Source organism: Henckelia pumila, chromosome 1 (assembly GCF_033568475.1).
Source record: "Henckelia pumila isolate YLH828 chromosome 1, ASM3356847v2, whole genome shotgun sequence".
NCBI classification, from domain to species: Eukaryota; Viridiplantae; Streptophyta; class Magnoliopsida; order Lamiales; family Gesneriaceae; genus Henckelia; species Henckelia pumila.
The window spans coordinates 146,506,999-146,579,087 of record NC_133120.1 but is presented as its reverse complement, the minus strand read 5'-3'; the positions used below and the strand labels follow the sequence as shown (position 1 = coordinate 146,579,087).

At 38.5% G+C, this 72,089-nt stretch overlaps 1 protein-coding gene across 1 annotated transcript; it reads left to right on the top strand.

Moving 5' to 3' along the window:
* Positions 1 to 26,383: 26,383 nt before the first annotated feature.
* LOC140874172 (uncharacterized) lies at positions 26,384 to 27,180 on the top strand. The gene is made up of 2 exons (XM_073277454.1): positions 26,384 to 26,643; positions 27,066 to 27,180. Exons 1-2 carry the CDS (start codon positions 26,384 to 26,386, stop codon positions 27,178 to 27,180), a joined length of 375 nt encoding a protein of 124 aa, XP_073133555.1.
* Positions 27,181 to 72,089: the final 44,909 nt, after the last annotated feature.

Below are 72,089 nucleotides of genomic sequence, written 5' to 3'. Positions count from 1 at the left end.
AAGCGGGAAGTTTAAGTTATTTTAAATTAATTAACGGTACAACTAAAATCATTTAAATAAACAAACTTAAACCTTTAAAATCGTTAAAATGGTTAAGTTGCACAATAAAAATCATTTAAATAAATAAAATTTAATTTAAACAACTAAAAGCATCAATAAAATATTTAGTACAATAAAATTATTTAAATAAAGAATTAATATTTTTTTATTAACTCATAATTAAAGAAAGGATTTAAATCAACTAAACTTAAAAATAATAATCATAATATTTATTTAATTTAATGCATGCGATTTAGTAGATTAGATTTTGGATACTATAATTCCTTCCCTCCTTAAATGGAATTTCGCCTCTAAATATAAACTTACTAACTAGGTCTGGATACATACAACTAGGTCAACACTAATTTTTCTAACTTTGCACCCACATGAGTTGGCCCAAATCAGCTTTCGCTGCGCACTCTGATGCTTACTGATATCTATATCATCAAGGATTTGACTAACTCTTACTGCAACATATATTCACGATTCTATTTTATTCCCAAGTGATGGTATCCTAAGAAAAATTATAAATCACTGATCCAATGTGTCTTAAGAGTTTTAATTTGCCACCTAAAATCCTAAAATATCAGATACTTTCCTTAGTTCAATAACTTTAAACCTCGAATCACAATTTCAAGTAATAGAGTCCGCAAAACTAATAAATAATTTATGTCGATATCAAACATAAATTTAAAACTTTCTCACAACGAGACTATGCTCAAAGTCCCCTTACCGATTAAACTTCACACAAATAATGTAGAACTTGAGCTCTTAAGAAGACCACTAGTCTCCAAAATTCATAGCAACCTAACACTCCACTTTTCAAAATAAAATAGCTAAGGGAACTATACGATTCTACCTCATCGGCCCTCAAGATATGAGATGGGTCTGGCCCATACTTCCACAACATAGACCCATGAAACACATCCTGTATCGCAAACAAACTCCACGGCATGCCCAAACGATAGACAAAAATACCAATTTCCTCAACACTCGCATATGGACCGACAAAAGGAGTTAATTTCACTTTATACTTATTAGCATAGCTTTGCTTAGTGATCCTGGACCGTGCTCATCCCTTTCTTAGTTATTACAACTCACAACACTTCCAAGGATATTTAAATTTTCTTAAGCAACAACTCTAGCTCAGCTAACCTTCAAGTGGGACAAATGACTCTTGTCAACTTAGGATTGATTAACCCATTTCTAAAATAACCTAATCCTTGAAAATAAAAACAACCATAAAATCCATTGTTGTTTAGTTCCAAGATACTATCCGATAATATATAATTCAAATGGATAACTAAACAGATCTCATTCATCCATTCACCAATTTATACTTTCGTCTCTTGGGCATTCTTAATTCTACCAAAAGTTCAATTATACAGTCATGAAATCTCAAAATTTTGGTTCATCCAATTTGTCAAACAACTTAATTTTCTTCGATGGTATTGCAATTCTTAGTAAAAATCTCAGACGCAACAACTAAATAATCCATATTTACTCTTGAAGTCAAAACATAACATGAGCTATTATCCGATTATGGGATTAGATTGTCTCTAAGTACCAAATAATTCTTACATATCGCATGAGGACATATCTCAAACCTCTATTTTAACTCGACAGCAGGTCTGAAAATCCAAGAATTCCCAAATCATTATATGGTACAACCTGAATTCATATTTCAAGAACATAGTGTGCAATTGGACACTTCGAAAAGTTTGTAACCCGATTGCAAATTCTTTCTCATTGTACCTCCCGTACAATAGTATTTCATTGCTACAAAAATAAACAGCTTATCCAGAAAAAATTCCTGAATATTCTATTCATCATTCTGTAAACTCAGTTGATGCGTAAGTCAAACTGGGTGACATTCACAAAATCTTGGAATGCAAACGTAAAGTACCCAAAAGTGCTCTAGGGAAAACTCTATTTCCCTATCTCATGACTGATCACCCAACATATCGATTCTAAACGGGGAATATTCACTCCCGAATATGTTCCAAGTCCTAATCAGATCATTAACACAACCATTCAACTTACCAAAATCGTATGTTCACTCTTAACGATCTTGTTTATAATGAAACAACACTTTCAACTTATTCACTAACTAATAGTCTTCCCGCTAGCACTTGATAAAATCGATTGTCATCTTTCCTCGGATCACAATGATAACATAGGATTTTATCTAGTATTAATACTAAATCCCAACGGTATAAACACTTACTATGCGGTACGAGCTAATTCTCTACATAAGAAATCGAAATGATAATTGAAACTATAATCCACCCAAGTCTTCACATGATGGATCATGAAAGTAAACAAACATACAAGTAATGTTGTTCAATACAAAATGAAATAGCGTAAGCATTACAAACAAACAAGCTGGAGACAAAGATCTAGATAAGTGAAAACAACTCACTCATACTTCAATTCTAGGTGTGAGTGAATAATAATGGAGGCTCCAAGAACAATGAATACGAGCCAACAAGATCACAAATCTGGTGATCACTCATCCATAGGTAATGACATCATGCCCAAACAATCAAAGCACAATCAAGGGCAATCAGTGTGACTTCAATCGAGAGAAATCCACACAAGTAAATAATCAGGGAACAACGGTCCCAAGACATATTCAGATGTCAACCACAAAACATAAGTAGATCACCATTAAAACACAGAGTGAAACTCGTTCACATCAACATGTGACTCTAGAACCGGAGAAAAAAATTTTCAAGAAGTGTGAAATATGAACAAGGTATTATTAAAAAGTTCAACCAATATAAAAGTAGCAGAATACAAAGTTGATTGATATCCTACGAGTCAATAAAAATGCACAAAGAATGCGCAAAGAGATTTCAGATATTCGAAAGTATATGCTGCAATGGATATGAGCACAAAAGAGGAAAAAGGATATTGATCGGAATAATAGTTCATATAATTGAAAGACTCATAGTAACCGATTCATTATTGTTCAAAATCATATTTTTCCTGTAACAAGAGTAAGACTCAGGCTATCCATAATATAATACAAAGTATGTATCACATGTCTTCGCCCTAGTTTCTATTCATTAACTTAATTGAAAAAACATACGTCTATAAATTTCTAAACAAACTATTCGCTTAGTTGCATCCGACTAAAATCCATTATAAGAAATAACTTACAATAGTAACACCACAATTAATTTGACCTAATGCACAAATTAATATTCTTTGACAGACTCCTACCTTCTCATCAAAATTATTAGCGACACTTAGTATCTCAAATAAATTCCACGTACTGTCTATATAGAACCTAGAATTTCATAATTCGAATTTCATGCCTAAATTCATTTTAATGTTTTTAATTTTAAATTGCTTGGATTTAATTGCCTAAAATCTCCTTAAAGTATTAATTGCTCAAATAATCTAAGTCATCAATTTTAGTCATTTTTGAGTTCAGTGCCTTCCGGTTCCGGCTTGCGGTGATGGTGTATTTCACGTTAAAATTCAATATTTTATTTTAAGTAGTTATAGGTTGAGAGAAATGAGGAAATTAGATGAATGTTGATTTTAAGAAGTTTTCGGGTGACGAAAATCGCTTTTATCGCATTCTTGAGTCTATTTCTTAACTTTTTCAAAATTAGCATTTTTAAATCCGGATTAGTAAAAAATATAATTTAATATTTTCAATTGGGGATTTTAAACTTAGGTATTTTATTAATGCAAGTTTAGTGAGATAAAAGTTGTAGCATTTTAAAGTAGTACTTTTAAATCACACAACTCACCTACTTTTGGATACTTACACCTATACATACACATACATATTGTAACATCCTCAACCGATGAAGATGTTACAAAACTAACATAACCTTACAATAACGCGGAAAAGAAATTTTTTGAAAGATGTATGCATATATCAAACCTTACTTAAAACATTTCAGAATAGTTTACAAACCAAATCCAAACCTTAAAATTTATAAAACTTGTTTACAACCTTAAATACATCATAAAGTTGCAAATAACTCAAGACATAGCATATCACACTCAACTATGAACACACTCATGCATCGCCCACCGGTCCGACTCCTTGATCTTCTTCATGTCCGACATTAAACTCGTCGACATATGCATAAATGTCATCCCCATTACCTGCACCATTCAAGTATAGTGAGTCTAAAGACTCAGCAAGTATATGCAGTAAAAATTGTGAGATTTCAAATATCATTTAAACGTAACATAACATAACATAAACTCATCATTTGGTGACGAATAATGCGAAATTGTGGCAACCGTCATAATGGGCACATTCATCCTTTTCTTGTTGATCAAAAAGCATATGGCACTAAGCCTCATAACATTCGTTCTTTGGAAAGGTCCTCTCCGGAGCTCATCCCGGAGCACCAGTCCCGTGTACTTATCTGTCTCATGAGCCATGTTTGGAAAGGCCCTCTCCGGAGCCCAAACCGGAGCACCAATCCCGTGTTTGCCACCACAAAGACACATAAGACATCAAAATCTTTTCATGCATCAACATATCATATCATGCTTCATCTTAACATCATTCATCATATCATTTCATTCATTATGAAACATCATTGTTTCATCGTAAATTTCGTCATAACTTTCATTTCATGAACATAAAACTTTACTCAATTACTTCATGCATGTCATAGATGATAAAAATCATACTTTCATATTGAACATAGGTTTCATGAATGAAACTTAGACATTTACATGCATCACATAGCGTAAACGATCCACGTAAGTCGTTCTTGACTTAAAACTTGAAACTTTTTGCATAGAAACTCTTAAATATATTTTAGAAGCCTTAAAAAATCATAACCATGAATTTAGGACCCTAAAATCAAAACTTAAGAAAATTAATTTGAGGCTAAAGCACTCCAGCGCTGCAAGAAAAGCGCTGGGGCGCTATACTTGCGCATTGATAGTTCTGTTGCACTGCAGTTTCTATGCATTCACACTGATATTTCGAGTTCTTGAGCCCCGAATTTGGAAAAGTGATAAACATAAAAGTTGTGGCTCTGGATCTTTTCTTTCTAATGCCGAAAACCCCACCTCAATTTGAGTTTACAGTAAAAGGTTATGCTCATTCTCCCCAGATGTGTCACTGCCGGGAAATCAAAACACTCGACGCACTTTGGGGTGATTTTGACCAATCTTCCAAAATTATTTTGACAAAACTCAAAACATGAAATTTGTAGATAAATAAGCTAGATTTCAAATAGAATTGGCCTCATATCATTTGGATCACTACCCTAATTGGTATCCTCAAAATCATAACAAGTATAGGTAATCCGGTGCCACCAAACACAACTTCAACACTTCAAACTTCAAACATAAACTTCTTTTAATCAAAATCCTAACTACATAAATCATCAAAGCTCATTTTCTTGTAATTGAACATGGTTTAACTAACTTCAAAACATTAAAATCTTAAAAGAACATGAACCTCTTGAATCAACTCAAGTACTTGACAAGAACAACCTGCGCTTCACGATCTCGTAAAATCCTAACTTCACGCTCTTGAAATTCATGAAAATCATGCATACATATTTCAACACACAACAATTCATATCAAAATACATAATAGCTTGAATGAGTTTCAAAATCTTTTAAATTTGTACTTTCCTTGAAATGAAGACGAAGTTGATTCGGATTCTTGGCAACGAGCTAACCACACCAAGAACGAGATTTGGAACTTTGGCTTGTGACTTTCTTGAAGAACCGTGAAGGTTCAATAAAGAAACAAGAAGGAGAAGATGATAGAATGGAGAGAAGGGGAAAGAATCGTGTAGAGGATAGGGAAGAAGAGAGAGTCAAGGGAACAAGGGGACATGGGAAGTAATGGGGTGGGGAACTGGGTAGATAGATAGGATAATGATCATTCAATACATAATGTGTGTTCATCTCTAAAATGCAGTCAGTCACCCGTCTCGAATCGTCTGATAAAAATACCAGCCCCGACTTATACATCAAAAACATATCAATATTATCTTAAAAAGTTCGTAAAAATACGCTCTATCATCTCGTTCGTAGGTTAGCCTCGTCCCATGATTCCAAAATCAAACTCGACCTGAAACCATTAACTTAATCGAAAGCATTAAACATAAAATAATTATATCATGAAAGCATAATCATTAAATCATAAATTAAACAATTTATGGCATAAAATCATAAAAATTATTTTAAAATCATCGTAAGTGAGTTTAATGGATTTGGACCTTACAACTCTACCCTCCTTAAAAGAATTTTGTCCTCAAAATTCGACTCACCAAATTATTCTGGGTATCGGCTACGCATATCTTGTTCAGTCTCCCAAGTAGCCTCTTCCACTAATTGATTGCGCCATAAGACCTTTACCATCTTGATCTCTTTGTTTCTCAACTTCCGGACTTGTGTATCCAAAATTTGGATAGGTACCTTTTCATATGACAAGTCTGGCGTCCACTGAACTGGTTCATGACGAATGACATGGGAAGGATTTGAGATATACTTCCTCAACATCGAGACATGGAAGACGTCGTGTACTCCTTCTAGATTTGGAGGCAATGCTAATCGATAGGCTCTTTCTCCAATATTGTCTAGGATCTCGAAAGGCCCTATATATCTTGGACTCAGCTTTCCTTTCTTCCCAAATCTCAAAACTTCTTTCCAAGGTGACACTTTCAAGAACACATGATCACCTACCTGAAACTCCAAGTCTCTACGCCTCTTATCGGCGTAGCTTTTCTGTCGACTCTGTGCTGTCAACATTCTGCCCTTGACTTTTGCTATCATGTCGATTGTCTGTTGCACTATTTCTGGCCCCAATACAGATCTTTCTCCCACTTCATCCCAATGCAATGGAGTCCTACACTTTCTCCCATACAAAGCCTCATAAGGAGCCATTCCAATAGTAGCTTGATAACTATTGTTATATGTGAACTCCACTAAAGGCAACTTCGATTCCCAATTTCCTCCGAAGTCAATCATGCAAGCCCTAAGTAAATCCTCCAGTATCTAAATCACTTGCTCAGATTGTCCATCTGTTTGTGGATGAAAAGCTGTACTGAAGGCTAACTTTGTCCCCAATCCATGATGCAGACTCTTCCAAAAGTTCGATGTGAACCTGGGATCCCTGTCAGAGACTATCCTTGCTGGAACTCCATGCAATCTAACTACCTCTCGAATATACAACTCTGCATATTGATTCATCGAGAAGTTGTTTCTAACTGGTAAAAAGTGAGCTGACTTCGTCAACCTGTCAACTATTATCCATATTGAATTCATTCTTCGTTGTGTAATTGACAGTCCAATCACAAAGTCCATGGTGACATCTTCCCATTTCCAAGTGGGAATGTGTAATGGTTTCAGAAGTCCTGCTGGCCTTTGATGTTCAACTTTGACCTGTTGACATGTCAAACATTTGCTAACAAACTTAACGATGTCTTTCTTCATACCTGGCCACCAGTATAGCATCTGTAAATCCTTGAACATCTTTGTACTCCCTGGATGAATAGAATATGGTACAGTGTGAGCCTCAGTCATCACATCTTCCCTCAGTGAATCTACTGCTGGTACCCACTTTCGCCCTTTGTGATGCACGATCCCATCCTTCACTGTACACAATGCACCCCCTTTAGCTTCATCTTTAAGTTTCCAAGTTAATAATTGCTGGTCTGAAGCCTGACCTGTTCGAATCTTTTTGAGCAAACTTGGAACCATTGTTAAGGCTGATAGGGCACAAACTTCCATCGGCTCAACTACTTCCAATCTGAGTCGTTCAAAATCTGCAATCAACTCTTGTTGAGTTGTCATTCTGTCCAAGGTTGCAGATTTACGACTCAAAGTATCTGCTACTACATTAGCTTTACCTGGATGGTAGCTAATATCACAGTCATAATCTTTCACCAATTCAAGCCATCTTCTCTGCCTCATGTTCAACTCCTTCTGGGTGAAGAATTACTTCAAACTCTTATGATCAGTGAAAATATGACACTTCTCACCATAAAGGTAATGTCTCCACAGCTTGAGTGCGAAGACAACTGCTGCCAATTCAAGGTCATGGGTAGGGTAATTCTTTTCATGAATCTTCAACTGTCGTGAAGCATATGCTATCACCTTTCCATCTTGCATCAAGACAGCCCCTAATCCACTCTTGGAAGCATCTGTATAAATTATGAATCGACCTGTTCCTTCTGGTATGGCTAGTACTGGTGTTGTCATCAACTTTTTCTTCAACACTAAAAAGCTTTTCTCACATTGATTAGACCATTCAAACTTCACACTTTTGCGAGTTAATGACGTTAGTGGCAGCGCTATCTTGGAGAAATCCTGAATGAATCTCCTATAGTAACCCGCTAATCCCAAGAAACTCCGTATCTCTGTAGCATTCTTTGGAGTAACCCAATTTTTAATTGCTTCTATCTTTGCTGGATCAACCTCTATTCCCTTAGCCGAAACTATGTGACCCAAAAATGCAATCTGTTCCAGCCAAAATTCACACTTACTGAACTTAGCAAACAATTGTTTTTCTTTCAGAATCTGCAAGATTGTAGTTAGATGCTGACGATGCTCATCTGAACTACGAGAGTAAATCAGTATGTCATCTATGAATACTATGACAAACTGATCTAAGAAAGGCTAAAACACTCTGTTCATAAGATCCATGAATACTGCCGGTGCATTGGTAACTCCAAATGGCATGACTAAAAACTCGTAGTGGCCATAACGAGTCCTGAAAGCCGTCTTATGAATATCTTCATCTTTCACCTTCAATTGGTGATAACCTGATCTCTAATCGATCTTGGAGAATACTACTGCCCCTTGTAACTGATCAAACAAATCATCAATCCTTGGCAGTGGATATTTGTTCTTCACTGTTACTCGATTCAGCTCTCTATAATCGATGCACAGTCTTATAGACCCATCTTTCTTCTTGACAAACAATACCGGTGCACCCCAAGGCGATATACTTGGTCTAATAAAGCCTTTATTGAGTAGCTCTTGTAGTTGCTCCTTCAATTCTTTCATTTCAGTCGGTGCTAATCTGTATGGTGCTTTGGAAGCTGGTTGGGTTCCGGGCATTAATACAATCCCAAATTCTACCTCCCTAGCTGGAGGTAATCCTGCAATATCATCAGGAAATACTTCTGGGAAATCTCTCACTACCTCGACGTCTTCAAGTTTCGATCGAGGTAATTCTTGGTCGCAAGTGACACTTGCGAGGAAACCTGCACATTCTTTATTCAACAGTTGGCATGCCTTACCTACTGAAATTAAAAGAGATGAATTATTTTTCGGTGTGGCATGGAATAGAAATGTTTCTCCATCCTTAGTTTTCAAGGAAACCGTCCTCCGTTTACAGTCTATGGTAGCCTCGTAACAAGAAAACCAATCCATACCAAATATCACGTCAAAGTCCGACATTTTGAGGATAATAAGATCAGCATACAACTCATGACCTTGCATCTGTATACTGCATCCTCTGATAATCAAATCACTACTCAATTCTTCCCCTGAAGGCAAAGATATACTAAACCCCGAAATTGACTTATCCGGTACCAAACCCGATTTATTAACAAATTCAACAGATATGAATGAATGTGTAGCTCCAGTATCAATTAAGATATGAGCAGGAATACTGGAAACATTAATCATACCTATGACGATGGCTGAGTTTGTGTCCACTTGCTCATGAGTCATGGCAAACACTCGGCCTTTGACCGGTCCTCTTTGTTGGGGACATTCCTTCGCAAAATGTCCTGGTTGTTTGCACAAGTAACATACACCAGTTCCCATCATACATTGGCCCAAATGAAGTTTTCCACATTTTTGACAAGCTGTTGGTGCATTTGCCGGTTTTGGTGCTGGCAGAGCCAACTGTTTCTGCCCTTGAGGTCGAGGCTGTTGTTGTTGGTATGGTCGGTGTTGGGGAGGGGCTTGGTACGGCCTCTTTCTGTTAGAATTTCCTTGTTGGTCTCGACCCTGATAGTTAGATCTCTTTGCCTGTGACTCTCTGATAATATCGTTTCTGTCCTTTTCGGACAGCATGGCTTGATCTACCGCTTCTTTGTAATTTTTCGCTCCACTTAGTCTAACATCCTTTCTGATGAAGGCATTCAACCCTTCTGTAAAGTGTTTCAACTCTTCAGCAGGATCACCAGAAATTATCGGTACAAAGTATCTTCCCCTTTCAAACTTCTTTACATACTCCGCAATTGACATGTTTCCTTGACGGATCTCCAAAAACTCTCTAGCCAACCTGTTTCGGGTGCTCACCGTGAAATATTTGCCGTAGAATACATCCTTGAATCCATTCCAAGTAAGGGTGGTTAGGTTCAATGCTGCTTTGGCTCCATTCCACCAAACACGAGCATCATCACGGAACATATAGGTGGCACATCTCAATCTATCCGCATCCGTGATCTGCATGAATTCAAAAGCAGTCTCCATATCTTGGAACCATTGTTCCGCAATCAAAGGATTAGTCTCTCCTTTGAACTCAGGTGGTCCCAACTCTAAGAACCTTTTGTAGATAGGGTTTTTATTAGCCGCATGATGGTTATTTCCGGCATTAGCTGTCTGGGCTTGAAGCAATTGTTGGATTTGAGCTCCCTGAGCACGGCTTTGCTCTTGAAGCAGAGCAGTTAATCCCGCCAAAAACTGGTTGTTTTGATTGTTCTCACTATCTGGCCCGCAATCATTATGGTTGTTGTTAGCGGCATTGGCGTTGGTGTTATTTCCCCTACATGATGCCATAGTCCTAAAGTCCAATATTATCCACACCGCTCAGTCACGATTCAATACGTAAATATACTTTAACATGTAACATGCATACAATATCTCATCGCATTATCATACACATGATCGAATAAACATCATAACTTACAGACATGAAGACGGAGCATTGGAGTCGTGGCGAGTATGCATGAATGTTTCAAGAAAACCCAGAGCGAACTGCTCTGATACCAAACTGTAAAATCCTCAACCGATGAAGATGTTACAAAACTAACATAACCTTACAATAACGCGGAAAAGAAATTTTTTGAAAGATGTATGCATACATCAAACCTTACTTAAAACATTTCAGAATAGTTTACAAACCAAATCCAAACCTTAAAATTTATAAAACTTGTTTACAACCTTAAAATACATCATAAAGTTGCAAATAACTCAAGACATAGCATATCACACTCAACTATAAACACACTCATGCATCGCCCGCCGGTCCGACTCCTTGCTCTTCTTCATGTCTGACATTAAACTCGTCGACATATGCATAAATGTCATCCCCATTACCTGCACCATTCAAGTATAGTGAGTCTAAAGACTCAGCAAGTATATGCAGTAAAAATCGTGAGATTTAAAATATCATTTAAACGTAACATAACATAACATAAACTCATCATTTGGTGACGAATTATGCGAAATTGTGGCAACCGTCATAATGGGCACATTCATGCTTTTCTTGTTGATCAACAAGCATATGGCACTAAGCCTCATAACATTCGTTCTTTGGAAAGGCCCTCTCCGGAGCTCATCCCGGAGCACCAGTCCCGTGTACTTATCTGTCTCATGAGCCATGTTTGGAAAGGCCCTCTCCGGAGCCCAAACCGGGGCACCAATCCCGTGTTTGCCACCACAAAGACACATAAGACATCAAAATCTTTTCATGCATCAACATATCATATCATGCTTCATCTTAACATCATTCATCATATCATTTCATTCATTATGAAACATCATTGTTTCATCGTAAATTCAATCATAACTTTCATTTCATGAACATAAAACTTTACTCAATTACTTCATGCATGTCATAGATGATAAAAATAATACTTTCATATTGAACATAGGTTTCATGAGTGAAACTTAGATATTACATGCATCACATAGCGTAATCGATCCACGTAAGTCGTTCTTGTCGTTCTTGACTTAAAACTTGAAACTTTTTTGCATAGAAACTCTTAAATATATTTTAGAAGCCTTAAAAAATCATAACCATGAATTTAGGACTCTAAAATCAAAACTTAAGAAAATTAATTCGAGGCTACAGTGCTCCAGCGCTGAAAGAAAAGCGCTGGGGCGCTATACTTGCGCATTGACAGTTCTGTTGCACTGCAGTTTCTATGCATTCACACTGATATTTCGAGTTCTTGAGCCCCGAATTTGGAAAAGTGATAAACATGAAAGTTGTGGATCTGGATCTTTTCTTTCTAATGCCTAAAACCTCACCTCAATTGGAGTTTACAGTAAAAAGTTATGCTCATTCTCCCCAGATGTGTTACTGCCGGGAAATCAAAACACTCGACACACTTTGGGGTGATTTTGACCAATCTTCCAAAATTATTTTGACAACACTCAAAACATGAAAGTTATAGATAAATAAGCTAGCTTTCAAATGGAATTGGCCTCATATAATTTGGATCACTACCCTAATTGGTATCCTCAAAATCATAACAAGTATAGGTAATCTGGTGCCACCAAACACAACTTCAACACTTCAAACTTCAAACATAAACTTCTTTTAATCAAAATCCTAACTACATAAATCATCAAAGCTCATTTTCTTGTAATTGAACATGGTTTAACTAACTTCAAAACATTAAAATCTTAAAAGAACATGAACCTCTTGAATCAACTCAAGTACTTGACAAGAACAACCTGCGCTTCACGATCTCGTAAAATCATAACTTCACGCTCTTGAAATTCATGAAAATCATGCATACATATTTCAACACACAACAATTCATATCAAAATACATAATAGCTTGAATGGGTTTCAAAATCTTTTAAATTTGTACTTGCCTTGAAATGAAGACGAAGTTGATTCGGATTCTTGGCAACGAGCTAACCACACCAAGAACGAGATTTGGAACTTTGGCTTGTGACTTTCTTGAAGAACCGTGAAGGTTCAATAAAGAAACAAGAAGGAGAAGATGATAGAATGGAGAGAAGGGGAAAGAATCGTGTAGAGGATAGGGAAGAAGAGAGAGTCAAGGGAACAAGGGGACATGGGAAGTAATGGGGTGGGGAACTGGATAGATAGATAGGATAATGATCATTCAATACATAATGTGTGTTCATCTCTAAAATGCAGTCAGTCACCCGTCCCGAATCGTCTGATAAAAATACCATCCCCCGACTTATACATCAAAAATATATCAATATTATACTTAAAACGTTCGTAAAAATACGCTCTATCATCTCGTTCGTAGGTTAGCCTCATCCCATGATTCCAAAATCAAACTCGACTTGAAACCATTAACTTAATCGAAAGCGTTAAACATAAAATAATTATATCATGAAACCATAATCATTAAATCATAACTTAAACAATTTATGGCATAAAATCATAAAAATTATTTTAAAATCATCGTAAGTGAGTTTAGTGGATTTGGACCTTACACATATACATCTAACACTTAATTTATAACACAGAATAAACTCAAACCCTAACACATTTCAACACAAGTAGCCGCCTCTTCTCATTTCTCTTCCCCCCCCCCCCCCCCATTTCTTGCAAGCCGTCGACCCCTCCCTTTGTGCAGTTTTCGGCCGCCGCCGACACCCACCACTACCACACCGGCCGAAGGTCATCTCTTGGAGGTCCTAGCAGCTGTAGTTTGAATGTTTCAGCTCCTTCTCATCCCATTTTTGTGCATTTCGGGTTTAGGAAAGTATAGCCAATCTTGGATGCTCCAAACTAGCTATTTAGGTCCTTGTGTTGAAATTTTGTTTCATTTTCGAGATTCTTGTTGTTATGAGATGTTGGGTTTGAAATTTTCATAGTTTTCAGCTCGGTTTTTGTCAAATTTTGAATTTATGCTTATGTATGGAGGTTTGAGGGTTGTATGATGAAACTTGGCTTGAGATATGAAGTGTTTTATTGCACATTGTCATTTTTGAAAATTCAGAATTGTCCATGCCCTAATTTCGAAAACTGGGCCCGATAATAATTTTCAACTAAAACAATTTTCAATCGGGCCAAAAACTGGGCCCGATAATAATTAACGGGCCGAAATTCAAAATTTCAAAAATAAAATTTTTTAATTTTTCTGGGTTGCCTGGGACGATCCCGGGCAGCCCCCCGACTGTCGGGCTGGGAGCCCAGCCCCGTTGCGGGCCGCCGAGCGCGGCCCAGCTGCGCGCCGGGCTAGGGCAACGTTTGCGCTAGCCCAGCACGCTGGGCTGCTGGGCCGCGCCCGCGGCCCAGTTGCGCGCAAACAATCTGCGGGCAGCCCTGCGCGGAGGGCAGCCTCCCGAAAAAATATTTTTTTTTTCTGAAAAATCGAGGCTTTGTTCAATCGATAAACTTTAATCGTTTGATCCGAGAGCAACCTGTCTTTGATGCACTGTTGGAACAGGTTCTAGGATCAGTCAGATGTGATACCCGTAGCAGCGGAAGTTTAAAAATTTTTATTTTCTGATTTGGAACGATTCTAGATCATGGGTATCAAATCCTAACAATTAAAACAAACAAGTAAAATAAAACAGAATTAAATTTTACCTCTCAAGTCTCAACTTGAGGTTATGGACTCCAACAAAAAATTCTGCTCTTCTTGTATATCCCAGGAACTGATGACTCGATCGATCAGCTCCTGAATCAGGTCCACGAACAGAATTCTAAATCCCTCTGATAGACTGCACTGTAAGAGTGGGTGCCCAGTGAGCCAACTGTGTGGCTATGGGCTTTGATGACTCTTTGTATAAACAATCTTTTGTTTAATATTATTTACACTTTTATGGCAATGACTTTATATTACTTCATATTGTTATATTGTGATATACTATTGTTGTTTTGATAAAGACCTTGAATATACTATAGTGTATGTAAGATGTGGTAGAACATGGAGATGTCTATCATGAAATACATCTTATAGTCACTGTATATTCTAAAAACCGTTCCTAGTCGATTGAGCCGTCCGATAATAAGGATAAGGATCGCTCGAGTTTGAGACTAGCATTTGCGATGCGGAGTACCACGTTTCATTGGTAGGGAACATGGAGATGTTCGAAGCATGCAAATGGATATTCATAGGATGAATAATCGAATTACCCTATCCGGACTTTGCAAGTGGTTATCACTTATCGAGTGGATAAAGTCCGCGGTTTTGGTTGTACACCATTAGTCCTTACGACTTGAAACATCATGGAGACTCTATATGCTAGTGCTGTGCTTTGACTCGTTTATCGACTCTATGGGGGTCATCAGGTGTCGAGATTGGGTACAGTTACGACACATATAGGAGTCAATGCATTGTTGTCAAGGATTCACCACATACTTGCAAGTGTGGATATCCTATGCGATCTGAGGAGATATTAGTGTGACAAATCTCTGGCCAGAGTACTTGATGTGATTTAAGAAATGGTTTCTTAGTAGCACATGCGATGTCACTAATTTGATCTTCAAGATGCATTGCATAGTTATCGAATCTTGAGCGACTCTCGATATACCAATGGTTGTTGATTTGATCGGGATATTTGGATGAAGGGACCGTACTGTACGCTAACCAAAATCTACTGGTTCTTGTAGGCACTATCAGTGATACCTAGGGAATCATGGGGCGATGTTGCTAGGCGCTTTACCATGATTCGTTGGGCAAGTCGGAAAGTGTTGTTCCGAGTCACAAGGAGTTGTGAGCCCACGGCTAGCTGTATTCCTGAACCATTGAGGGTCACACAGTGTAATGGAGTTTTAATCCCCGTTGAGATAGTTAAATTTAAAGAGTTAAATTTAATGAACTAAGGAGTTGGACTTCTTAAATAAGAGTAAGGGAGTAGGATTTCCTAAAATGACATAGGGATGGACATTTTTGGAAACCACTGAATTCGGATTCAGGAAAATTTATTTTGACTTTAAAATGTGCAGAAATGGTTTCTGTGCACATTGGTGAAATCAGTTCATCAATCGGAGTCACGATGAATTTTATATTAATTTCTGAACGAGCGGGCTTTGCTTGTCGGGCCCCAGCTTATGACTAATGGGCCCTAAGGTGTTAGTGGCCTGCATTATAAATAAGTTATTTCAGTACAGAAATTACACACAACAGGTCATAATTTTTGAGAGCAAAAATCGAAAACCCTAGTTCCTCTCAAAGATTGTTTCGGCCGAACCCTCCCCATACTCTGCCCGAGATTTTCCGGTCTGTGATTTTGAATCGCAGTAAGGAATAACGAATCAGATTCGTTTATTCTCTTCGCAGAAAACTTCTGATAGATTTTCTAGTGCAATCTATCAGAGGAATTAAACCTCTGTTCGTGGACCTGATTGAAGGAGTTCATCGGTTCCAGGGAGAGACAACAAGAGCAGATAAAATCTGTTGGTGTCCAGTAATCTCGTTGCGAGATTGAAGGTAAAATTTAATTAATTGTTATTTGAATTTTACACACACAATAATTTAATCGTTGAATGGTTGATACCCACACCATGGAATTGTTCCATGATAAAAATTTTTAAACTTCCGCTGCACCGGGTATCAATCGTGATTGATCTGACCGCCAGTTTTTCCAACATGCACTAGAAAGTCTATTAGAAGTTTCTACGAAGAGAATTTAACAGATCTGATCTGTTAAACCAGACTGCAATTTTTGAAAATTGCAGACTGGATTATCGAACACAGAGGGGAGAGAGGCGGCCGAAACCCTAGGGAGAGAGAGCTCTCTAGGTTTCAAAATTTATGAGCTGTTGTGTCTAATTTATGTACTACAATAACTTATTTATAATGTGGGCTGCTAACAGTTTAGGGCCCATTAGTCATAAGTTCAAGCCTGACAAGCAAAGCCCGCATGTTCAAAAATTAATATAAAATTCATCGTGACTCAAATTGATAAACCAATTTCACCAATGTGTACAAAACCTTTTTTGCATATTTTAAAGTCAAGATATATTTTCTGAATCCGAATTCAGTGATTTCCAAAAATGGCATCCCTATGTCATTTTAGGAAATCTCACTCCCTCTATTCTTTAATAATAATTCCTACTTCTCATTTGCTAAATTTAACTCATTAAATTTAATTATATCAACGGGGATTAGAAATCTATTACTTGTGTAACCCTCAATGGTTCAGGGATACAGCTAGCTGTGGGCCCACAACTCCTTGTGACTCGGAACAATAATTTCCGACTTACCCATCGAATCATGGTAAGAGCGCCTAGCAACATCGCCCCATGATTCCCTAGGTATCACTGATAGTGCCTGCAAGAACCCGTAGGTTTTGGTTAGCATACAGTACGGTCCTTTCATCCATATATCCCGATCGAATCAACAACCATTGGTATATTGAGAGTCATTCGAGATTCGATAACTATGCAATACATCTTGAAGATCAAATAGTGACATCGAATGTGCAACTAGGAAACCAAGTAACCTAAAGCACATCATGTACTTTGGCCAGAGATTTCTCATACTAATATCTCCTCAGATCACATAGGATATCTACACTCGCAAGCGTGTGGTGAATCCTTGACAACAAAGCATCGAATCCTATATGTGTCGTAACTATACCCAATCTCGACACTTGTTGACCCTCATAGAGTCGGTAAACGAGTCAAAGTACAATACTAGCATATATAGTCTTCATGATGTTTCAAGTAGTAAGGACTAATGGTGTACAACCAAAACCGCGGACTTATCCACTCAATTAGTGAAAATCACTTGAAAAGTCCGAATAGGGTAGTTCGATCATCCATCAAATGAATATCCATTTGCATGCTTCGAACATCTCTATGTTCCATACCAATGAAATGTGGTACTTGGCATCGCAAATGCTAGTCTCAATCTCGAGCGATCCATATCCTTATTTGCGGACGGCTCAATTGACTAGGAACTGTTTAGAATATACAGTGATTATAAGATGTGTTTTATGACAGTCATTCAAATCTACTATCACATCTTACATGCACTCTAGTATACTCAAGGTATTTATCTAAATATCGTATAGTACGTCACAACATAATAATATGATAAAAGATAAAGCTAAAGCCAATATAAAAGTGTAAATTCTATTAAACAAAGATTGTTTACATATAGAGTCATAAAGGCCCTTAGCCACAAGTTGGCTAACAGGGAACCCACTCTTTCATGGAAGAAGTTAGAGTTAAGGGAAAGGAGTATAGAGTTGGAAGTTGGAAATATAGGTGAAGTATGGTGGTTGTTGCATTGTGAAAGGGTTTCTGAATTCTGGGCAGGAGAGTCGCCATTTCTGGTCTGGTCGAGTCTTGGGCTAGTCCAAGGTCGATTTTAAGATGTTTTAGTCGCGTCTATATAAATTGGGCTCGATTCGATTAAGTATGGAATGAGTTAAGGGTCATTTAAGTCATAGGGGTTGAGCAGAATTTTCGAAGTAATGGGTGAGCGGTTGAATTGTTTGATAAAACTGAACAAATTGGGAGACTATGGATGGGTGAGGACTGGTCCTAATTACATTTTAGGATGTTTTGGTCGTGTCGGTTCAAATTGGGAGCGAATCAGGTTAGTTTCGGTCAAGTTAGAAAATTTTCGAGCTGGGGTGTCTAGTGCAGAATTTGTTAAGTGTGAGGGCTGTCCGGAAATCTATTTTGATCGGGTTTCTTGGTTGATCTTCAGAAGTCATAACCTGGTCCTTGGGTTAGTTTGAAGTCTTTAAAGAGTTTCGGTTCAAGCGGGATCGAATTCGGTCAATGTAAGATCGAGTTAAGGACTTTACGGCTTGATTGATTGGGTTAAGATGTGTTTGAGGGAAAAAAAATAGAGTCTAAGTTGGGTAATGAACTTAGGGGCAGACATTCACTAACCTAATATCCATATTTTTTAGTTGGATTTCATTCCCTAAAATGCACATTCGCGTGTGACCGTTCTCATAGGTGTTGCATCAAGTTAATCGAGTCGAGTTTTTACCCTTGCATTTAAAGTAAAAGTTAAAAAGTTTAAAGTTAATGAAAGTAAATTTTTGAATGAAGTGAATTGGTTGTGACATAGAGGGGCAATGATGGGTCGGGGGATTCCTTGGCGTACTTTCCAAATCAAAGGTTTTAGGGAGGGGCCACGAGACATCATGCGTCCCCTAGCCAAGAAGGGCATTGTGGTGCTGAGAGAAATCTTAGTGTCATTGTCATAGAGAGGCGTGTGGTGCTGGGAGTAATCTCGGCAAGCATGCCATAGAGGGGTAATTTGCGTCGGGAGTGATCACGGCGTCTTTCCGGCATAGTATACTGGTGTCATTGATCGATCAAAACAGAGGGTCACAATCGAGGATCTAAATTCACAGATGAAAGAAAAAGTAAAGTTAAAGTTAAAATAAAGATTTACAAAGGTTACATCTTTGAGTCAAGTAAAACTTCAAGGTGTGAGTTGGCATGAGTTCATTACTTACAATTTGTCTCATTCTTGTTCATCATACAGCTTTTTAGTTCAATTATAAAGCATTATATGTACTGTACTTTAAGTATTGCTACATGTATTTTTAACCCTTGTTATTTTACTGTCTATACTTGCTGAGTCATTAGACTCATTATTCTTGCTTGGGTGCAGGTGAGGAGGAATACCTAGAGACCGAGGGGCGGAATCCTCTGGGTTGAGGTCGCCGGTGGAGCAGGCCCTTTACCGTTGCTACTTTGTATCTTCCGCTTATTTCATGATTGTAATAATGAATTGAAGTGTTTTTAAAAATTATCAGTAGTAGGCAGGATGAGTTTCCTGTGTTTTAAATATTTGGTATGTAACTTGTTAACACTTTTACTGCAACCGTGTGGGGTTGCCTTTTCTTTTCGGAGATTATGAATATTATGCTTGGTGTTTATCGGGTGTTTATTTTTATGTGTTTAAAACTGCTGAGTGTGATAGGTTGGCTTTAAGTACTTACAAATAGGTCATGGAAATTTTTTTTTTAAAACAAATTCCGTATTTTCTTTATTATTTAAATTGATTAGAGGTGTGAGTCGTTTTTGTTGGTATTAGAGCACGGTCTTGGTTTGGGATGTGCCTACTGCCGGTTGCCGAAACTCAAGGGATCTCGCCTCAAATTCTGTAAGATTTAAGCTTTTGTTATTGCTATTTGTTATTTTTGGTAGCACTAGTTTCTAAGATTATTTGAGCATGAATACGTTTAATGAAAAACCTTTTTCTTAAGGCATGAAATTTAAATATTGGAATTTGAACTTGCGTACATATTGCCCCTCGTCGCGAGCGTGTTTTGGAGCTGCCACCTCAGCACCCACCTTATCCACCGCCACCACCTACACCTCCACCATCTCGAGACTTTGGGAATCGAGTGTTGGCTGGTTTGGCCCGTATCCTAGAGCAGCATTTTGACACTCCGAGGGCTGGACCCGGGAATTTTTATGAGTAGTTCAGGAAGATGAATCCGAAGGACTTTGCTGACACTACTGATATGCTAGTAGCAGAGGGATGGATCCATTTTCTTGAGGTGATCTTTCGATACATGAAGTTGGGAGATCCAGATCGAGTTCGTTGTGCCGTCTTTCTTCTCCAGGATGATGCTGCTCTTTGGTGGGAGGGAGTTGAGAAGATAGTGGACCCGACTACCCTACCTTGGTCTGAGTTCAAGAGGCACTTCTTTGAGAAGTATTTTATTGCTGTTGTGAGGGCCTGTTTGAAGACGGAGTTTATGAGCCTGCGACAGGGAGATCTATCAGTGGCTGAGTTCATGAGGAAGTTTGAGCGGGGTTGCCACTTTGTACCTTTGATTGGAGATGACGAGGCAGAGAAACTCCAGCACTTCGTTGTTGGTTACGACCCACTATCCAATGGGACGTACTGATGGCTGAGCCAGCTGATTATGCGACTGCTCTCAGACGAGCTTTGAGGTCTGAGCAGACTTTGTGGGACATCAGCGCTGAGGTGCAGGGTAAGAGGCCTTTCCCTCCCATGGCCAGCAGCAGCATCAGGGCAAGAGGCCTTTTATAGGGCCGGTAAGACAGCAGGGACCCTTTAGGCCCCATGGGCATCAGACCCAGAGACCTCAGGGGCATCAGTCCCCGAGACCCGCTCATCCCAAGACTGGGGAGAAGCCGTACTATAGGAATTGCCTTCGATTCCACCATGGTAAATGCCTGATGAATGCAGGATTTTGCTTCAAGTGTAAGTAGTCAGGACACATGGCTAGTGACTGTCCAGAGCTGAGGAGGCCCGTGCCCGGGCTAGTGTTCGTGATATAGGCTGAGGAGGCCGATCCAAATACCACCCTGATCACAGGTAACATTTTAAGATCTTGGTCAAGAGCAGTTAAGAGATTCTCTGATGCAATTTTGATTATGAGTTTTCTTGTTGGGGATGTTTAGTGTGCTAGAATTTTAGTTTTTCATGAATCTTGGGGTTGCGTAAGAATTTGTATTATGTTGCATGTTATGGGAAGTTTGAATATGTTATCATGTGTAATGCTGAATTTGAGAACTTGATGACTTAGAATGAATCTAAGTAGAACTTGCATTATTGAATTTAAATCTTTCCGTGGTTGTAATAACCGTTTATGCAGGTAGGATTTTAGTAGCCGGTGTAGCTACTAGAGCTTTGTTAGACTCAGGGGCTACCCATTCTTTCATTTCGGAGGCTTTTTCCCATAAGAGGGGTATTTAGCACGAGGAGCTGTTGATTGGATTCTTAGTGACTATCCGTGCGAGGCCTCGATTCTAATCATCTAATTAATCGTAATCCAATTAATGAACTCAATTAAACAATAAGGATTAAGAAATAAATTTTTTTTTTAAAGGAAGTGCTCACTCGATCGGTAAAATCTTACAGATAGAGCGGCCAAAAATTTCCAAGACTCTGCCGGGAAAATAAAAGGCCTCCGCTCGATCGGTAAAATCTTACCGATCGAGCAGACAAGAATTGCCCAACTCTCTGCCTCGGTACAGGGGTGCTCGCTCGATCGCTAATATTCAACCGATCGAGCGAGATGCTCTGTACCAAAAAATAATTCTGGTTTTCTTTCAAAATTTCAAATCCCAATTCAATCAAAACACAAACCAACAATATGCATAAACTTATTCAACATGCATAATCCATACAAAGTAGTTCCAGAGTTAAACATTCATCCAAACTAATAGAACATGCTTCAATTCTAGGTTTACAATACCAAAATACATATTGGGTTTGAATTCAATGCAACTCCTAAAGCCAAGGGCCTCACCTCTATTCTCTCATCCACCTATCCATGATGTCTTTGGCTTGATCCTGCCCCACCTGTTGCCAAGTACACATACAAACAAAAACAACAACCGGATAATCCGGTGAGAATAATATTCCCAGTAAAAGAGACTAGCGAACAATATCACATAATATATCAAAACATGATATATAATCAAATTCCACATATACCTCAAGTAATTCATTCAATTGCGGAATTAAAATGATATGCATGACTTTAAAACTTTTGGATTATCAGACTCAGATAATCAAAAGGAATTCTTCTTTCTTTCTACGGTTTGGGATCCCGAGGTTAAAATATCCAACAATCACACCGAACTCCCCTTTCGAGGTGGATGAGGTATATTTTAATCCTCTAGACTCTAGGGCATTATAGTGAGTTAATCGACACTTGTAGTAAATCGCCTACCAAGGCCACTCAACTATAATCTCCAGATTGTCTAATTCAAAATGAATAATCAATCGGCTCAAAATGAATGCATATAAAATCTCATGCATTCAATCATCAATTCAATCATAAGTTCAAATAAGCATATAAACATGCAATATGTGATTTCTTCTAGGACACTCGAATCAATACGGATTCAAGTTAATCGTCTTATTTCATTCCAAAGTCGTCTTATACCTTCTTGTCGTTCACAATCTTCAATCTGTAAAACAACAAATATCAATTCAATATCCATTCAAGTTCTACGATCGAAAGTAAGAAGTCGATACTATACCGGCTCAATCTTCCAAACTGATAGAAGCTGCAATCTCGCAACTCCAAGGACTTCGAATCAATATAACGGAAGAAGTCACAAGATCAATATCGACATCAAAAACTCAATCAAACTCGATACGATCAAAACATCAAAACGATATCCAAAACTCAAACTGACGGCACAACGACTATAAACTGATCAAATCGAAATTGCAGACAGCAGAATATCAATTCCAAATACTCAAACCAATCATCTAACATCATTTCCAAGTCAAACCCAACACATCTCAAAAATCTAAGTTTCAAAAATCGTAAGAAAAATCATATCAAATCCAATCATCGATAAATCTCCGAACCGTCATAGATATACTATCACAGCAACTTCAAGAACATCCTCTCCGAATATCAATAAATTATAAAGATATCCAAAAATTCAAACTTCGTAGAAATAAGAGAAACTTACTTCCAAACGGAGCACTCGATGCTGTGATCGCAGATATCTACTTCAGATCAAATTCCAACGGACGGATCGAGCTAGAATCGAAATCACAAAAGCTTGGAAGCTTTTTGATCGCCTACAATGGTGAAGGAACGTTGTGGAGGGGATGATGGAGTGGTGCAAAAGACTTAGTCAAAGTCCAATATATAACAAAGCTCAATTTTGCGTTTTAGTCCCTGAAATTTCCAAAAATTGCAAAAAGGCCCCTGATTAATAAAAACCAGCTCTAGAATTCTGAAATCACTTAATATCTCAAATAACATCAATTAAGATAAAAACGGGGCATTACTATCCCTTCAGGGGAAGAGCTATCCACCCGGAGCATAGTGAAGAACTGTTATTGCAAGGGCATCCAGTAGTTGGAGATCTGATAGTGTTGCCCATGCATGAGTTTGACTTGATTCTTGGGAAGGACTGTATGATAAAGAATGCAGTGGTGATTGACTTTTAGCAGAGATCAGTGTTAGTCAGACAGGAGGGAGAGGAACCATTTTGGTTTGAGGCTGCTAAGAGTTTGAGGAAGACTCGGATCATATCCTTTTTGCAAGCTCAGCAGCTCGTGCTTGATGGGTGCTAGTCATACCTAGCCAGCTTATCTTTGACAGAGTTGCCATCACGTCCAGTTTTTTCAGTTGTGGACATTGTTAGAGATTTTGGGGATGTGTTCCCAGATAATGTTACTGGTATTCCACCGGATAGAGAGGTTGAGTTCTCTATTGACTTGGTTCCACGTACCGTGCCAATTGTGAAGGCACCCTACAGGTTTTCTCCTACAAAACTGAAAGAGCAGATTCAAGAGTTGCTTGACAAAGAGTTCATACACCCTAGTTTCTATCCATGGGGAGTACCAGTCCTCTTTGTGAAAAAAAGGACGGGAGTTTGAGATTGTGCATAGAATAATGAGAGTTGAATGAGGTAACAATGAAGAACAAGTACCCGCTTCCCCATATTGAGGACCTCTTTGACCAGTTGCAAGGAGCCTCCATGTTTTCCAAGATTGATCTCAGTTCCGATTATCATCAGTTGAATGTGAAGGATTCAGATGTGTTCAAGATAGCTTTTAAGACTCGTTATGGGCACTACGAGTTCTTTGTGATGCGGTTCGGACTGACGAATGCGCCCGCGGCCTTCATGGATCTTATGAACCGCGTGTTTCAGCTGTACTTTGACCGATTTGTCATCGTCTTCATAGAAGATATTCTTATTTACTCTAAGAGCATGGAAGAGAACTCGCAACATTTGAGAATGGTTTTAGAGGTGCTCCGAGATCGGAAGTTGTTGGCTAAGTTCGACAAATGTGAGCTTTGGTTGTAAAGATTAGAATTCTTGGGTCATATCATTTCCAAGAGCGGTGTTGAGGTAGACCCCTAAAAAGTTCAAGCAGTGAAGGAGTGTTCTATACCTAGAAACGCCTCGGAGATTTGCAGTTTCCTTGGATTAGCCGGTTACTACAGAAAGTTCATTCAGGGCTTTTCATCCATTGTTGTATCCTTGACGGCACTGACTAAGAAGAATGCTAAGTTTGTGTGGAGCCCGGAGTGTCAAGATAGCTTTGATTTATTAAAGAAAGCTCTTACGACAGCACCAGATTTGGATATTCCTTCAGGTCAGGATGACTTTGTTGTTTACACCGATGCTTCCAAGTTGGGACTGGGAGCAGTTATTATGCAACGGGATAGTTTTTTTATTATGCTTCTAGGCAGTTGAAGGAGCATGAGAAGAATTATCCTACTCATGATTAGGAGTTGGCTGCAGTCGTTTTCGCTCTTAAGATTTGGAGGCATTACCTCTATGGAGAGAGGTGTAAGATATTCACAGACCATAAGAGCCTCAAGTACTTTTTCACCCAGAAGGAGTTGAATATGAGGCAACGGAGATGGTTAGAGTTGGTGAAAGATTATGAATGCGATATTAGCTATCACCCGGGTAAAGCTAATGTAGTCGCAGATTCTTTGAGATGGAATACAACAGTGATTGCCTCTATGACGGTGTCTAGACCTTCACAGGATGAGATTCAAAGATTTGGATTGGAGTTTTATGTTGAGGGTAAATATCCTAGATTGTCATCTTTGACAGTGCAGACTACATTATTTGATCGTATTAGAATCGCTCAAGCAACTGATGAACAATTGAGAAAGTGGAGACAGAGACCTAAGGAGAGGGAAAGTGGTCTGTATTCAGTAGTAGATGGGATTGTAAAGTTCAGAGGACAATTTTGGGTGCCCGTAGGTGATTCTATACGAGATACTATCATGCTAGAGGCACATACATCACCGTACTCTATCCACCCAGGTAGTATGAAGATGTATCAGGATCTTCAGCAGTTGTATTGGTGGCCGGGCATGAAGCATGACATTGGCCGTTTTTTGTTTGAGTGTCTGACATGCCAGCAGGTCAAAACGGAACATCAGAGACCTACAGGATTGCTTAAGCCACTCCCTATTCCTGAGTGGAAATGGGAAAATATTACCATGGATTTTGTTGTTGGCTTGCCGAGGACAGTGAGAGGTTCGAATGCTATTTGGGTTATCGTAGACCGTCTCACTAAGTCGACACACTTCTTACCTATGAGGAAGACCTTCACTATGACTTAGTATGCGGAGTTATATATCCGGGAGATAGTTAGGCTACATGGTATTCCTGTGTCCATAGTGTCTGATAGAGACCCGAGGTTTACTTCGTATTTTTGGAAGAGTATTCATGCAGCCTTGGTTACGAAGCTTTTGTTTAGTACCGGATGGGCAATCCAAGATGGTGATTTAGATTTTAGAGGATCTTTTGAGAGCCTATGTTATTGACTTTCCTGTTAGTTGGGAGTCGATGTTGCCATTGTTGGAATTTGCTTATAATAACAGCTATCAGGCCACTATTTGTATGGCACCTTATGAGGCGCTCTGTGGGAGGTCGTTTAGATCACCGGTGTTGTGGAATGAGGTCGATGAGAGATCAAAGTCGGGACCGAAGATTGTGCAGTAGACTATTTAGGTTGTAGCCAAGATCCGTGAACAAATGAGGACTGCACAGAGCAGGCAGAAGAGTTATGTTGATCATAGGAGGAGAGACTTAGAGTTTTCGATGGGAGATCATGTGTTTATCCGAGTAGCACTTTTGAAGGGCGTAATGAGATTCGGGAAGAGAGAAAAGCTGACACCGATATTCATTGGACCTTTTGAGATATTGGACCAAGTTGGGGCATTGGGTTATAGGATGGCCTTGCCGCCTAACCTTGATGGAGTCCATAATGTCTTCCCCGTATCGATGTTAAGGAAGTAAATCTCGAATCCGTCTCGATGTGCTTAGATTTGAGCCTCTTCAGTTATCTCCTCACATGTCTTATGAAGAGAGAGACCTGACCGAATTATGGACAGGTAGGAGAGGATACTTTGTAACAAGACTATTCCGATGGTCAAGGTGAGTTGGCTGAATCATTCGAAAGAGGAGGCCACTTGGGAGACAAAAGCGGATATCCGGAACCGTTATCCAGAGCTCTTTGGTAAGTTCTAATTTCGAGGACGAAATTCCATATAAGGGAGAGAGGAATTGTACCACCTAGAATTTCATAATTCGAATTTCATGCCTAAATTCATTTTAATGTTTTTAATTTTAAATTTCTAGGATTTAATTGCCTAAAATCTCCTTAAAGTATTAATTGCTCAAATAATCTAAGTAATCTATTTTAGTCATTTTTCAGTTCAGTGCCTTCCGGTTCTGGCTTTGCAGTGATGGTGGATTTCGACGTTAAAATTCCAGATTTTATTTTAAGCAGTTATAGGTTGAGAGAAATGAGAAAATTAGATGAAAGTTGATTTTTAGAAGTTTTCGGGTGACGAAAATAGCTTTTATCGCATTCTTGAGCCTATTTCTTAACTTTTTTAAAATTAGCATTTTTAAACACGGATTAGTAAAAAATCCAATTTAATATTTTAAATTGGGGATTTTTAACTTAGGTATTTTATTAATGCAAGTTTAGTGAGGCAAAAGTTGTAGCATTTTAAAGTAGTACTTTTAAAGCACACAACTCACCTACTTTTGGATACTTACACCTATACATACATACACATATACACCTAACACTTAATTCATAACACAAAATAAACTCAAACCCTAACACATTTCAACATAAGTAGCCCTTCTCATTTCTCTTCCCCCCCCCCCTCCCATTTCTTGCAAGCCGTCGGCCCCTCCCCTTGTGCAGTTTCCGGCCGCCGCCGACACCACACAACCACCACAACTGTCGGAGGTTGTCTCTTGGAGGTCCTAGAAGCTGTAGGTCGAATGTTTCAGCTCCTTCTCTGCCCATCTTTTGTGCATTTTGGGTTTAGGCAAGTATAGACAATCTTTGATGCTCCAAGCTAGCTATTTAAGTCCTTGTGTTGAAATTTTGTATCGTTCTCGATATGCTTGTTTTTATGAGATGTTGTGTTCGAAATTTTCATAGTTTTCAGCTTGGTTTTTGTCAAATTTCTAATTTATGCTTATGTATGGAGGTTTGAGGGTTGTATGATGAAACTTGGCTTGAGATATGAAGTGTTCTATTGCACATTGTCATTTTCAAAAATTCAGAAGTTCCCATGCCCTAATTTTGAAACTTCAATGGTGTTTGGGATTGAGTTTGAGGTGTGTTATGGTGAATTTATTGATAGCTATTAGTTATTTGATTGATTAAAGTCTCTATTTCATATTGGTGCATGTTCTTGCCTCTTTTCGAAAATGTTGGGTTGTGAGTGGTTGAGGGCTGCCTAGATGCTTGTATTAAGTCCCAAGAGATGATATTCGATTGGTTTTGTGGGATGGAAGGAGTTAGAGTTAAGGGAAAGGAGTATAGAGTTGGATGTTTGAAGTATAGGTGAAGTATGGTGGTTGTTGAATTGCAAAATGGTTTCTGAATTTTGGGAAGGGGAGTCGCCATTTCTGGGCTGTTCGAGTCTTGGTCTAGTCCTAGGTCAAGTTTACGATGTTTTTGTCGCTTAGGTATAAATTGGGCTCGATTTGGTTAAGTATGGAATGAGTTAAGGGTCATTTAAGTCATAGGGGTTGAGCATAATTTTTGAAGTAATGGGTGAGCGGTTAATTTTTTTGATTAAACTGAACGAATTGGGAGACTATGGATGGGTGAGGACTGGTCCTAAGTCAATTTTAGGATGTCGTGGTCGTTTTGGTTCAAATTGAGAGAAAATCGGGTTAGTTTCGGTCAAGTTAAGAATTTTTCGAGCTGGGCTGTCTAGTGCAGAATTCTGTTAAGTGTGAGGGCTGTCCGGAAATCCGTTTTGATCGGGTTGCTCGGGTGATCTTTATAAATCATAACCTGGTCCTTGGGTTAGTTTGAAGTGTTTAGAGAGTTAGGGTTCAAGAGGGATCGAATTCGGTCAATGTAAGATCGAGTTAAGGACTTTACGGCTTGATTGATCGGGTTAAGATGCGTCGAGGGAAAAAAAAAATTGAGTCTAAGTTGGGTAATCAACTTAGGGGCAGACACTCACTAACCTAATATCCATATTTTTTATTTGGGTTTCATTCCCTAAATTGCACCTTTGTGTGTGTGCGTTCTCATATTTGGTGTTGCATCAAGTTAATCGAGTCGAGTTTTTACCCTTGCATTTTAAGTAAAAGTTAAAAAGTTTAAAGTTAATGAAAGTAAATTTTTGAATGAAGTGAATTGGTTGTGACATAGAGGGGCAATGATGGGGCGTACTTTCCAAATCAGAGGTTTTAGGGAGGGGCCACGAGACATCATGTGTCCCCTAGCCAAAGAGGGGCATTTTGGTGCTGAGAGAAATCCCAGTGTCATTGTCATAGAGGGGCGTGTGATGCCGGGAGTAATCTCGGCAAGCATGCCTTAAAGGGGTAAGTTGCATCGGGAGTGATCTCGGCATCTTGCCGGCATAGTATACTGCAGCCATTGATCGATCAAAATAGAGGGTCACAATTGAGGATCTAAATTCACAGAGGAAAGAAAAAGTAAAGTTAAAGTTAAAATAAAGATTTACAAAGGTTACATGTTTGAGTCAAGTCCAGCTTCGAGGTGTGAGTTGGCGCGAGTTCATTACTTACAGTTTGTCTCATTCTTGTTCATCATACAGCTTTTTAGTTTCAGTTTCAAAGTATTATATGTATTGTACTTTAAGTATTTCCACAGGTATTTTTAACCCTTGTTATTTCACTGTCTATACTTGATGAGTCATTAGACTCACTATTCTTGCTTGGGTGCATGTGAGGAGGAATACCTATAGACCGAGGGGCGGGATCCTCGGGGTTGAGGTCGCCTGTGGAGAAGGCCCTTGACCTTTGCTACTTTTTAGTTCCGCTTATTTCATGATTGTAATAATGAATTGAAGTGTTTTTAAACATTTTTAGTGGTAGGCAGGATGAGTTTTCCTGTGTTTTAAATATTTTGTATGTAACTTGTTAACACATTTACTGCAACCGTGTGGGGTTGCCTTTCCTTTTCGGAGATTATGACTATTATGCTTGGTGTTTATCGGGTGTTTATTTTTATGTGTTTAAAACTGCTGAGTGTGATAGGTTGGCTTTAAGTACTTACAAATAGGTCATGGAAAAAAAAATTTTAAAAAAAAATCCGTATTTTCTTTATTATTTAAATTAGATTAGAGGTGTGAGTCGTTTTAGTTGGTATCAGAGCACGGTCTTGGTTTGGGTTGTGCCTACTGCCGATTGCCGAAACTCAAGGGATCTCGCCTCAAGGTCTGTAGGATTTAAGCTTTCGTTATTGCTATTTGTTATGTTTTGTAGCACTAGTTTCTAAGATTATTTGAGCATGAATATGTTTAAGGAAAAACCTTTTTCTTAAGGCATGAATTTTAAATATTGAAATTTGAACTTGTGTACAGATGGCCCCTCGTTGCGAGCGTGTTTTGGAGCCGCCATCTCAGCACCCACCTCCTCCACCGCCACCACCTCCACCTCTGCCACCTCCACCAACTCAGGACATTGGGTGTAGTGACCCTTACCCGGATCCCCTACTAAACAGAACTTAGGCATGCAATTAACTTAATTAAATAGATATCAGAATAAACTGCGGAAACCATAAACAATATACAATCCCAAGTAAAGGAATCTGTAATTTATCCAAATAATATACAACCAAATCGAATAGCTGTATAAACCCAAACAACAGTAATAAAACCTAGACAAAGCTCCAGCTGGCCAACCACTGACTAGCCCCTCCTGGATCCACCCTCCTCGTTCAACCGCAAACCTGCCCCATGAAATAGGGTGTCCAAAAAATACAGAGTACGAGACGTGAGCATAAAACGCTCAGTACGAGAGTATGAGTATACATGCATGCAAAGTGAACTCCCTATAGACTCGAGGTCAAGGATCAGATAACAGAGACAGACCGGGCCCTGGTATGTAGCACGCTGTGCCGTCGCTTCAGGAGGTGGCTCCTATACCGAGATAACCATGGATACGTCGGACCCAAATCGATGGAAGTCCATCCACTAACAGGATAGGGTACAACCCTACTAACAGATATCTCGAAAGAGATACAGCAAGATGCAAATGAATGCAGCATAAATCAATGACATATAAACCATGCAGTCACATAATACATGCATACTCAGTCAGGATATCTCGAACAGTACTTCCGTACCTCAAAATAGTGCAAGCTCTACCAACTCTAGGTCTACGCCTATAGTCTGCTCTACACTGCCAAATGATACTACTATCATTAAAGTGCTCTAAATACCTTAACTAAGCTATTGCATACTCCTAAATATTTATAGGAAGCAAAATCTATACCTTCGTCCGTTGTTAGCCCTTTGATGTCGATGCCTCCAGAACTTGGGCACAACTCCGCTACGACTACCGAACACCTCGACGACCTCCGTACCAAGCCTAAGAAGACTAGAACAGCTCCAAAAGGACTAGAATGGAAAGGAAAACTCGGAATTGGCAAATGAAAGTGAAGCCTCGGCCTTCTATTTATAGACAACGATCGGAACTTCCGATCCTTGATCGGAACGTCCGAACCTCGATCGGAACGTCCGATCCTGCCATCGGAGCTTTTGAAGATCCTGATCTGCCACGTGTCAAAATATCACTTGTTGACTTTGGATAGGGGTGATCGGAGCTTCCGATCTTACCAATCGTCATGGATGACGTAATATGATCGGAGCTTCCGATCCTGTTCGAAACTTCCGAACCTACCTTCGGAGCTTCCGAACTCTATTCAAGTAATTATGATTAATCCCTTAATTACTGATTTCGGGTACGGGGTACTACATTCTCCCCCACTTAAGATATTTCATCCTCGAAAATAGATCTTAAGTACCAAATGCAAATAAAAAAATCAGAAACATTCTTTATTCAAATCAAACGTTTACAGAGTTTGCAACTGAATACAACTTAAAGAATGAAATCAAAACAACTCAGGATGGTCTTTACGTATCCTGTCCTCAAGCTCCCAAGTAGCTTCCTCAGTGCCTCGGCGCTGCCACTCGTAAAACCTTATCCTTATAATCCAGGATACGAAGAGGTTTCTCAACATAAGTCAAATCCTTGTCTACCTGAACCTCAGACCGCTGCAAAATATGAGATTCATCCGCCACATACCGTCGATAAGCCAAATCGCCAATGCTCTCCAAGATCTCAAACGGACCGATAAATCTGGGAGACAACTTGCCCTTAAGGCCAAATCTGAGAATCTTGCGGAAAGGTGATACTCTCAGAAACACTTTCTCCCCGACCTCGAACTGCAAGGGCCTACGCTTGATATTAGCATAACTGGCCTGACGATCCTGTGCAGTCTTAATCCATTTCTTGATTTCATCAACAATGTCTAACGCCTACTGGATAAACTCCGGTCCCTCAGCCAGTCTCTCCCCCACTTCTTCCCAGAAGAGTGGAGTATGACAACGTTGCCCGTACAACGCCTCAAAAGGTGCCATCCCAATACTAGTATGATAGCTATTGTTGTAAGCGAACTCGATCAACGGCAAATGATCCTGCCAGGCTGAACCAAAATCCATGATGCACGCTCTAAGCATATCCTCTAAAGTACGGATAGTGCGCTCTGACTGACCATCAGTCTCTGGATGATAGGCTGTACTCAAACTGAGAGTAGTACCCATTGCACGCTGAACACTCCCCCAGAATCTAGAAGTAAACCTGGGGTCCCGATCGCTGACAATGCTCACAGGCACTCCATGAAGTCGAACGATCTCCTGAATGTACATCCGTGCCATACGATCCACAGAGTACTCTCGGCTATAGGCAATGAAATGCGCTGATTTGGTGAGTCGGTCCACCACAACCCAGATAGCATCACAGTTCCTCGGGGATACCGGCAAATGGGTCACAAAGTTCATTGTGATAAACTCCCATTTCCATTCAGGAATAGGCAGACTGTGAAGCAATCCTCCAAGTCGTTGGTGCTCTGCCTTGACCTGTTGACACACCAAACATTTCGAAACAAACTGATAAACACTGCGTTTCATTCCCTTCCACCAGAAACGAGTACGGAGATCCTTGTACATCTTGTTGCTCCCAGGATGAATACTCAACTTAGTGCGATGTGCCTGAGACAAAATCTCCTCTCGCAACTCTTCATCCTGCGGAATCACAAGCCTACCAGACAAACACAGAAAACCATCTGACTGATAATGAAATCTAGACGAGCTACCCTCGTTAGCTAGACGAGCTAAACGCTAGGTCTTCGAATCAGACATCTGAGCATCTCAGATCCGCGAATACAAGGCTGGCTCAGATAATATCGCGAACATCTGGATACTCTGCATACCTTTCTTATGCTTGAAGGTATAACCTGAAGTACAACTGTCACTGATCGCGCTAGACATCGAACAAGTCTGAAGTGCGGATAGTCGCACCTTGCGACTCAAAGCATCAGCGGTGAGATTAGCAGCTCCAGGATGGTACTTAATCTCGCAATCATAGTCCTTAAGCAAGTCCATCCAACGTCTCTGCCTCATGTTCAACTCCGCCCGAGTGAACAAATACTTGAGACTCTTATGGTCGGTGAAGATCTCAAATTTCTCTCCATACAGATAATGACGCCAGATCTTCAAAGAGAACACAATGGCTGCTAATTCCAAATCATGGACTGGGTAGTTGTCATCGTGAAGCTTTAGCTGTCTAGAAGCGTATGCGATCACATGCCCATTCTGAGTCAGGACACAACCTAACCCCTGAAGAGAAGCATCCGTGTAAACTACATACCCTCCAGATCCTGACGGTAATGCCAACACCGGCGCAGAATTCAACCGCCGTCGAAGCTCACAGAAATTCTCCTCACACTTGGAGGACCACTCGAAATCCACACCCTTGCGGGTAAGCTGCGTCAACGGTCGAGCTAACTGAGAGAAGTTCAGAATGAAGCGACGATAATACCCTACTAGACCCAGAAAACTATGGATCTCAGCAACTATCGTCGGACGCGACCAATTAAGTACCGCTTCAATCTTGCTTGGATCAACAGAAATCCCCTCCCTGGATATGATATGGCCAAGAAAGACCACTCTATCCATCCAGAACTCACACTTGCTTAGCTTGGCGTACAACTGCTCATCTCGAAGAGTCTGTAGTACCAACCGCAAGTGAGAAACATGCTCTTCCGTATTACGCAAATACACCAAGATGTCGTCAATGAAGACCACGACAAACTTGTCCAAATACTCCCTGAAGACACGGTTCATCAGATCCATGAATATAACCGGCGCATTAGTCAAACCAAATGGCATCACTAGGAACTCGTAATGCCCATAGCGAGTACGGAATGCAGTCTTGGCTACGTCCTGATCACGGACTCTCAACTGATAATACCCAGATCTCAAGTCAATCTTAGAGTAAACTGATGTGCCCTGCAGCTGATCGAACAAGTCATCAATACGAGGCAACGGATACTTGTTCTTCACAGTGACTCGATTCAGCTGCCGATATTCAATGCACAGCCGCATCGACCCATCCTTCTTCTTCACGAAGAGAACAGGAGCTCCCCAAGGGGATACACTAGGACGAATGTACCCCTTGTCCAAAAGATCCTGTAGCTGATTCTTCAACTCACGCATCTCTGACGGAGCCAGACGATACGGTGCTCTAGAAATAGGCGAAGTACCCGGCATCAACTCTATGTCAAACTCGACTTCTCTAGTAGGAGGAAAACCCGGAATCTCATCAGGAAATACATCTGGAAATTCATCCACAACAGGAATGCTCTCTATCCCAATGCTCTCAGCGGACAAATCTACTGCATAGATAAGGTAGCCTTCCTCGCCAGACTCTAGAGCTTGACAGGCTCTCAAAGCTGATACCAAAGGCATCGGGGGTCGCGCTCCCTCACCATAGAAAAATCAGCTCTCACTCCCTTCCGGATGAAAGCGTACTAATCTCTGATAGCAGTCCACTGAAGCTCGATAGGTAGTCAACATATCTATTCCCAGAATGCAATCAAAGTCGTCCATCGCCAGGACCATGAGATTCGCAATCAAAATGTTATCCTCAAACTCTAAGGGGCAACCCATCACTAGACGCTTAGCCAAAGCAGATTGGCCCGTCGGAGTAGAAACAGACATCACTACGTCTTGTGCAATGCATGGTAACTTATGCCTCTTAACAAAACGTGCAAAAATGAAGGAATGAGATGCACCAGTGTCAATAAGTACAAGAGCAGGTATACCATAAAGCAGAAATGTACCTGCGATGACTTTCTCATTCTCCTCCACAGCCTGATCATGTCTCAGGGCAAACACCTGGCTAGAAGCTCGTGGCCTCAAATGAGAACTCCCAGCAGATTGTGCCTGCGACCTCTGCTGTACGGTGGCCTGAGAACCAGATCCAGAACCGCCTCCCCCAGATAGTGGGCAATCTCTCCGGATATGACCAGTCTCTCCACAATGGAAACAAGCTCCAGAAGCTCTATGGCACTTGTCGGATGGATGGTTCTTCCCACAGTGATCACACTTGTCCTTCTTACCATAATGGACAACACCTCCAGAACCAGAGGAAGAAGAAGATCCAGACTTCTTGAAAGTTTGGGCACGGGGACCCAAAGAACTAGCAGGCCTTCACTGAGGGAAAGACCTGTTCCGCCGAATACTTTCCTCCGCCTGGTGACAACGGCTCACCAAACCCTCGTAGGACATGTCGTCGCCAACCGCCACACGGTCATGGATCTCAGTGTTAAGGCCCTGAAGGAACAGATTATACTTCATCTCTGAGCTATCAGCAATCTCGGGGCAATAGGATAGCAGATCAAAGAACCTCTGCTGGTACTCATCGATAGACATGGCTCCCTGTCACAGACTCAGTAGCTCGCCTGCCTTCGACTGACGGAGTGCAGGAGGAAAATACCGCTTTTGGAAAGCTGTGCGGAATTCGGCCCAGGTGGCCTTTCCTCTCGCCGCAACAAAAGGTGCAGAAGTAAACCTCCACCACCTACGCACACGCCCATCCAGAAGATAGCCAAGGGTCTCCACCTTCTGCTCCTCGGTGCATTGGAAAGTCTGAAAAGTCATCTCCATGCGGTCTAACCAGTTCTCCGCATCCTCCGGAGACTCACCTCCAACTAAGGGCTTAGGACCCATAGCTAAGAATCGACGCACAGTGAAACGCTCGTCGTCATGATGACGATGACGCCGTTCTCGACGAGGCTCCCGGTCGGCATCACCCCAACGCCCACCAACACTGCCATGAGAACTCCGGTCGTCACGATTTGCCATCTACAAAAATACCTCATGATGAGACTAAATCCCAAAAATTCTTTTGCATGCTTTGATACCATAAATGTAGTGACCCTTACCCGGATCCCCTACTAAACAGAACTTAGGCATGCAATTAACTTAATTAAATAGATATCAGAATAAACTGCGGAAACCATAAACAATATACAATCCCAAGTAAAGGAATCTGTAATTTATCCAAATAATATACAACCAAATCGAATAGCTGTATAAACCCAAACAACAGTAATAAAACCTAGATGAAGCTCCAGCTGGCCAACCACTAACTAGCCCCTCCTGGATCCACCCTCCTCGTCTAACCGCAAACCTGCCCCATGGAATAGGGTGTCCAGAAAATACAGAGTACGAGACGTGAGCATAAAATGCTCAGTACGAGAGTATGATTATACATGCATGCAAAGTGAACTCCCTATAGACTCGAGGTCAAGGATCAGATAACAGAGATAGACCGGGCCCTGGTATGTAGCACGCTGTGCCATCGCTTCAGGAGGTGGCTCCCATACCGAGATAACCGTGGATACGCCGGACCCAAATCGATGGAAGTCCATCCACTAACAGGATAGGGTACAACCCTACTAACAGACATCTCGAAAGAGATACAGCAAGATGCAAATGAATGCAGCATAAATCAATGACATATAAACCATGCAGTCACATAATACATGCATACTCAGTCAGGATATCTCGAACAGTACTTCCGTACCTCAAAACAGTGCAAGCTCTACCAACTCTAGGTCCACGCCTATAGTCTGCTCTACACTGCCAAATGATACTACTATCATTAAAGTGCTCTAAAGGCCTTAACTAAGCTATTGCATACTCCTAAATATTTATAGGAAGCAAAAGCTATACCTTCGTCCGTTGTTAGCCCTTTGATGTCGATGCCTCCAGAACTTGGGCACAACTCCGCTACGACTACCGAACGCCTCGACGACCTCCGTACCAAGCCTAAGAAGACTAGAACAGCTCCAAAAGGACTAGAATGGAAAGGAAAACTCGGAATTGGCAAATGAAAGTGAAGCCTCGGCCTTCTATTTATAGACAACGATCGGAACGTCCGAACCTCGATCGGAACATCCGATCCTGCCATCGGAGCTTCCAAAGATCCTGATCTGCCACGTGTCAAAATATCACTTGTTGACTTCGGATAGGGGTGATCGGAGCTTCCGATCCTGATCGGAGCTTCCGATCTTGCCAATCGTCATGGATGACATAATATGATCGGAGCTTCCGATCCTGCATCGGAGCTTCCGATCCTGTTCGGAACTTCCGAACCTACCTTCGAAGCTTCCGAACTCTATTCAAGTAATTATGATTAATCCCTTAATTACTGATTTCGGGTACGGGGTACTACATTGGGACTTGAGTATTGGTGGTTTGGCCCGTATCATAGAGCAACATGCTGACGCTCCGAGGGCTGGATCTGGGAATGTTTATGAGAAGTTCAGAAAGATGAATCCGAAGGACTTTGCTGGCACTACTGATCCGCTTGTAGCGGAGGGATGGATCCGTTATCTTAAGGTGATATTTCGGTACATGCAGTTGGGAGATCCAGATCGAGTTCTTTGTGTCGTCTTTCTTCTCCAGGATGATACTACCCTTTGGTGGGAGGGAGTTGAGAAGACAGTGGACCCAACTACCCTACCTTGGACTGAGTTCAAGAGGCTCTTCTTTGAGAAGTATTTTATTGCTGATGTGAGAGCCCCTTTGAAGACGGAGTTTATGAGCCTGCGACAGGGAGATATATCAGTGGCTGTGTTCTTGAGGAAGTTTGAGCGGGGTTGCCACTTTGTACCTTTGATTGGAGATGACGAGGCAGAGAAACTCTAGCACTTCATTGTTTGGTTACGACCCACTATCCTACGGGACGTACTGATGGCGGAGCCAGCTGATTATGCCACTGCGCTCAGACAAGAATTGAGTTCTGAGCAGACTTTGAGGGATATCAGCGCCGAGGCGCAAGGTAAGAGGCCTTTCCCCGCCCATGGCCAGCAGCAGCAGCAGGGCAAGAGGCCTTTTACTGGGCCGCAGAGACAGCAGGTACCCTTTAGGCCCCATGGGCATCAGACCCAGAGACCTCAGGAGCATCAGGCCCCGAGACCCGCTCCTCCCAAGACTGTGTAGAAGCCTTACTGCAGGACTTGCCTTTGATTCCACCATGGGAAATTCTTGATGAATGCAGGAGTTTTTTTCAAGTGTAAGAAGTCAGGACACATGGCTAGTGACTGTCCAGAGCTAAGGAGGCCCGCGCCTGGGCGAGTGTTCTTGAAGCAAGCTGAGGAGGCCGATCCAGATACCACCCTGATCACAGGTAACATTTTAAGATCTTGGTCAATAGTTAAGCGATTCTCTGATGCAATTTTTATTATGATTTTCTTGTTGGGGATGTTTAGTGTGCTAGAATTTGAGTGTTTCATGAATCTTGGGTTGGCGTAAGAATTTGTATTATGTTGCAAGTTATGGGAAGTTTGACTATGTTATCATGTGTAATGCTGAATTTGGGAACTTGATGACTTAGAATGAATCTTAGTAGAACTTGACTTATCTAATTTCAATATTTCCGTGGTTGTAATCACCGTTTATGCAGGTAGGATTTTAGTAGCTGGTGTAGCCACTAAAGCTTTTTTAGACTCATGGGCTACCCATTCTTTCATTTCGGAGGCTTTTGCCCATAAGAGGGGTATTCAGCACGAGGAGCTGTTGGTTGAATTCTTAGTGACTATCCCTTCAGGGGAAGAGCTATCCACTCGGAGCATAGTGAAGAATCTTGAGCTGTTATTGCTAGGGCAGCAAGTAGTTGCAGATCTGATAGTGTTGCTCATGCCTGAGTTTGACTTGATTCTTGGGATGGACTGGATGATGAAGAATGCAGTTGTAACACCCCAAATTTATCTTAATTAAGTTTATTTGAGATAATCAGAGATTACAGAGTTTACCTTGAGCGAAGTTGTTTAGGTTGTATAGTTTTTGATATAACCTTTTATTGTAGCTTATCCATTGTTGGAGCTATTCGTATCGAAAGATACAAGCAGTCATTGTTTTAGCGGGATAGCAAACTCGAGACAGTTGGTTCTTGGGTTTCCCTTAAATCACATACTTGCATCAATACTTGTTCTAGAATGTGGGACTTGTATTTTGTTGATTGATCTTTTGTTATATGGCTTAATGCTTTATGATTTCTTATGCATTCATCTTGAGCCAAACCTTTGATTTCAGCGGGCAGAACGACCCTTTTTGTTTAGACGTTTTGGAGGCTATACTGCGAGTGGCCTAGGTGTAGAAGTTCACCTAGTGTCAGCATACTCCTTATAGTCGCACCAAAGTCTAGGGGAGTGGGATACGTGGCACCACCTCGATTGGGAGAGTCGGTGAGTCGTTACGTGATCTCATCCTCGGGATCCCAAAATCATAGCAGCAATCCCTTGTTTATCAGAGTTGATATCCCGATTTTAAAGACATACATTTCATTCGTCTTAAATTGATTATGTTGTCTTGAAAGCATGTTGTTGATATATTACTTTTATTGCTTGTTAGTTGCTTTTACTGGGAATATCATTCTCACCGGAGTTATCCGGTTGTTGCTTTATTTTGTATGTGTACTTGGCGACAAGTAGGGCAGGATCAAGTTAGAGGCAACATGCTAGGGGTTGAGTTGAGTAGAAGTGAGGACTCGGTGTTTTTAGAAGTCGAATTGTAATTCGAACTTGTTTTTTTTTCGGATTGTAATCTAGAACTGAAGCATGTTCTACTGGTTTGAATAATGTATAACTCTAGACCTACCTTGTACTCTTTATGCATGTTGTATTGAGTTTTTAGCATTGTGGAATGGAAGAATTTGATTGTGTTAGCATGGATTTTTGTTCTGCTGAACTTTATCTTTTCTGGTGCAGCAGGGCACGGACACCGTGCCACGTCCGTGCAAGGGTCCGTGTCCCCTCGCAAGCTTGGAGTATGTTTTTCTGTTGAGTGCACGGACCCCGTGCCACCTCCGGGTGAGGGTCCGTGTAGTTGGACAAAAACTCAGGTTTTTACTTCAATGTTTAAGTATGGAAACGGACATGGAGGTGGTGCGGGGTCCATGTGTGCTTTAGTTAAATGCACGGATGCGTGCACGGGGCCCGGGCATTTTTTTTTTAAAAAAAATTTATTTTTTTCTATTGCTTTTAATCTTGGATCTTGTATGCTTACTTATTGTTTAATCCGAGTCTAGATGTTTAGACCGAGGTCTCACATTAAGTGGTATCAGAGCGATAAGTTCTTGGTTGAACTAGAAGTGAGCGGGGTAGATCGAGTCCGCGTGTATTGGCTCCTCGCATGTGATTGAGTTATTTATTGATTGTTTAATTCCATGCAAGCATGCTTTATTATTTGAGAATTAATTTAATTACATGATTATGTGATTTAATTTATAAAGCATGGACTACTTGAGATATAATTGTTTTTGTTGTCGACTGGTATCCGATTTTTTGAGAGGTTATAAGGGCACCTATTTGTAGCAATTGAGATATCTCGTGTCCTAACCTTTGATTATCAGATGGGTCCTCGTCGAGTTATTAACAGAAACCCACCGCCAGTTACTCCTCCAAATGAGCAAGCTAGTACAGAAACTGATCAGATGGATGTCACAGCGATGCCTATGGAAACCTTGTTGAAGAGGTTTCAGTCGTTTAATCCATTTTTATTGCAGGGTATGATGAAACTTAAAATTCTTAATTATTTATATGTTAAAAGTTGTGTTTTAAAATTAAAGTTTCATTAAAATTATGAAGTTGTATTATTTTAAGTGTTATGTGTTTATATTTAAATGTTTTACTAAAAATGTTGTATTTTACGGTTTGCGCAGGTTTGATAAAAATAAAATTACTCAAGCTACAGAGGTCATATTGGAGTAATCTTAAATCCTGTAGAATCACAAAAGAGGCATCTTCAGAAGACAAAAAATTCCAAAAACCTCATTAAGATGATCAAATTATAAAAAATCAAAAAAGAGACAGATTTACTTTTACTATGACCAGCTTGTAGTAAAAATATCATAACTATTTCACCTATTACCCAAAAGAGGTGAATTATATGTCCAAACACATTTACACAAAATTTTCTACGTGTTTTATGTTGAATGGAATGACTGAATCGGTGGTATAAGGCATCAAACACGCCAATTAAAGTTGGGTCATGGTATTGACATTCAAAGAGGCAAGCACCCACAAACTTTACTATTCCACATTTAATGAGACTTGGACTCTTGCTCTCATTTGGCCTATAAATAGATGTGTTGTATAAGCTTTGATGTGTGCAAAAGTGTAGAGAAATTCTTCACTTGTAAAATAAATATTGTGTGTGTAAGAATAAAAGTTTGAGTGTGTATATTTCTCCAAGTTTAAGTATGAAATTTTTTTTATCCTTACTCTTAATTCTTATGTTCATGGCAAGCTAAATCCTTTTATGTCAAGGTGAAAAAGTTTCATTGTTGATCAAGTAATATTATTTATATTTTGTATATTCTTTCTTTTCTATTTTTATTTTGTTTTACTAATTGATCTTTATTTGTAGGTATAATTTGGATGATTTATTGTTATCTATTTACATCAAATACTTGGTACCTTAATTGTAGCTACCTTGATTTGTTGTCTAATATGATACAATAAATACTACAATAATTATATACTATAAATATATGTATCAATTTATAATAAAGTCATATATATTATTTAGATAATAGCGTGACTCTGTCGATTGTTCTAAATAATATATTGTGATTTGAACTAACATTTACTTTCTCGCAACTAACATTTACTTTCTCGCAACTAACATTTACTTTTCCGTAACTAACATTTATATTACCGCAACTAACATTTAATTTCCGCAACTAACATAAAAAATCATATATTTTATTTAGAAAATAGCGTGGCTCTGCCGGTTATTCTAAATAATATATTGTAATATGATCTAACATTTAATTTTATGTCAATTTATATTAATGCATATATATATATATATATATATATATATATTATGGATATCATTTATTAAATATCGGTTAATCTGATATTAATATAGTGGGAACTATATTATATGATATACTTGTTTAAATATTTAATTTTTCTTTTATGTTTATATTTATGCATCTATATATATATTATGGATACCATGTATTAAATATCGGTTAATCTGAGATTAATATAGTGGGAACTATATTATATGATATACTTGTTTAAATATTTAATTGTTCTTTTATGTTTATTCTTATTTTAGTTTCTTTTATTTATTTTTGTTAAGCAATCTTAAATAAACCAACAATGAACCTTTGAAGCCTTGAAAATTTTATAATTTGTGTATTTGAAGTTTTATAATAATATTTTCATCCATAATATATCATTGCTAAAATTAAACTTGCAGCATCCTCTCTGTGGATCGATCTCGTACTCACGAGTATATTACTTGCAGACAACCTACGCTTGGATGAATTACAATTTAAGTTGTAGCAAGTTTTTTGCACTGTTGCCGGGGAGGTATAATTTAAGTTTAAGTTTTGTTAATTATGTTATTTATGTAAATATTATGTTTTTTTTTTCATTGTATGATTGTTTGGAGTCGTGAACAAAGTGGTAGACTTGTTCAAGTATCTGAAAATATTTTAAACATGGAGGATAATTCTAATAATCAAGATGATAATAATAATAATAATAATAATAATAATAATAATAATAATAATAATAATAATAATAATCAAGAACATGAACAACCAAGAACACTTAGGCACCATATAAATCCAATAAGAACTAGTACACCATCTGGTTTAGTTTTTCCTCCTGATTCGTCTAATTTCAATTTAAAACTTCAAATCATTCAAATTTTTACCAAATTTTCATGGCCTAGATTTTGAAAATTCATATTTGAATTTAAGGGAATTTAAGGAGGTTTGCAACACTTATAATGATCAAAATTGTAGCATGGATATTGTTCGATTAAAGCTTTTTCCTTTTTCCTTATTAAACGATAAAGCTAAAACATGGTTGCAAAATTTGCGATCAAGTTCAATAAGAACATGGGAAGAAATGCAACAACAATTTCTTAAAAAGTTTTTTCCTTCCCATAGAACAAACTCTTTTAAAAGACAAATTATAACTTTCTAAAAAATAAGGGAAAACATTTTATCAATGTTGGGATAGATATAAAGAGTTACTTAATACATGCCCACATCATGGTTTTGAAATATGGAGGATAGTTTCTCACTTTTATGAAGGTTTAATACCTAAAGATTGGCAAATGATAGAATTCATGTGTAATGGAACTTTTGAAGATAAAAACTCAAATGAAGCTATGGAATATTTTGAGTCATTAGCAGAAAATGCTCAAAATTGGGATAATATAGGCTCAATTGAACCACAAAATAAAATCAATAATTCAACAAATGGGGTTGGTATTTATCATCTTAAAGAAGATGTAGATATTCAAGCCAAACTTGCATCTTTAGCAAGAAAAATCGAGTCATTAGAAATGAAAAAGAGTGATCAATTAAAAAGTGTTCAAGAAATTGTTTGTCATATATGTGATACACATGATCATCTTACACAAAATTGTTCTACTTTGCCTTCATTTAAATAATGTCTTAATGAACAAGCCAGTTATTTTAACAATTTTAAAAAACCAACATTAGATCCTTTTTTACAAACATATAATCCTGGTTAGAGAAATCATCCTAATTTTAGTTTGAGGAACGATAATAATGCACAACGTTCACAACAACCTTTTCAAAATAACCAAAATCATCAAGGTTATGTTCCTTATATCTCACCTCCAAGAAAACATTTTGAAGATGAAATTCATGCATACATTCAAAAGCAAGAGTCTGTCAATATTCAAAACATTCAATCTATGAATGATTTGAAAGAAACTCTTGCAAAATTTGCATTTGCACTTAATATTCATGAAAAAGGAAAATTTTCATCTCAACCACAACCTAATCCTAAATATCAAAATCAAGATAAATTTGATCAAGTAAAATCTGTTATTACTCTTAGAAGTGGTAAAATAGTTAATGATCCATATAGTGATGAAAACAAAGATCAATTAAACTCAATGAGTAAGGATTTAAATCTTGATACTTTTGAGAAAGATGATGCTTTGAGTCCTAAAATTAAGAAAATTGATGATAAATTAAATAAACCTGTTCCTTTTCCACATGCATTAGTAAATAATAAAAACAAAAAAAATGATTCTGATATTTTTGAAGTTTTTAAACAAGTAAAAATAAATATTTCATTATTAGATGCTATTAAACAAGTACCTTCTTATGCAAAGTTTTTAAAAGATTTATGTACTGTGAAAAGATAATTGCATGTAAAAAGAAGAAAACTTTCTTAACTGAACAAGTATGTTCTATTATTCAAAATAATTATGCTTTGAAATATAAAAATCCTGGTTGTCCAATAATTTCATGTATTATTGAAAAAAATAAAATTAAAAAAGCTTGTTAGATTTGGGAGCAAGTGTGAATTTACTTCCTTATTCAATTTATGAAAAGCTTAAGTTGGGAGATTTAAAACCTACATCTGTTACTCTTTTACAAGCCGATAGGTCAATCAAAATACCTAGAGGTATCGTAGAAGATGTGTTAGTTCAAGTCGATAAATTCATATATCCTGTGGATTTTATTGTTTTGGATACACAACCAATAAAAGTATATAATAAAATTCCAGTAATATTGGGACGTCCATTTCTCGCAACTTCAAATGCTTTAATTAATTGTCGAAATGGAATAATGAAAATGTCTTTTGGAAATATGACTTTAGAACTTAATGTGTTCAATTTATGTAAACAACCAAGTATTAATGAAGATGAAGATGATAATGCAATAGAAACAATCGTGGAAGAAAATATACACCAAGAAAACTTAAATCAACAATCTGAAGTTTGTTTATGGAAAGTTTTGATTCAAAAAATGTTTTTAAATCAAATTTATTTGAAGAAATTAATGAACTTGAAGAAGTAAAAGAAGATGATCATCCAAAATTTGAATTAAAACATTTACCAATAGAATTAAAATATGTTTTTCTTGGTGAAAATCAATCATATCCTATTGTAATATCTTCTACCCTCTTACCAAAACAAGAAGAAGATTTAATAATATTATTTAAAAAACATAAAAATGCAATTGGATGGACTTTGCAAGATATAAAATGTATAAATCCTTTAATCTGCACACATAGAATTCACTTGGAAGAAAATGTGAAAACATATCAACAACCTCAAATAAGATTAAATCCACACATGAAAGAAGTTGTTAAAAATGAAGTTTTAAAACTATTAGATGCATGAATTATTTATCCAATCTCGGATAGTAAATGGGTAAGTCCAACACAAGTAGTACCAAAAAAATCAGGCATCACTGTTATAAAAAAATGAAAAGGGAGAATTATTACAAGCTAGGATTCCATGTAGTTGGCGTATGTGCATTGATTATAGAAAATTAAATGATGCAACTAGAAAAGATCACTTTCCGTTACCATTTTTAGATCAAATTTTAGAGAAAGTGGCAGGTAATTCTTATTATTGTTTTCTTGATGGGTATTCGGGGTATTATCAAATACCAATATCATTAGAAGATCAAGAAAAAACTACTTTGACTTGTCCGTTCGGAACTTTTACTTTTAAAAGTATACCATTTAGTTTATGTAATGCTTCGGATACTTTTCAAAGATGCATGCTGAGTATTTTTAGTGACATGATTGAAGAATTTGTGGATGTTTTTATGGATGATATAACTATTTTTGGAAACTCATTTGAAAACTGTCTTACAAATTTGGAAGAAGTTTTAAAAAGATATGAAGAAAAAAATCTTGTTTTAAATTGGAAAAAATGTCACTACATGGTTAAATCCGGAATTGTGTTAGGGATGTCATATCTGAAAAAGGAATTGAAGTTGATAAATCTAAGGTTGATGTTATTTCTAATTTACCATCACCAAGCACGATCAAAGAAATTCGATCCTTTTTGGGTCATGCGGGATTTTATAGAAGATTCATAAAAATTTTAGCATAATATCGAAACCAATTTCAAATCTTTTAACAAAAGATGCACAATTTGAATGGGCTCAACAATGTGAAACTGCTTTTAAAAAAAATAATTACTCTTTTAACTACATCACCTATTTTACAACCTCCTGATTGGTCTTTATCATTTGAATTAATGTGTATGCAAGTGATTATGTTTTAGGAGCCGTGTTAGGACAAAGAAAATAAGGTAAACCTTATGTGATCTACTATGCAAGTAGAATCTTAAATAGTTCCCAAATCAATTATTCAACAACTGAAAAAGAATTACTTTCAGTAGTGTTTGCATTAGATAAATTTCGATCCTATTTAATTGGTTCTACTACTATTGTTTTTACTGATCATTCTGCCATAAAATATTTATCAAATCAACAAGATGCTAAGCCGAGATTAATAAGATGGATTTTGTTGTTACAAGAATTTGATCTTGTAATAAAATATAAAAAAGGAAAAAAAAATGTAGTAGCCGATCATTTATCAAGAATAATTTCTGAATCATCTCAAAATGAAATACCAATAAATGAAAATTTTCCAGATGATCAACTATTTTATGCTACTACTATGCCTTGGTTTGCTAATATTGTAAATTTTCTTGTGACAAATAAAATGTCTTCTCATTGGAGTTCACAAGATAAAAATAAATAATTGAAAGAGGTCAAAACATTTTATTGGGATGATCCTTATTTGTTTAAGTATTGTCCTAATCAAATTATTCGACGATGCATACCCGACAATGAGGTAAGTAGTGTCATTAAATTTTGTCATTCTGAGACATGTGGAGGTCATTTTTCGTCAAAGAAAACAATTGCAAAAATCTTTCAATGTGGATTTTATTGGCCTTCTTTATTCAAAGATACACATTTATTTTGCAAATCTTGTGAAAATTGTCAGAAATTGGGTTCAATTTCAAAACGAAACATGATGCCTTTAAATCCAATCATGATTATTGAAATATTTGACACTTGGGGAATAGATTTTATGGGTCCATTTCCATTATCTTTTGGATTTACTTATATTTTAGTGGTTGTCGATTATGTTTAAAAATGGATTGAAGCAATTGCATGTAGAACTAATGATCATAAAGTTGTGATAAAATTTTTGAAAGAAAATATTTTTAGTCGATTTGGAATACCTAGAGCTATAATCAGTGATTGGGAAGTCATTTTATAAATAAATCATTTTCTTCATTCATAAAAAAATATGGTATTACACATAAAATTTCTACTTCATATCACCCTCAAACGAATGGTCAGGTTGAACTTGCAAATAAAGAAATAAAACAAATTTTGGAAAAAAAGGTCAATCCAAATCGAAAAAATTGGTCTTTAAGATTAAGTGATGCATTATGGGCATATAGAACTGCATTTAAAACATCATTGGGGATGTCACCATATAGATTAGTTTTTGGTAAGCATTGTCATCTACCTGTTGAAATTTGAACATAAAGCTTATTAGGCAATTAAAGCATTTAATACTAATTTAGATGATGCATCTAAATTAAGAAAATTGCAATTAAATGAACTAGAAGAATTAAGAAATGATGTATATGAAATGCAAAGATTTATAAAGATAAAAAAAAGCCTTTCATGATAAAAATATTATGAGGAAATCTTTTGAAATCGGACAAAAAGTTTTACTTTATAATTCTCACTTGCATTTGTTTCCAGGAAAACTTAGATCACGATGGTATGGACCATTTATTGTTAAATTTGTCTATCATCATGGTGCTGTTGATGTTGAAAATCCTAAAAAAATTAATGTGTTTAAAGGTAATGGGCAAAGACTTAAACCATTGTTAGAAAATGAAATTCTTAATGATGAGTTTATGCCTTTATATGATCCAAATTAATTGTTACTTATATTTTCATTTTATTTTTGCAGAATTGAGTTCACTTCCCGGTTAAGTGGCAGATAACGGTACTCCGTGACTTCTTTTAGTTGGTTTTATTTCAATTTTCCAAAATAATTGAAAAATTTTTTTCTTTATTTTCAAAATGGATGAAGCTATCAAAGAACATAGTAAATATTTTCCATCTGTTTCTAAAAAAGTTATGAGAATGATTTATGAAGGCAGATGTGAAAGATTGAGAATGCTTATGCAAAAAGAAATTCCGGAGGATATTCGTCTTATAATTGAATCCAAGGTTTGATTAGGTGGTGAAGTTCCAAAATTATTACTTGTTCGAAATATGTCTGGACAAAGAAAAAGCACTTATGCGAAGAAAAGGAGGGCCAAGAGGTTAGATGTTTATCATAAATGTGTCAGATGAACTTGTGATAGACGATGCAGATCTTTGGGATATGTTTCCATAAATAGAGAAGATAAAATTGATTTCATTAAGAATGGACTGAGTAAAGAGTCATTAGATAGTATCTCATTGAATCTTGAGACGCATTCTAGTGGAGATGTGCAAGGTCAACTTCTCCATTTATGGAAACTATTCCAAGCACATCGTCATGGTAATGGTATTGGAAATCTGACTAAAAAAGACCCTATTTGCCAATTTATAAGAAAATTGGATGGTAAGCCAACCCTCGACTCATAAATATTGAAGGAACACTGTGAGCCACAATCACATCACTGTATATACGCATGCATGTTATTATTAGATATTATTATTTTTATTGTTTTCATCATTCTGTTCAGAGCTGTATTCCTATTTCTGTCGTATTTCTTGTTTTCCTTATAAAATCACTCAACTATCTCTATATTTTTGCAGAAAAGAAAAAAAACATGGCAGGATCTTCTTCACAAAAATTGAAAAATATTTGTGTCTTTTGTGGTTCAAATACTGGAAAGAATGAAATATTTGTTGATGCAGCAATTAATCTTGGAAAAAGTTAGCAGAGAGAAAAATTCACTTGGTATACGAAGGAGGCAATATTGGGTTAATGAGATCTATTCAACAACAACTTATCTTGGAGGTAGTCAGGTTTTGGGTATTATTCCTACAGCTTTAGCTGAAGGAAATATTACAGGTATTACAGTTGAGGAAGACTTGAAAGTTTCATCAATGTACGAGAGAATAACTAAAATGATAGAAAATTCTGATGCTTTTATTCCCTTACCTGATGGCTTTGGTACTTTAGAAAAAAAAATTCATGTTGTTTCTTGGGCACAACTTAATATCCATGATAAACCTGTTGGCTTGTTGAATATCAATAACTATTATGATATTTTGTTGACTTTTCTTGATGTAGCTGTGGAACAAAATTTCATTTCAGAAAATTCACGAGGGATTCTCATCTCTGCTTTGAATGACGACCAACTAATTGATGATCTTCAAGCTTTTATTCATCAACCTGATTCGACTATAACAAATATCAATTAGTTTCAACCAACCAGTAAGAAAAGAAAACTGGATCATTGATTCAACATGTAGTGAGTTGGTTTGTGTTTGTTCCTCATCTTCAATAAATTCCAGGTGATATCTCTTTCATCCTGTACTCTTTATTTTTCTTTTTTTAAAAAAAACTAAAAACAATTTCATATTCGGGTTTTGGGGACTGTTTATCTTTAAAAAAAAATTATTAAAATTTAAAAAAATATTGCTATGCTAATATTTATTTTTCTTTTTGAATGGAAGAGTAAGGAGCCAAAAACTCCTGACATGCATTAGTATTTATTTATCATATTATCACAATAGATTAGATTTTAATATTTCGTATATATTTAAATTGCAAACTACTAAGAAAATAAAGTCTTTTGGTATATATGTTTGTTTACACTTCTTTTTATCAATTTAATAGAAAATATATAATTGATGGGATATAAGTTATAAATAATTATATATTTGTGTGTTTTAAAATAACATATTTTCTAAAAATTTTATGAGTATATGGTTAAAGTGATATAGATTGAATGAATAATAACATGTATAGTGGAAGGAATTAATTTGTAAAAGTGCAATATATACTCACATAAATTTTGTGAGTCAGAGGTGAGAATTGAGAAAACAACTTATAAGCTTTTATTGACTATTAAGAAATGGTTAATTACTAGATTAAATCCATTTTGAAATATATATATATATATATATATATATATATATATATATAAACTGTGCATATAAAAATTGGCTGGAAAGTTGTTCGAAGTTTGATTGTAATGATGTAGAGTATTAATATCACTATTATAATTCCCATGGTAAATTCTTAATAGATTTACCTCATAAATAAATAAATAAACTTTGAAAATAAAAAAAAATGTTACATATTCAAAGTTTATTGTAGGTATTTGGTTTTGTAAAAAGAACTTCGCAGCCAAGTGCATAAAAAAAAGTGTAAAAGAAAAACAAAAAATATAATGGATTTATTCTTTGTAAATTAACCTATCTTATTTTCAATATTAGTTTATTTGATTGTCTGCTTTACATATTAGCCATTTTCAATGAGTGTATAATTTTTTTCCAACTCCATGAGTGAAAACAGCTATATATGAAATATCATAACCCGAGAGAATATGGAGTTGAGACTTTTACATTAAAATTCCTGATGATATACATGTTATGAAAATGATTTCTATTATCATTTTGATTATATTATTCTCAAAGTTTCTAGAAAATATTTATATAAAAAATTATATATATATATTTAATATTTTGATATTGTGTGAAATATATATGTATACCCCATCCAATTATATATTAATATATTGGTTGATAATAAGATTTATAAATAAATATATGATCTCCTCACAAGTGTGTTTTAAAATTTCAAAATTGGCAGATTTGAATATATATATATATATATATATAAGGAATAAAAATCTAACTTGTGATTTTATGATATTTTATGATATTTTATTACTAAGGGACTAGTAATAAACCGGTTTGGGGGTGTGATGAAACTTAAAATTCGTAATTATTTATATGTTGAAAGTTTTGTTTTAAAATTAAAGTTTTATTAAAATTATGAAGTTGTATTATTTTAAGTGTTATGTGTTTATGTTTAAATGTTTTACTAAAAATGTTGTATTTTATGGTTTGCACAGGTTTGATAAAAATAAAATTACTCAAGGAACAAAGGTCATATTGGAGTAATCTTAAATCCTATAGAATCACAAAAGAGGCATCTTCAACTTTGTAGAAGACAAGAAAATCCAAAAACCTCATTAAGATGATCAAATTATCAAAAATAAAAAAGAGACATATTTACTTTAACTATAACCAGCTTGTAGTAAAAATATCATAACTATTTCACCTTTTACCCAAAAGAGGTGAATTATATTTCCAAACACATCTACACAAAATTTCCTACGTGTTCTATGTTGAATGAAAAGGCTGAATCGGTGGTCTAAGGTATCAAACACACCAATTAGAGTTGAGTCATGGTATTGACATTCAAGGAGACAAGCAACCAAAAACTTTACTATTACACATTTAATGAGCCTTGGAATCTTGCTCTCATTTAGCCTATAAATAGATGTGTTGTATAAGTTTTGATGTGTGCAAAAGTGTAGAGAAATTCCTCACTTGTAAAATAAATAATGTGTGTGTAAGAATAAGAGTTTGAGTGTGTATATTTCTCCAATTTTAAGTATGAAATTTCTTTTATCCTTACTCTTGAGTCTTATGTTCATGGCAAGCTAAATCCTTTTATGTCAAGGTGAAAAGGTTTCATTGTTGGTCAAGTAAGATTGTTTATATTTTGTATATTCTTTCCTTTTCTATTTTTATTTTGTTTTACTAGTTGATCTTTATTTGTAGATATAATTTGGATGATTTATTGTTATCTATTTACATCAAATACTTGGTACCTTAATTGTGGCTACCTTGATTTATTGTCTAATATGATACAATAAATACTACAATAATTATATACTATAAATATATGTATCAATTTATAATAAAGTCATATATATTATTTAGACAATAGCGTGGCTCTGCCGGTTGTTCTAAATAATATATTGTGATTTGAACTAACATTTACTTTCTCGCAACTAACATTTACTTTCTCGCAATTAACATTTAATTTTCCGTAACTAAAATTTATATTTTCGCAACTAACATTTAATTTCCGCAACTAACATAAAAAATCATATATTTTATTTAGACAATAGTGTGGCTCTGCCGGTTGTTCTAAATAATATATTGTGATTTGATCTAACATTTACTTTTATGTCAATTTATATTTATGCATTTATATATATATATATATATATTATGGGTACCATGTATTAAATATCAGTTAATATGATATTAATATAGCATGAACTATATTATATGATATACTTGTTTAAATATTTAAATTTTCTTTTATGTTTATTCTTATTTTAATTTCTTTTTATTTGTTTTTGTTAAGCAATCTTAAATAAACCAACAATGAACCTTTGATGCCTTGACAATTTTATAATTTGTGTATTTGAAGTTTTATAATAATATTTCCATCTATAATATATCATTGCAAAAATTAAACTTACAGCATCCTCTTCGTGGATCGATCTCGTACTCACGAGTATATTACTTGCAGACAACCTACACTTGGGTGAATTACAATTTAAGTTGTAGCAGGGTACACAGAATCCTGTTGACTGTGAGAGCTGGTTGGACGACATTAATCAGTTGTTCGATTCCCTTGATCACTCTGACGACCGCCGAACTAGGTTAGTCATTCATCAACTTCGTGGTGTTGCTAAGAACTGGTGGATCACGACGAAGAGAGCCATGGAGAATCGAGATACAGTAATTACTTGGTCTCTTTTCAAAACTGAGTTTTATATGCGGTTTTTCCCAATTTCTTACCATAAGAATAAGGGAGCCAAGTTTGCCACTCTGAGGCAAGGAAACTTGAATATCGAGGAGTATGTAGCCAAGTTTGATATCTTACTGTGATTTGCACCGCACATTGCCAACAATGAAGAAGTAAAAGCCAATCAGTTCATCAATGGTTTGAACCCTAACATCTTCACGTTGGTAAACACTGCTTGGCCTGATAACTTTGCGGATGCCATGAATCACATGAAGGGAGCTGAAGCAGGTTTGTAGAGACAGAGAGGAAATTAGATGGTACCTCAACAGCAGAGACAGTCTCAGAATCATCCGTCTCATTATTAGAATTAGCCATCGCAGTATCAGAACCAACCCCAGAGGTATGAACGAGGAAGTAGTGGGGGTAACAGAAAGGATCACTTCAGAGCCAAAGGGAAAAAGTTCAAGAAGCCGGGGAATATTTCTTATAGCTCCAGCGGCTCCAAGCAGTTCGGTTCAGGACAGAGTTCTGGATTTTCATCTTCGTTCTGTAACAAATGTGGGGGTAGACATGCCCAAGATCAGTGTGTAGGAGTGTTTGGGAACTTCAATATATGTCAGCAGCCAGGACACTTTGCTAAGGTGTGTCCTCAGCAAGGTAAAGATCGAGCTCAGAATGGGAGTTTTTCTAGACCTACAGCTCAGCTTGAGAGGAAGACTTCTGCGGTTCACTCCTTCCAGCCTCAGCAGCAGAACAGACAGCGAGGAAACCCGAATGCGAACCAGCCTCCGAGACAGCAGGCACGAGTCTTTGCTTTGATAGAGATCAGGCTCAGGCAGCACCTGATGATGTTATAGCAGGTAACTGTTCGATTTTTGGTTATTCTGCTCATGTATTGATAGATACACGTGCTTCTCATTACTTTATCTCAAAAAAATTTGTGTTGATGCATGCTTTGCCTACTGAGCATTTGCCTACTGTAGTAGCTGTTACTTCACCTTTGGGTGGAGGAATTGTTTCTGTCAGATTAGTCAGGAACTGTGAACTTCGTTTCGAGGAAAATTTGTTAGAATTCGACTATATTGTACTTGGGCTGTCAGATTTTGACTGTATTGTTGGTATAGATGCTTTAACCAAGTACAGGGCAACCGTCGATTGTTTTCAGAAGGTTGTCAGATTCAGACCTGAAATAGCGGACGAGTGGAAATTCTTCGGTAAGGGTTCTCGATCTATAATTCCTTTGATTTCTGTGTTATCGATGACTTGTTTGTTATAGAGAGGTGCAGAGGGATTTTTGGTTTATGCAGTTGACGTACTGAAATCTAGCCCAGAATTGGTTGATATACCAGTGTTTAGAGAATTTGCTGACGTCTTTCCAGATGAGATTCCTGGATTGCCGCCTATTTGAGAGATCGAATTCAGCATTGATTTATTGTCAGGTACTCAACCTATTTCCAAAGCTCCTTATCGTATGACACCAATCGAATTGAGAGAATGGAAATAATAGCTTGAAGATTTGATTGCCAAGGGATACATCCGACCTATTGTGTCGCCTTGGGGTTCTCCTGTTCTGTTTGTTCGGAAGTAGGATGGTTCTATGCGGCTCTGTATTGATTACCGTCAACTGAATCAAGCGACGGTAAAGAAAAAGGTATCCTTTACCCCGAATAAATGACCTTTTTTATCAGCTGCAGGGTTCTTCTGTCTATTCGAAGATTGATCTGATGTTGGGATATCATCAGCTGAGAGTACGTGAGGAAGATGTTCCTAGGACTGCATTCAGAACGAGGTATGGGCATTTTGAGTTTATAGTCATGTCGTTCAGTTTGACTAACGCTCCAACAATTTTTATGGGTTTGATGAACCGTATCTTTCAGCGTTATTTGGATGAGTTTTATTATTATCTTCATCGATGATATTCTTATCTATTCGAAGAACCGTACTGATAATGCAGAGCATTTGAGGATCGTCTTGCAGATTTTGCGGGTTGAGCAGTTGTTTGCCAAGCTACCAAAGTGTGAATTCTGGTTGGACCGAGTTGTCTTCCTCGGTCACATCATTTCAGGAGATGGGATTTCTGTCAATCCCAGCAAGATCGAAGTCGTTATGAATTGGCCTAGACCGACATCAGTGCCTGAGATCCGAAGCTTTATGGGTTTATCGGGTTATTATCGCCGATTCATCGAGGGATTCTCATCTATTTCCAAGCCGATTACCAAGCTGACTTAGAAGAATGCGCTTTTTATCTGGACTGCAGATTGTGAGGCTAGTTTTGTTGATCTAAAGAGGAGACTGGCCTATGCTCCGATCTTTTTTATTCCATCAGGTACTGGAGGTTTTACCGTCTATTGTGATGATTCTAACCTAGGCCTGGGATGTGTTCTTATGCAGCATAATCATGTGATAGCATATGCATCAAGGCAGCTGAAGCCGCACAAAACTCGTTATCCGGTTCATGATCTTGAACTCGCTGCGATCGTCTTTTCTCTAAAGATCTGGCATCACTATCTGTTTGGTGAGTCTTTCGAGATCTTTTATGATCATAAGAGCCTTCAGTATTTGTTTTCACATGCAGAGCTGAATATGAGACAGAGAAGATGTTTATATTTGTTGAAGGATTTTGACTGTGATATCAAGTACTACCCGGGAAAGTCGAATGCAGCTGCAGATGCCTTGAGTCGAAAGCTTTGTTCTTTATCAATTTCTACTATCGGTGTTTCTCAGTTGATCGATGATTGTTGCACTTCTGGTTTGGAGTTTGAAACAGATAGGAAGACTATCAGAGTATTTTCTATTCAAGCCGAGCCAGAGTTATTTATTTTGATCAACGAAGCACAGAAGTCTTATCCGAGAACTCAGATTTCAGTAGAGAAAGTCAGATCTGGGCATCAGTCTGAATTATAGGTTAGAGATGATGTTTTGTTTGTGAAAAACCGTATTGTTATGCATGATATTTCGGAGTTGAGGCAGCGTATTCTCCGAGAGGCTCATTGCAGTCGGTTCAGCATTCATTCTGGTGGTCGGAAGATGTACAACGATCTGAAGAATCAATTTTGGTGGAAGAAGATGAAGAGCGATGTTGCAAGATTTGTATCCCGATTTTTGAATTGTCAGCAAGTGAAAGCAGAGAGGAAGCGGTGGTCTGTTGCACAGTCTATCTGTTCCTGAATGGAAGTGGGATCACATTTCGATAAATTTCATCACGAAGCTACCACGATCTGTTCGAGGATGCGATGCTATTTGGGTAGTGATCGACAGATTGACGAAGTTTGCTTGCTTTATTCCGTACAAGATGACATATCGTCACGATCAAATGGCTGAGTTGTATGTTAGAAACTTTGTGAGATTGCATGGTGTGCCGAAGTCGATCGTTTCAGACCGAGACCCTAGATTCACTTCACACTTTTGTCACAGTCTTCAAGAGGCACTTGGTACTTGATTGCATCTGAGTACAACTTTTCATCCTCAGACCGACGGACAGTCAGAGCGGACTATCCAGACGTTAGAGGATATGCTTCGAGCAGTAGTGCTAAACTTTGGCACTAGTTGGCAGGATTCTTTGCCTCTTGTCGAGTTTTCTTACAACAACAGTTATCAAGAGAGTATCGGTATGCCGCCTTTTGAGGCTTTGTACGGTAAGAAGTTCCGATCTCCTTTTTTTTGGGATGATGTGTCCGAGTGACCTGATTTGGGACCGGATATGCTTCGAGATATGACAGAGCAAGTAAAAATCATTCAGTCGAGAATGAAATCAGCTCAGGATAGACAGGCAAAGTATGCGAATATCAGACGCAGACCTCTGTGTTTCGATCAGGGAGACCGAGTATTCTTGAAAATTTCTCCTTTCAGAGGCACTGTTAGATTTGGAAAGAAAGGGAATTTATCTGCGAGATTCATCGGACCGTATGAGATTCTCGAGAAGTTAGGCGATCTTGGCTACAGACTTGCACTTCCCCCATCTTTATCTAGTATTCACGACGTTTTTCACATCTCTATGTTGCGAAAGTATCATCCAGATCATTCTCATATTCTTCAGCCTGACGAAGCCGAGCTTGACGAGACTCTGAACTACTTTGAGCGACCGATTCAGATCCTTGACCGAAAGGAGAAGCAGCTCAGAACCAAGTCGATTCCTTTGGTAAAAGTATAGTGGAGCCATCACGGAGTCGAGGAAGCGAATTGGGAGACAGAATCTGACATAAGACAGCGTTTTCCTGAGCTACTCGGATGACGTGAGTTCTTCTTACTGTCTTTTGTTCTTTATTCTATCTTATGTGATTGACTCTTATTGATTTCGAGGAGGAAATATCTTTTTAGAGGGGGAGAATTGTAACGCCACAAATTTATCTTAATTGAGTTTATTTGAGATAATTGGATATTACAGAGTTCAAGAGCCGACTTGATTTTGATCAGGTCTATTTTGAAATTTTTGGATTTTTCAGGGACTAAAACACAAAATTGGATTTGTTATATTACTTGGTCTTTGAATGAGATTGACCAAGTCTCCTTTCCTCTTTCTCATTCTTCTTCACATTTTCCCTCCATTGTTGAGCTTCCAAATGCCTTTCAAGCTTTCAGATTTCAGTCCGAGCTCGATCCGCCCGTTAGAATTTATTTCGGAAGTCAGATTAGCGATCATGGCAGCGAGAGCTTTGTTCTATAGTAAGTTTTTCTCCGATCAGTTGCACTTCTATTTTCGGATGTTGTTAGAATAAATTGAGTTTTGGTTATGTTGTTCTTGAACGAGTTTTTATCGTTTATTCTCATTTGGTTTTGAAATAGAGCGTCATTCAAAATTGTTATGATTTTTGGAAGCCTAATTCGAAAATGGGGATTTTGAGATGTGTTGGATTTGTTTTGTTGTTGTTGTTTTAGCATTGATTTGAGTTGTTTGAAATGATGTACTACTGTCTGCGTTGCCAGTTTGTTCATTTTATAGCCGTTATACCGCCGGTTTGAGTTTTGAGATTTTTGAACCGTTTGAAGCATAGAACTTTGGCATTGGGTTTGTTCGTCGTTTTTGATCATATTTTGCCTCCGTACAGATTCGTTTGGAGTTTTTCAAGCCCAGAGTTAGTAGAAGTCGATCGTCGAAGAGTTGGACGAAGAGCGGTAAAGAGTTTACCTTGAGCGATGTTGTTGTTTAGGTTGTATAGTTTTTTATATAACCTTTAATTATATCTTATCCAGAGTTGGAGCTATTCGTATCGAAAAGTACAAGCAGTCATCATTTTAGCGGGATAGCACACTCGAAATAGTTGGTTCTTGAGTTTCCCTTAAATCACATACTTGCATCAATACTTGTTCTAGAATGTGGGACTTGTATTTTGTTGATTGAGCTTTTGTTATATGGCTTAATTCTTTATGTTTTCTTATGCATTCATCTTGAGCCAAACCTTTTTATTTCAGCGGGTAGAACGGCCCTTTTTGTTTAGATGTTTTGGGGTCTATACTGCAAGTGGCCTGGGTGTAGAAGTTCACCTAGTGTCAGTGTACTCCTTATAGTCTCACCAAAGTCTAGGGGAGTGGGATACGTGGCACCACCTCGATTGGGAGAGTCAGTGATTCATTACGTGATCTCATCCTCGGGATCCCAAAAGCATAGCAGCAATCTCTTGTTTATCAGAGTTGATATCCCGATTTTAAAGACATACATTTCATTCGTCTTAACTTGATTATGTTGTCTTGAAAGATTGCTGTTGATATATTACTTTTATTGCTTGTTATTTTGCTTTTACTGGGAATATCATTTTCACCGGAGTTATCCGGCTGTTGCTTTGTTTTCTATGTGTACTTGGCAACAGGTGGGGCAGGATGTAAGGCCCGATACACTAATTATGTTTAATTATAATACAAACAAGTAATTAATAGTCAAAGCAGCGGAAAAACGATTTAAAATAAATTTTGAGCCTATAAAAATTTTGGCATGACCTCTCCGTAAGTAGGACATCCCAAAAATACTCAGACAACAGTTTATATAAAATAACTAAAACTAGGACCTCAACGAACTTAAACATCACACAACAAAGTGCCGGCCAGGCATGAAAACAAATTAATACATTTAATACATACCTGAGCCGACAAGGCTCGTTAACAATTTAAAACTTAGCAAGAACTCTCAAATACAACACAAATACATCGGGGCATCTCCCCGGAGAATATAAAAATGACTCTGATATAATACATAATATAACTCCGATAATACATAATATAACTGGGTGACAATACACGATCCAACCTCCTCAACAAGCTCAACCAGCGGTCCCTCTGCGTGGTGCTGTAAAGTCACTTGGGTAGCCTACCATGGTGCCAAACAAAAGCCACAGTAGCCCCCGCAAGAATTAACTGAGGTTAGGATTCTGGTATGAAACAATTAGGCAACAACAACACAGCATATAAAGTATGCATAAAAACATTATAAAATGTAGTATGCAATGCATGAACTGGGCTCAAAGTAAACGGGATAACAAGATCCAACAAACGGTACGATAACAACTGGAATAATGCTCGAGCCATAACACAGGGGAGCTACATCGTCATGTAACTAAACCGGCCTGCCAAGTATGCGAGGTATGCCGTGCTGTGTGAAGATTCCAAGTGCACATCGTCAAACACCCACGACTCGGCCTCCATACAACTGATAACGATACAACAGATAGGCACAATAACTAACAACATACGATGTCAAGATTCCAAGTGCATATCACATAGAAATGCATCAAGGAATAGAAAATCATAATTTCGGTTTCAGGGATACTAGACATAAAAGCCACCAGCTGATTTTCGAAATAACAATACGTGTGCCCAGAGTTCAATACAACATGATAACGGGTAACAAGAAATGATATGGCTCAACATGTGATGTCATAAATATCATGCCCTATTCTAAATGCCACAACATATGTCAAATAATTTAACATAGACAACGAGACATTTAAATTCATTACCAAACTAAAGTACGTGCAGTCAGTCTACCAACATTCCAGGAATAATCGGTTAGTGTCGATCTACTTCAGTGGATAAAGTCTTCCGTACTCTGACATTCTACAACTACCTCCGTGCACTCAAATTTACTATTGCATCAGAGAATGTTGGTGTGGCAATACAAACAGTTCAACGGGTAGAACTTGAAGACAATGGATATTATCTAAAATTAAGGCCGTTGGAACCAAAACATATAAATAGGCATCAAGATCAGTTTTGGAGACTCTCTTGCAAGCTATTACACGAAATCACTTTATCACACATCAGTATACCAAAAGATTTCACAGTTTATCATGCAAAACTAATCGAGAACTCGAGGACACGCATTCAAAGATATTATCTGATCATTGAAAAATCTCTTTGTGCTTTTGTAATCGAGTTTTAAACATTTTGTATTAAATTCTGTCTAGGACTATTTTCGTTGAGTTACTTGGAGTTGTGAGATAGGCATTGTGGTTAGACATAGTTTTGGATTGGGATTTTACAAAGAGTTGTAAATTTCAAAGTTTTCTATTGTAAACCTTCCTACTAGGGAATAAGGGGTGACGTAGGAGTATTTAATTCTCCGAACATCTAGAAACATTTGCTCCTGTTCTTCATTTCAGTTTACCACCTATTTTCAGTTTTGCAATTCATTTTATCACTTGGTGTTCAGAATCTATTAGTTGGAATTTTCCACATATTTCATTTTTGTCAATTAGCATCGACAGTCAAGAAGAAGAGAATTAAATTTTCAACCCAATTTCGTTCTAAGTTTTCGTTGAAGAGAATTTTTTTTTTTTGGGTATTCACCCACCTCCCTCTACACATTAACCGATCCTATCAAATGGTGTAGTGACCCTTACCCGGATCACCTACTAAACAGAACTTATGCATGCAATTTACTTAATTAAACAGATATCAGAATAAAACTGCGGAAACCAAAAATACTTTACAATCCCAAGTAAAGAAATCTGTAATTTATCCAATAATATACAACCAAATCGAATAGCTGTATAAACCCAAACAACAGTAATAAAACCTAGGCGAAACTCCAGCTGGCCAACCACTGACTAGCCCCTCCTGGATCCACCCTCCTCGTCCAATCGCAAACCTGCCCCATGGAATAGGGTGTCTAGAAAAATACAGAGTACGAGACGTGAGCATAAAATGCTCAGTATGAGAGTATGAGTATACATGCATGCAAAGTGAACTCCCTATAGACTCGAGGTCAAGGATCAGATAACAGAGATAGACCGGGCCCTGGTATGTAGCACGCTGTGCCGTGGCTTCAGGAGGTGGCTCCCATACCGAGATAACCGTGGATACGCCGGACCAAAATCGATGGAAGTCCATCCACTAACAGGATAGGGTACAACCCTACTAACAAACATCTCGAAAGAGATACAGCAAGATGCAAATGAATGCAGCATAATATCATGGCATATAAATCATGCAGTCACATAATACATGCATACTCAGTCAGGATATCTCGAACAGTACTTTCGTACCTCAAAACAGTGCAAGCTCTACCAACTCTAGGTCCACGCCTATAGTCTGCTCTACACTGCCAAATGATACTACTATCATTAAAGTGCTCTAAAAGCCTTAACTAAGCTATTGCATACTCCTAAATATTTATAGGAAGCAAAAGCTATACCTTCGTCCGTCGTTAGCCCTTTGATGTCGATGCCTCCAGAACTTGGGCACAACTCCGCTACGACTACTGAACGCCTCGCCGACCTCCGGACCAAGTCTAAGAAGACTAGAACAGCTCCAAAAGGACTAGAATGGAAAGGAGAACTCGGAATTGGCAAATGAAAGTGAAGCCTCGGCCTTCTATTTATAGACAACGATCGGAACTTCCGATCCTTGATCGGAACGTCCGATCCTGCCATTGGAGCTTCCGAAGATCCTGATCTGCCACGTGTCAAAATATCACTAGTTGACTTCGGATAGGGGTGATCGGAGCTTCCGGTCCTGACCGGAGCTTCCGATCTTGCCACACGTCATGCCTGACGTAATATCGATCGGAGCTTCCGATCCTGTTCGGAGCTTCCGATCCTGATCGGAGCTTCCGAACTCTACCCATGTAATTATTATTAATTTCTTAATTACTGATTTTGGTTACGGGCTACTACATTCTCCCCCACTTAAGATATTTCGTCCTCGAAATCAGATCTTAAGTACCAAATGCAAATACAAAAATCAGAAACATTCTTTATTCAAATCAAACATTTACAGAGTTTGCAGCTGAATACATCTTTTAAAAGAATGAAATCAAAACAACTCAGGATGGTCTTTATGCATCCTGTCCTCAAGCTCCCAAGTAGCTTCCTCAGTGCCTCGGCGCTGCCACTGAACTAAAACCAAAGGAATGACTTTGTTCCGTAAAACCTTATCCTTATAATCCAAGATACGAAGAGGTTTCTCAACATAAGTCAAATCCTTGTCTACCTGAACCTCAAACCGCTGCAGAATATGAGATTCATCCGCCACATACCGTCGCAACAGAGATACGTGGAACACGTCGTGAATACTGGATAGATGCGGTGGCAAAGCTAGTCGATAAGACAAATCGCCAATGCTCTCCAAGATCTCAAACGGACCGATAAATCTAGGAGACAACTTGCCCTTAAGGCCAAATCTGAGAATCTTGCGGAAAGGTGACACTCTCAGAAACACTTTCTCCCCGACCTCAAACTGCAAGGGCCTACGCTTGATATTAGCATAGCTGGCCTGACGATCCTGTGCAGTCTTAATCCGTTTCTTGATTTGATCAACAATGTCTATCGCCTGCTGGATAAACTCCGGTCCCTCAGCCTGTCTCTCCCCCACTTCTTCCCAGAAGAGTGGAGTACGACAACGTCGCCCGTACAACGCCTCAAAAGGTGCCATCCCAATACTAGTATGATAGCTGTTGTTGTAAGCGAACTCGATCAACGGCAAATGATCCTGCCAGGCTGAACCAAAATCCATGACGCACGCTCTAAGCATATCCTCCAAAGTACGGATAGTACGCTCTGACTGACCATCAGTCTCCAGATGATAGGCTGTACTCAAACTGAGAGTAGTACCCATCGCATGCTGAACACTCCCCCAGAATCTAGAAGTAAACCTGGGGTCCCGATCGCTGACAATGCTCACAGGCACTCCATGAAGTCGAACGATCTCCTGAATGTACATCCGTGCCATGCGATCCACAGAGTACTCTCGGCTATAGGCAATGAAACGCGCTGACTTGGTGAGTCGGTCCACCACAACCCAGATAGCATCACAGTTCCTCGGGGATACCGGCAAATGGGTCACAAAGTCCATTGTGATAAACTCCCATTTCCATTCCGGAATAGGCAGACTGTGAAGCAATCCTCCAGGTCGTCGGTGCTCTGCCTTGACCTGTTGACACACCAAACATCTCGAAACAAACTGATAAACACTGCGTTTCATTCCCTTCCACCAGAAATGAGTACGGAGATCCTTGTACATCTTGTTGCTCCCAGGATGAATACTCAACTTAGTGCGATGTGCCTGAGACAAAATCTCCTCTAGCAACTCTTCATCCTGTGGAATCACAAGCCTACCAGACAAACACAGAAAACCATCTGACTGATAATGAAATCCAGACGAGCTACCCTCGTTAGCTAGATGAGTTAAACGCTGGGTCTTCGAATCAGACATCTGAGCATCTCGGTTCCGCGAATACAAGGCTGGCTCAGATAATATCGCAAATATCTGGATACTCTGCATGCCTTTCTTATGCTTGAAGGTATAACCTGAAGTACAACAGTCACTGATCGCACTAGACATCGAACAAGTCTGAAGTGCGGATAGTCGCACCTTGCGACTCAAAGCATCAGCGGTGAGATTAGCAGCTCCCGGATGGTACTTAATCTCGCAATCATAGTCCTTAAGCAAGTCCATCCAACGTCTCTGCCTCATGTTCAACTCCGCCTGAGTGAACAAATACTTGAGACTCTTATGGTCGGTGAAGATCTCAAATTTCTCGCCATACAGATAATGACGCCAGATCTTCAAAGCGAACACAATGGCTGCCAACTCCAAATCATGGACTGGATAGTTGTCCTCGTGAAGCTTCAGCTGTCTAGAAGTGTATGCGATCACATGCCCATTCTGAGTCAGGACACAACCTAACCCCTGAAGAGAAGCATCCGTGTATACCACATACCCCCCAGATCCTGACGGTAATGCCAACACCGGCGCAGAAGTCAACCGCCGTCGAAGCTCACAGAAATTCTCCACACACTCGGAGGACCACTCGAAATCCACATCTTTGCGGGTAAGCTGCGTCAACGGTCGAGCTAACTAAGAGAAGTTCAGAATGAAGTGACGATAATACCCTGCTAGACCCAGGAAACTACGGATCTCAGCAACTGTCGTCGGACGCGACCAATTAAGTACCGCTTCAATCTTGCTTGGATCAATAGAAATACCTTCCCTGGATATGATATGGCCAAGAAAGACCAATCTATCCATCCAGAACTCACACTTGCTCAGCTTGGCGTACAACTGCTCATCTCGAAGAGTTTTCAGTACCAACCGCAAGTGAGAAACATGCTCTTCCGTATTACGCGAATACACCAAGATGTCGTCAATAAAGACCATGACAAACTTGTCCAAGTACTCCCTGAAGACACGGTTCATCAGATCCATGAATATAGCCGGCGCATTAGTCAAACCAAATGGCATCACTAGGAACTCGTAATGCCCATAGCGAGTACGGAATGCAGTCTTGGCTACGTCTTGATCACGGACTCTCAACTGATGATACCCAGATCTCAAGTCAATCTTGGAGTAAACTGATGTGCCCTGCAGCTGGTCGAACAAATCATCAATACGAGGCAACGGATACTTGTTCTTCATAGTGATTCGGTTCAGCTGCCGATAGTCAATGCACAGCCGCATCGACCCATCCTTCTTCTTCACGAAGAGAACAGGAGCTCCCCAAGGAGATACACTAGGACGAATGTATCCCTTGTCCAAAAGATCCTGTAGCTGATTCTTCAACTCATGCATCTCTGACGGAGCCAGATGATACGATGCTCTAGAAATAGGCGAAGTACCCGGCATCAACTCTATGCCAAACTCGACTTCCCTAGTAGGAGGAAAACCCGGAATCTCATCAGGAAACACATCTGGAAATTCATCCACAACAGGAATGCTCTCTATCCCAATACTCTCAGCGGACAAATCAACTGCATAGATAAGGTAGCCTTCCCCGCCCGACTCTAGAGCTCGACAGGCTCTCAAAGCTGATACCAAAGGCATCGGGGGTCGCGCTCCCTCACCATAGAAAAACCAGCTCTCACTCCCCTCCGGATGAAAGCGTACTAATCTCTGATAGCAGTCCACTGAAGCTCGATAGGTAGTCAACATATCTATTCCCAGAATGCAATCAAAGTCGTCCATTGCCAGGACCATGAGATTCGCAATCAAAATGTTACCCTCAAACTCTAAGGGGCAACCCATCACTAGACGCTTAGCCAAAGCAGATTGGCCCGTCGGAGTAGAAACAGACATCACTACGTCTAGTGCAATGCATGGTAACTTATGCCTCTTAACAAAACGTGTAGAAATGAAGGAATGAGATGCACCAGTGTCAATAAGTATAAGAGCAGGTATACCATAAAGCAGAAATGTACCTGCGATGACTTTCTCATTCTCCTCCACAGCCTGATCATGTCTCAGGGCAAACACCTGGCCAGAAGCTCGTGGCCTCAAATGAGAACTCCCAGCAGACTGTCCCTGCGACCTCTGCTGTACGGTGGCCTGAGAGCCCGATCCTGAACCAGATCCAGAACCGCCTCCCCCAGACAGTGGACAATCCCTCCGGATATGACCAGTCTCTCCACAATGGAAACAAGCTCCAGAAGCTCTACGGCACTTGTTGGATGGATGGTTCTTCCCACAGTGATCACACTTGTCCTTCTTACCGTAATGGACAACACCTCCAGAACCAGAGGAAGAAGAAGATCCAGACTTCTTGAAAGTTTGGGCACGGGGACCCAAAAAACTAGCAGGCCTCGACTGAGGGAAAGACCGTTCCGCCGAATGATGTCCTCCGCCTGGTGACAACGGCTCACCAAACCCTCGTAGGACATGTCGTCACCAACCGCCACACGGTCATGGATCTCAGGATTAAGGCCCTGAAGGAACAGATTATACTTCATCTCTGAGCTATCAGCAATCTCGGGGCAATAGGATAGCAGATCAAAGAACCTCTGCTGATACTCATCGATAGACATGGCTCCCTGTCGCAGACTCAGTAGCTTGCCCGCCTTCGACTGTCGGAGGGCAGGAGGAAAATACCGCTTTTGGAAAGCTTTGCGGAACTCGGCCCAGGTGGCCACTCCTCTCGCCACAACAAAAGGTGCAGAAGTAAACCTCCACCACCTGCGTGCACGCCCATCCAGAAGATAGCCAAGGGTCTCCACCTTCTGCTCTTCGGTGCATTGGAAAGTCTGAAAAGTCATCTCCATGCGGTCTAACCAGTTCTCCGCATCCTCCAGAGACTCACTTCCAACTAAGGGCTTAGGACCCATAGCTAAGAATCGACGCACAGTGAAATGCTCGTCGTCATGATGACGATGACGCCGTTCTCGACGAGGCTCCCGGTCGGCATCACCCCAACGCCCACCAACACTGCCATGAGAACTCCGGTCGTCACGATTTGCCATCTAAATCATGCAGTCACATAATACATGCATACTCAGTCAGGATATCTCGAACAGTACTTTCGTACCTCAAAACAGTGCAAGCTCTACCAACTCTAGGTCCACGCCTATAGTCTGCTCTACACTGCCAAATGATACTACTATCATTAAAGTGCTCTAAAAGCCTTAACTAAGCTATTGCATACTCCTAAATATTTATAGGAAGCAAAAGCTATACCTTCGTCCGTCGTTAGCCCTTTGATGTCGATGCCTCCAGAACATGGGCACAACTCCGCTACGACTACTGAACGCCTCGCCGACCTCCGGACCAAGCCTAAGAAGACTAGAACAGCTCCAAAAGGACTAGAATGGAAAGGAGAACTCAGAATTGGCAAATAAAAGTGAAGCCTCGGCCTTCTATTTATAGACAACGATCGGAACTTCCGATCCTTGATCGGAACGTTCGAACCTCGATCGGAACGTCCGATCCTGCCATCGGAGCTTCCGAAGATCCTGATCTGCCACGTGTCAAAATATCACTAGTTGACTCCGGATAGGGGTGATCGGAGCTTCCGGTTCTGACCGGAGCTTCCGATCTTGCCACACGTCATGCCTGACGTAATATCGATCGGAGCTTCCGATCCTGTTCGGAGCTTCCGATCCTGATCAGAGCTTCCGAACTCACCTTCGGAGCTTCCGAACTCTACCCAAGTAATTATGATTAATTCCTTAATTACTGATTTTGGTTACGGGCTACTACAAATGGTATCAAAGCGCAAGATCTCTCTTGTCTCTGAAAACTCCACAAAAATGACTTTATTTAGCAAGATTACCATGTTCTCCAGAGAAGAATAAATATAAGATGATTGGAATATAAGAATGCAAGAACAACTATCTTCCTTGGATGATGACATGTGGTATGTCATCACTGATGGTCCTATTACCATCACAAAATCCAATATAGAAATTGCACTGACAAAAGGAGCTCCCCAAACTGTTGAGAAGCCCATAAATGAATGGAAAACGGAAGATAAGAAGAAGGCTAATCTAGACAATTTGACTAAGGACATCTGTATAAAACTCTTGACAAACATACCTTCAGCAAAATCAATGTGTGCAAAATTGCAAAGAAAATTTGGGTAAAACTCATTCAGATCTATGAAGGGAATGAACAAACAAAGGAGAACAAACTGTCTGTGGCAACACAAAAATTTGAAAATATCAAGATGAAGCCTGGAGAATCCAAGTCAGAATTTTATGAAATAGTTAGTAGCATCATCATTGAGCTCAATGCACTCGGCAAAATATATCCAAACCGAGAGTTTATTTTGAAGGTCATCAGAGGACTTCCTAAGGAGTGGGGAGTCAAAAGCATTACAATGCGAGAACCAAAAGACTTAAAAAAGCTTGAACTCTATGACCTATTTGCTGATCTAAAAGATTATGAGTTTGAGTTTAAAACCAAAGAAGAAGATCAGTATATTCCTTAGTTGACCAAAGTCCTTGCAGTAGTCAAACTGGAACCATTAGTTTTAGTGGAGCGGACGGCGGAGCAGTTGAGCATTGATGTCATGTCACTGTTTTTGAAGAAGTTTGGAAAGATTTTACGAAAGAATCAAGGAGGATCTCATAGGAAAGGGTATCAAAAGAATGATTCAGTCGATGAGACCAAGGTATGCTTTAATTATGGGAAAACTAAGCACTTCATAGCAGACTGCCCAAGCCGCTTTTCCCCGTCCGAGAATCTCCATTTTCTAGGTGGGCGCGACCAAGAAGGATGAGATGAGATCAATTGACAAAGGAAATAAGCCCTATGAGAAGATAGGAGTTCCAGAGATAAAAAAAAAAGGTCATCCAAGAAGAAACATGAAGCCCTAGTCGCTGAGGAGAGCAAGGCCAAGTGGGCAGAAACTGATAATGACTCATCCGAGTCAGACTACTCCTCCAGCTCGAGTGATAATGAAGAAATTACATGTTTAATGGCCAATGATCAAGAGCTGGAGTCTACATGTGAACAAGCATATGACTTTAGTTCAGAAGTATTTACATAGGATGATCTAATACATGCACTTCATGAGATGACAGATGAGTACCAGAAACTATCAATACCATTCGAGGAAGTTAAGGGGAGGCAACAAGATTTGCGAGACATCTCGATTAAACCCAATTGGTAACAAACAATCGAGAGCATAAGTATTGTAGCAGAGATTTCCAAACTAAAAACTGAGAATGAGCAAGTAAAGACAGATTACATGATGCTTACTGCTGAAAATCAAAAGTTAAATGATTTGGTAAAATCATGGAACAAGTCTTCAATCTCGCTAACCGAAATGCGAGATTTTCACAATCCATTGGAGACGAGTGGTCTCGGGTTTAGCAAAAATTATTGCATTGGTGAGTCTAGTAATCTCCAAAACTGAACATGTGAAAAGGTAAATATATACACTTTGTAAAGTCCAATATGAGACGTGAGCATGGAGAAATTCATGAAAAACCAATCCTTCAAGTTGAAAGTCCGTTTCAAAAGATGAATGGAAAGAATTTGGAATTGGTTTTGTTCCTAATAATTCTAGAACAAATCCAAATTGGATCCATAATCGGTTCAGTGGGTTACAGAACAATTCAATGAGAGGAAATAAAAATCGAAACTATAACAGAAAGTCTGTTCAGAAAAGATACAGAGAATTAAATGATGTGGGAAAGAGTAAATAACATTTGGTATCGACTTCTTGTCACACACCACGATCACGAACACCTGCATCTGTACAATATTTTTGGAACACGGAGACTGTAAGTTGGTGAGATTGATCTAGATCTGGGTTCCTAAAGGATTAATCTCGCGTGGACCCAAATAGATATGTGTACCAAAATCATTCAACTCTATGAATGCAGGTAAAAGGAATCAAAGATATGCAAAAAGCAGTTTGGTATCTTGACAGTGGATGCTCAAGACATATGACGGGAGATGCTCAACTGCTATCTAAACGTATTCAATGTACCGGACCAAAAATCACCTTTGGAGATCATTCACAGGAAAGAACCGTGCGTAAAAGTAAGATTATCCATGGTAACATCATTGCCAAAGATGTATTATTATTTGAAAATTTGAAATATAATTTGATAAGTATCAGTCAACTATGTGATTATGAACATTCAATTGAGTTCAAGAAACACTAATGTCTTGTCAAAGATATTTATGGAAATATTATTTTGACAGGAAACATGCGTGGAAATACATATAAAGTTTGCTGGAATGCTCAACCAATCAAACAAGTGTGCCTCGTAGCTTCCAACCTCAACCGAAACTGGTTATGGCACAAGCAACTGAATCATCTTAATTTAGGCAATTGACAGTCTGAGTAAGCTTGATTTGGTCACTGGTTTTCCCAAAATTAATTTTTATAAGAACAAATTTTGTTCAGCTTGTCAGTTTTGGAAGCAAGTTAGGTCATATTTTAAAAACAAAGGATGTAATTCATCAACTCGATGCTTAGAACTGCTGCATATGGACTTGTTTGGTCCTATCGCAGTAATGAGCTTAGGGGGAAGGAAGTACACTCTTATGATTGTTGATGACTACTCTCGATTTACCTGGGTCATTTTTTTAAAATAAAAACAAACAAACTGCTCCTCAACTGATCAAGATTCTCAAAAGAATTTTTAACAAAAAATAAAATAGGATTGACAAAATCAGGAGTCACGGGGGAACTAAATTTGTCAATCAAACTTTTTCTTCATTTTTAGAGAACCATGAAATCATACACGAGTTCTAAATAGCTAGAACACCACAACAAAATGGTGTTGTAGAAAGGAAAAATTGAACTCTTTAGGAAGCTGCTAGATTCTAGAACGATGTTGGCTGAGTCTAGGGTGTCTCAGAGGTTTTGGGTTGAGGCAGTGAACACAGCTTGCTACACTCAAAACATATCGATGATTTGTAAGAAGCACATAAAAACTCCATATGAGATCTGTAATGGAAATCAACCTGTAATTTCTTACTTTAAGTTGTTCGGATGCAAGTGATATATCCAAAACAATGGTAAAAATAATATGACTGCAATTGATGCAAATTCATATGATGGTACTTTCTTGGTTATTCTTCAATTAGCGAAGCTTATAGGGTTTTCAATAAAATGCTAAATGTTGAAGAAACTATGCATGTTGTCTTTTATGAAACAGTTTCCTCTGAGAAGCCAAATGATGTCACTCAATTGAACAATCGTTTTCAAGAGACAAGTTTGGAGGATGAAAGTGAAGATAGCACTTTGTTGATCAGGCATACACTCCAATCTCTAGAACTGGATTTGAAAGATCCACCAGTTGAGGATGATGATCTAGTTGACCATGCAGTCGAGGTTCATCCACTTGACCAAGTAATTGAGGAAAATGGAACTGAAGCTACTCCAACTGATATGCATCCAATTGAGCTCATTCAAATCGATGATACTTCAACTGATTTAGTTCTACAAGCGAATCATGATGCACAAGAATATAGATGGAACAGAAATCATCCACAACACTTGGTAATAGGTAACACCTCTGATCCAATTTGGACCAGAGGACAAATGCTAAATCTATTTTTGAATGCACCCTTTATTTCTAACATTGAACCTAAGAAAATTGATGAAGAACTAACTGATAGTAGCTGGGTTGAAGCTATACAAGATGAGCTTAACCAGTATACTAGAAATTCAGTCTGGAACCTAGTTCCAGTCCCTCTCATCAATTAGTCATAGGTACTCGATGGGTGTACAGAAATAGACTCAATAAAGACGGAACTGTGGTGCAAAACAAAGCAATATTGGTTGCTCAATGTTATAGGCAAGAGTAAGGTACTGATTACGATGAGACTTATGCTCCAATAGCCAGACTGGAAGATATTAGAATATTCCTTGCCTATGCATCCTTCAATGACTTTAAAGTTTATAAAAAATGGATGTCAAGAGTATCTTTGTCAACGGTAATCTTCAAGAAGAAGTCTATGTAGAGCAGCCTCCTAGTTTTGTATATCATCAGTTTCCCGACCATGTTTTTCATTTAAACAAAGCTCTTTACGGACTGAAATAGGCTCCGAGAGCTTGGTATGATACTCTAACCAAGCTTTTTATTGAACAAGATTTCACTATAGGAACAGTAGATAAAACACTATTTAAATTTGCTAAGGATAATCACATTCTTCTTGTTCAAATTTATGTTGATGATATTATATTTGGGTCAACTAACCCCAAAATGTGCAAAAACATTTCCAAGTTAATGCACGATAAATTTGAGATGAGCCTGATGGGTAAATTGGCGTTCTTTCTCGGATTGCAAGTTAAGTAGCTGGAAAATGGGATATTTATTAGTCAAACCAAATACACCAAAGAACTTCTCAAGAAGTTTGGCATGGAAAACTGCTCAGCTGCTACTACTCCTATGAGCTCATCAATTAAGCTTGATAAAGATGAAGGGAGAATTCCAGTTGAGGTAACCATGTATCGAGGTCTAATAGGATCGTTGCTTTACTTAACTGCTAGCAGACCCAATATTGTATTTTTCAGTTTTCTTATGAGCTAAATTTCAGTTTTGACCCTAGACAGTTTCATTACATAGCATCCAAGAGAATATTAAAATATCTCAAAGA

Bases quoted from the DNA above. Each gene is read 5' to 3' on its own strand.
- LOC140874172 (XM_073277454.1), top strand. From the start codon at position 26,384: ATGAGGACTGCACAGAGCAGGCAGAAGAGTTATGTTGATCATAGGAGG. The intron at 26,644-27,065 runs GTAAATCTCGAA...GTCATTTTTCAG, and splicing joins CCCGTATCGATGTTAAGGAA to TTCAGTGCCTTCCGGTTCTG.